The sequence below is a fragment of the Trichomycterus rosablanca genome, chromosome 12 (assembly GCF_030014385.1).
Source record: "Trichomycterus rosablanca isolate fTriRos1 chromosome 12, fTriRos1.hap1, whole genome shotgun sequence".
Taxonomy (NCBI): Eukaryota; Metazoa; Chordata; class Actinopteri; order Siluriformes; family Trichomycteridae; genus Trichomycterus; species Trichomycterus rosablanca.
In genome coordinates, this window is record NC_085999.1 from 23,095,317 (window position 1) to 23,167,405 (window position 72,089).

Sequence of the window (72,089 nt, forward strand, 5' to 3'; positions counted from 1 at the left end):
TCTTTGTGCCACACCCAGGTAGTGTAGCCAGTGTTCCTTTACCTTTTAATTTTCAAACTATGCTGTCATCTCGAGGAACATTTAATGCCTTAGCTATTTCTAACATGCAATCAAATGTCCCAGTCCACAAATCCCTAGTGACTCCAGGTATTTGATGTGTTTTATCTCAAGCACAGCTGATGCAACTAATGAAGCCTTTGATTAGTTGCATCAGGTGTGCTTGAGACAACACCTGATTAGTAAATGTGTGCTTTTATGAGCGATTATATTCAGGGGGTTGAGTGATTCTGAGACTGCAGTAGTTGTTTTGTGTAGAAATTAGTGAAATCACTTGTTATATTAGTTTTGTTAAGCTATTTAAATTGTTCTTGTTTGATTGGTTTATTGCAAACTGCCATTTGTACATTTTGCTAATAAACCTCATTTATAATGGTGGTTAAATAATTGATTGCAACTATACTATATCATCCTACCATACATCATCAACCATACATCTTTTTTTTCTTCTTTTTTTTTTGCTTTCTATTGCTGTCATGTGGATCATGCAGATCAAAGCCGTAGTTTAATAGTACATAATAATGGTCATACACAGTTAATGGTCACAGTTTAAACTAAATTGATTAGGGAGAAAAAGCTTGCTCCATGGTACAATGGTATAAGATCGCATGGAAAGATGCCCTAACTGAGTATAAACATGCAATTATAAAAGCTAAAGCTTAATATTATTCTTCCTTAATAAGGAATAAAAGGAATAATCCTTTTTGAGACAGTGTCCAAACTAACTAAAAATGTCAATTCAACTTAATTTTATATACCAATTGACTGTGCCAGCAATGAGTTTTTTTCAAATTATTTAATAATAAGAAAGAAAAGATACGACTTCAAAGTCAGAGTGTGTCACTTGGCAATATAAAGCATCGGTTTACTTTGAGCAGCAATGGCAATAATAGTGATTTATTTAACAAGGTAATCCAACTAAATTCCTTTAATCCAATCTATTAAACTGAACTAACTGATTAAATCATCAAAGTCATCATCAAGTATAGTGATAGCTCAGTGGTTAAGGTACTGGACTAGTAAACAGAAGGTTGCCGGTTCAAGCCCCGCCACCACCAAGTTGCCACTGTTGGGTCCCTGAGCAAGGCCCTTAACCCTCAATTGCTCATTGTGTTCAGCTCATTGTGTAAGTCGCTTTGGATAAAAGCGTCTGCTAAATGCTGTAAATGTAAATGTAAAGTATACTTGACCCTGTTCCAACTCGTTTAATTAAAGATTTACTCTCTGTCATCGCAGAGCCCCTGCTCGCTTTAATAAATGCATCCCTTAGCCTTGGATACCTAAATTGTTTAAATGTGCTGTAATTAAACCCCTGATTAAAAAACGTAATCTTAATCCACATGTTCTGTCTAATTATAGGCCGATTTCAAACCTTCATTTTGTCTCCAAGATTCTTGAAAAAGCAGTTTCTAAACAGTTCTGTTCTTATTTACATGAAAACAGTATTCATGAAACATTTCAGTTGGGATTTAGACCCAACCATAGTACTGAAACTGCATTAATTAGGGTAGTTAGTGATTTATTAATGTCCTCTGGTAAAGCATGTGTCTCTTTTCTTGATATATTTGATCTTAGTGCAGCGTTTGATACAGTCGATCATAACATTTTACTGGATAGGCTAGAAAATACAGTAGGTGTTAAAGGACTCACATTCTCTTGGTTTTAATCCTATTTGACTGACTGCTCATAATTTGTCTATGTAAATAATAAATGCTCGAAAACTACAAAAGTAAAGTATAGTGTTTCACAGGGTTGAGTATTGGGATCTCTATAACTCTATATGCTACCATTAGGAAAATATATCAGCTAAATCCAATGACACTAACACAATCAGTAAGATTGAAGATAGTGTAAATGACATTAAGGACTGGATGATGTGTAACTTTCTTTTACTTAACTCAGATAAAACTAAGGTTTTACTTTTACTTTACTTTTGTTGTGCAATGCCTACTGTTGATGACACATCATTGGGTCCCAAAAACTGGTGGAAACACTGGCTGGTTCTCTAAAAAGGTTCCAAACTGAAATTTTTTTTTTGGTTGAAAAGCTTTAAAAGCAGTTTTACTCTTTTAAATATCCTGCTACAAGGGATATACAATGTACTAAAGACACCAGATTCATTTTGCATGCTCTTTATCCAATTTATTAGAAACAGCTACCACACAGGTGCCCTTTGTAGATTTACACCTATAAACTGTTACACTTATAAACACTTTTTATATTTTATCAGACAGCTGCAAAACTGTCCATCAAGGACCATCATTTGACAACTGTTGACCATATTCATGGTAGTGGTGTTTAGGTGCTGATGCTGTATTGGATTAGATTAGATTGTCATTGTGCAGTATACAAGTACTGTGCCAATAAAATACAGTATGGTTATTAGGCAAGGCAGTCATAAGAGACTGTATTACATTTTGTCCATACATTGTGTCAGTCATTCTGTAGCCAGTCATCAATATTCAGTCTCTGATCACAAAGCTACTCTTGCCTGGAAGCACACAAATAATAGCTAATCAGAACCTACAAAATTTAGCTACATAGAAGGTGTTTCTGTCTAGTATGAGTATTTCATGTGGTGTTTTCATTTGTTTGTAGACCCTCTCGTATTCACATTTAAATGTAGGTTGCAATATTCCTGACTGCATGTCTATGGACTGTGGAAGGACACCGGAGCACCCAGAAAAAACTCACATGGACATAGGGAGAACATGCAAAATTCACACAGAAACGACCTGGATTGCTCCACCTGGGAACTGAACCCATCATATCTATTCCGTCATATCTAGCAGGAGCAGCATTGTTGGCACAGCAAGTGTCTTCCTTGCATTAAGGTATTAGTCAAAAAGCTGCAAATGTAGTTTTTGTCACTGCCAAACTTTACCCAATGGAAGGGTCAATTTCAATTGTTTAAAGACAGCAGAAGGTGCATGAAATATGTCTGTACCTGTTGCTTGTGAGGTGCACTTCTCGTTTGCATGGGGCCTCCTTTGTGCAACCTTGGCTGGGCAGAGCAGCCGATGAGGCCATCACCACCCCGGGGGCAATGGCGCTCGCTGCTGTGCAGATCTGATATGCCTGAAACATGTGGTAAGTGTGTGCCAAGTCGTTAAATGTAAATGTAACTACTTTCAGAATTAGTAAACAAACAGGACCCTGTAGCTTTGTTCCGAGTAGCTTACCCTGTACCACCGCCTAGTTGCTGGGCACCACGATCTGCTGCCCATCGCTTGTTTGGGCATACTGCAAAATAGTGGTGCCTGGCTGGGCAGCCACAGCATTGGTCATACTGAGAGTCTGCAGGCCCTGCATGCCATCAGTGTCATTACTGGCCAGCTGGATAGCTCCACCCTGCGTGATTGCAACTGTAATATACAGAGATTCCTAAATGTAGGTACAGCTTCAGATTCAAATCTGTACTGATAACCTATTCAATCAAATATATGCAGTGGCTGTTTAAAGTTTACATTAAAAGGTTTAGAATAACTGGGGTTCACTTGCAAATTAAAACATACTCTACTGGCCACTGCTGGTCTGATAAATGGGGGCTGGCACTGTAACTGTATAGCAGGAGCAGTGTCTTCTTCTGATTTCTCCTCTTCAATTCGTTGCACAATTGGGGTGTCTGATGACAGGTCATTTAAAATCTTTCTGTAGATCAGTAAAAAAACCCATGATCTTAGAATTTTACCACACAACACCATGATTAACTATATAAGAGTAATACTGATGTACTTACACATACCTATAAGAATGGCATCTGGAGAGGATCTCTCTGCGTTGCTGAGAGTCAGTAACACTATCCACAACTCCAACTCCTGTGAATGTAAATGTTTCCATAAATCTGTGAGTCCTACTGTCAAAATCTGTCAGTGCGCATTGATAATACGCAAAAGTATTAAAGTACAAAGTAAAGTAAGTATTAAAGTACACAAGTATTAAAGTACAAAGTATTAAAGTACAAAGTAAAGTACACAACTAATAAAGTACAAAGTATTAAAGTACAAAGTAAAGTACACAAGTATTAAAGTACACAAGTAATGTTGTACACACTATGTATTTAAATAAATAGAATAAAACAGAATAATAATAATAAATAGAATAAAAATGTAAGACTTTCCAGCGAGCAGTGAGGACAGCTGAAAAGACTTTTCATCACATTGACTTTTCACTCTCCTGCCGGCTGGGAGAGGATACCGCACATTTGCTCCCTCACTGCTAGACTGTGCAACAGCTTCATTCCACAAGCCATCAACACAAGCCATCAACTCAAGTCTGAACTGATGGACACAGACCCACTGACACACAATTACACGGAAACACGTATACACTCACACACACATACACAAACTCACACACAGACACATACAGTAGTGTTAAAAAAAATAGCAGTGACTTTACAAAAGTGAATAAAGCACAAAATCATTATAATAACTTTTATTTCCATAAATGCAAACGCACTGAAAATACTACACTTTCAATTCTAAATCAAAACATTAACTAAATGTAGCCAGTTTGTGTTAATCCTTTACAGAAAGTTAAGAAAAATGAATATTAGGCTGTTCAAAAAAATAGCAGTGCCAGCATTTTTCTTTAAAAACTAAAAAAATGTATCTATAACATGAAAAAATGTTTGAGGTTTCACTTTACTTTAAATTACTGAACTAATATTCAGTGGCATAACAATTGTTTCCGAGATCTGTGTTGCATGGAGTCGACCAACTTCTGGCACCTCTGAACAGGTATTCCAGTCCAGGATGATTAGACTACATTCCACAGTTCTTCTGCAATTTTGGGTTTTGCCTCAAAAATACGTGTTTCAGACGTCAGCCCACAAGTTCTCTCTGGGATTGAAGTCAGGGGATTGGGCTGGTCACTCTATTACCTCAATCTTGTTTGTCTGTAACCAAGATGTTTTGGGTCATTGTCATGTTAAAACACCCATTTTAAGGACATTTCTTCTTCGACATAGGGCAACATGATCTCCTCAAGTATTCTGATATATTTAAATTGATCCATGATCCCTCGTATGTGATAAATAGGCGTAACACCATGGTATGAAAAACATCCCCATATCATCATTTTGTACCACCATGCTTTACTGTCATCACAGTGTACTGTGGCTTGAATTCAGTGCTCGAGGGTCATCTGACATACTGTCTACGGCCACTAGACCCAAAAAGAACAATTTTGCTTTCATCAGTCCACAAATGTTGAGCCATTTCTCTTTGGACCAGTCAATGTGTTCCTTGGCAAATTTGAACCCATTCAGGAAACGTCTTTTTCTTAACAACAGGACTTTGCAGGAGTTCTTGCTGGTAAATTGGCTCCACTTAATCATCTTCTGTACTCACTGGTAACTTCAGATGTTCCTTGATCTTTCTGGTGGTGATCATTGGCTGAGCCTTTGCCATTCTGGCTATTCTCTGATCCATTCGAACAGTAGTTCCACGCTTCCTTCTGCGTCTTTCAGATTTTGGTTGTCACTTTAAGGCATTTTAGCTGAGCAGCCAATAATTTGCTGCACTTCTCTGTATGTTTTTTCCCTCTACAATCAACTTTTTAATCAAAGTACGCTGTTCATCAGAACAATGTCTGGAACAACCCATTTTACCCAATATTTCAAAAGGAAATGAGCTATGACCTGTGCAACATTTGCCACCCTCCTACATTAAATAAGGGCCAAAATTGACACCCGTTCTTCTGCAGAATGAATGACTTCACCAATTGAACTCCTCACTGCTATTATTTTGAACAACCCCCTTTCAATCAATGCTTCAATTACTCAGAATGAGTGGGATGCATGTCCTAATTGCTGGGTTTGTTTTGTTTTCATTACTCTACTACACTTTCAAGTGAATTTTTTGCTATGTAGAAATATCACTTCTACTAAAAACAGTGATTTATCAAGTTAATGGTGTTGGACTGCTATTTTTTTGAACACTACTGTACACTAACATTTGCACACTACAAGCACACAAACTCACATGCATGCATACACCCATATACATACACACACACTTAGATTCTGACACATATATACACACATACACAAACATGCATATACACACACACACACACACAATTTGCACTATATTCCATTTTTGCACCTTATTCTTTAATATCTCTGCTGCTATATAAACCCTGTATATCCGAATATATTTTCTACCTCACTCAGTACCATGTACTGGCTATCACTACTCTTGTCTTTGGTCCTCCCCCCTCAATTTCGTTAGATTAGAATTGTCTTCATATTTATTGTGCTAATTTTGTCTGAACTGTGTATGTTGTATTGTTTTGCACTTGTATTCTGTGTTACAACCTGGTCTTGGAGGATCGTTGTTTTGTTTCAATATTTACTTGTACAGTATATAGTTGAAATGACAATAAAGCCTCTCTTGAACTCTTAAATGCAGATACTGTTTTGTCTAAAATTAAAACATTTGGAATGAGGTGATGCAGACCAAGTAACAAGCTAGACCGCGGAAGCTAACATTTGTCACCTCGCATTGCATTACTTTTTGCTGGTCACCTCATGTAGCATTACCTCTAGTAACCACTAGACGGCAATATTTCTCTTTTAGCTACATACTGCACAGTATTTGTGGACTGCTATATCCAGGAGTTTATTGTAAATATCTTCTTGAATAAAATTATTTTGGCTCTACAATGACTAAACAATCAGCTCTGGTAATCAACAGAATTTGTCATCTATCAGTTTGCCCTCACAAATAGATTTGAACATGGACAGAATAAATAGGCATTGGCACTGGGGCTTATGTGTAATGAATAAAAGACGACTGAACGGCTTTTCTCTTAAAGACACAATTGAGTTGCTCTGAGTTGACAAAGTCATGTTGACCAGATCTCTAGCTGCCCCAATTATTCCTATACCAGTTTACGTATGACGCAAGCATGCAAGTGCTAGCCCTACCAGAACCCATACAGATTGCATTGCAGTGACTACAGCTAAAAAAATGCCTTAATATGAGAGTCTATCAGAGCAATCATACTGAAATCACCCAAAAGGAGCGGTACTGTACGGAGCACAACTTGACACTGATTGGACTATAATTTTCAGAGGCAAGACAAATTGTCCAGGACAGTCACAGCAAGTATAACTGTGGTAGAATGTAACAGAAAAAATTCTTCCCCTTCGTCCTTTGGTGTGTCACCTGATAGCCCTAAGGAACAAGCCGTACCCTTACAGAAGGCAAAGTTTAAGCCATTATTAGCACTAATCTATGCCAATTTAGAAAGATGGTCATTTCTACCACCTTCAGTGCTCAGAAAGCTAGAAAGAGCAGCATTAATAACAATGAATGTAATACCCAGATTGTTATATAAGATTCTGATGGTCCCAGTTTCCATTACCAATGCCATAATTAAAAGAACACATGGCTAGTTCAGTACCTTAACAGGAATCATAAAAGGCCCAGGTTAAAGTGGGAAAAATTGCTGCTACCAGTAGCTAAGGGAGACTTGGCACTCCGTAACATAAGGTTATACCAATTGGCTTGTCATTTAGATATATATTGGAATATAAAAAGATAAATAAATAAAAAGAATATTGGAATCCTAGATAATAACATAATTGTAAAATCCACTCTGCATGCTTAGACATTAATAAGAAAACTAGAAGCCAGAGCCGGAATGTTGTCGACAGCAACGTCAATTCAAGGACACCCAGAATTTGCTACAACATGATTTGAGCATTTGCTTAGTTGATGAAATCTGATGGAGACAAATTGTTGTCATATGATCAGCTGCGTGCTTAGGGGAATTTGCCACAAAGCATTTTTCAGGTACTTTCAAGTAAGAAGTTTTATTCAAAAAGATTTCATATTTAATATCTGACTCACCCAAGCAGAATAGTTACTTAATAGTCCCCAAATTATGAGATCTATCATTGGAAGCTGTTATTTGGCCCTTATTGAGAATAGTAAGGTACATACAGATACAAAACTACAGATATGGAATACTGATCATGGTCCTTAAATTGACAACGATATTACAGTATCAGATAACATGGATGACTGAGTGGGCTTGCTTAGGGGCCTGACAATGGCAACTTGGTGGTGGTGGTGGTGGTGCTTGAACCAACAAACTTCTGATCAGTATGCCAGTTAAATATTATGTATTAGTTAAATACAGAATAGCCTCTCTGCACACACACAATTGTTTTTCAAATTTTTTATTTTGTTTACATTTCCAATAAAGCTCTATATTACACAATTCTATACTAAATGGCAAGAAATAACATCATTTATAGCAAACATTTACAGCAAATATTTTTACTGACGATACCAATCTGATGTGTTTGTGTTGACAGTTCAAGTTTCAGCACATTAACGTTTTTCACCTTATGCACCTTATTGTTGACAAAATTTAAAAACTCAATTTAATTAATTTAACACTTCGGGTATTCCTGTGTTACAAGAATGGATTGAAATTTAATTTTATATTTATTGCTGAATTTTCCATTGTTAATTTAAAAGGCTATCATATATGAATTACTATTTTCATTACAACTTTAAGTTACAGCCACTAGGGAACACAAGCCAGTGTATCTTTTGTGCCGGTCCCAAGCCCGGGTAAATGGTGAGGGTTGTGTCAGGAAGGGCATCCGACGTAAAACACTTTGCCAAAACTAACATGCGAGTTAATCTAAGAGATACCATACCGGATCGGTTGAGGCCCGGGTTAACAACGACCGCCACTGGTGCTGTTGACAAACAGGGTGCCGGTGGAAATTGTGCTACTGTTAGTCGAAGACCGCGAGGAGGGAAACGTGTCAGGAGACAGAAAGAGAGGAGGCAGAACTGAAGATGTTGAGGTTTTCCTTGGGAGTGACAAGGATGGATAAGGTTAGGAATGAGATAATCAGAGGTACAGCACAGGTTAAACAACTAGGAGATAAAGTTAGAGAGGCCAGACTGAGATGGTTTGGACATGTCCAAAGGAGGGACAGCGGGTATATTGGTAGAAGGATGTTAGACATGCAGCTGCCAGAAAAAGACAAAGAGAAAGGCCAAAGAGGAGATATATGGATGCAATTAGAGAGGACATGGAAGTAGTTGGGGTGAGGACAGAGGACGCAGTGGACAGAGTGAGATGGAGGAGGATGACTCGCTGTGGCGACCCCTGAAAAGGGAAAAGCCGAAAGAAGAAGAAGAAGATTACAACTTACAAGTTTCTTACATTAGAGATGCAAATAGCTAAAAAACTGGAACTAGTTATAGGCCTAAAAAGGCTGATCGGTCCATCATTCACTAAGACATTTTAGTCTTTTTCTGACATTTGAAACGAAAGACATTGGGCTTTAATGTATGAGGGATCTTCAAAAAGCTTTTGCACTTTTATATTTTATTTTGGTTGGAAACAGTGAGAGTGGAAGGAGTAGTAATTGGTCATGTTGGTCTGAGAGAGCTTATAGTCCAGATTTAGCACCATCTGATTTCCACCTTTTTGGACGCTCAAAGAAGCTTTAAGGGGAAGATTTTCATGTGATTATGATGTGATTTTTTTTTCCCTTTTTCTCCCACTTTAGCGCATCTGACTTCTGCCCATCAATCATCCTCTCACTAATGCTGGTCCCTGCTTCTGATTGGGGAGGACGAGGCTGCTCCACGCCCTCTCCGACACATGCACAGCAATCGAACATCTTATCACCTACACGAGTGCAGTGCAGTACAGCGCTGTGTACGGAGAGCCACACCCTCTACTGCACTCCTTTCCCATCTCCGTGCAGGCACCACCAACCAGCCAGCAGAGGTCGTAATCACACTAGTCTGAGAGAGAGTCCCCATATGGCTTAATCCCACCCCTATCTGAACAACAGGCCAATCGTTGTTCATGTGGCCGCTCAGCCTCAGCCGGCAGGCAGAGCCAAGATTCGATACAATGTATTTGAGATCTCAGCTCTGTTGAACAGCGTGTGTTTTTACCGCTGCGCCACCTGAGCGGCCCTATGATGTGAATTTACAGAACATACAGATTTATTCAAAACCTATATTACCCATGTGAAAAAGTAACTGCCCCCTAAACCTAATAACTGGTTTTGCCATTCATGGCAGTAACAACTGCTGTTAAACTTTTGCGATAACTTGCTATGAGTGTTTCATATAACTGTGGAACAATTTTGGCTAACTATTCATTGCAGAATTGTTTTAATTTAAGGTCTTGTCATAGCATCTCAAAGGGATTCAAGTCAGGACTTTGACTCAGCCACTCCAAAACCTAAATTGTGTTTCTTTTGAACCATGTGATCCTTGTGTGCTTTGGATCATTGTCCTGCTGCATGAACTGCCGGCTGGACATTTTGCTTCAGGATTTTCAAATAAAGCTAAATTCACAACACACGACTTGATCTCTCCTAATCTGGAGTCTTTTAAGCCGTTGTGGTTTTCATGCTACATGTTTGATCGGAGATAGGGGGTCACACACTACACAATTTATCACCAGGAGGTCCCCCAAACGTCTTTTGTCACGAAAACACATGTGAACACATGAATAAAGGCCTGTTGACACTGTATTCCCTCTGATAAGAAAACAGCTCAGCAGTGAATAAAAGCTTTTAAATCCTTTGCACCCACAGTGGGACATGAAGATCATGGTACTATTGAATGTACTGTTGGTACTGCTTGCATTAGCTAAGCAAAAAGCAAGGCAACAGATAAAAAAAAAATCAAACCAACAAATGTAGTTCCTGATTACAGCAAAAGGTAAAAATTTCAACAATTGACATAATAAAACAATTATGTCATACACAGACTGCTGATCCATGACCAACAGTCTGGTAAGGAACCAAATAGGTGTCCCATGGCATACTCATATTAACTCCAAATCCACAATGTAATATACCAATATGAAATTAAATATTGGTATGCAATAAATTATAAATAAAATTATTTGCAATTAGTGCTGTTGGTTAACACGGTCATTAAAAATTCTTTCTAACAGTTGTCTGTTAATTTAAATGGGAAATGCTGAGATCACACACATGCTAAATGGCCAAAAGTATTTGAACACCTGACCATTGTTGTGGGAATTCAAAATAACCCCTAAAGATTGACACAGACAACCGGGATAGTGATAAAAGCAAATAATCAATTTATTACTCAGCTGAGGACCAGTCTCAATGCAAACGCTCACACAGCTTTACAGAGGAGAGAGGTGACCGCTCCCCCCGTGTCTCCTTCTTATACTCTTCTTTTCCTACCCCTTCATATGCAGCTGTACTCAGTAATCTAACTCAAGGTCAGCTAACACAAAGACCTGTTCATCGTTCACAACAAACTTGCTTGTTAAGCAGGGAGTATGAGCCTGATACAGCGTGTCCACCAAGGGCCAGCATGTCCTGAACTCAACCTAAAGTTACAAACAATTACACTTGTGATTATTAGTCACGCTATTCTATCAAGAATATATGTTCATTAGTAAAATATAAATTCTCCCACCACACCATAAGCTTGACGGACATTCTATTTCAGAAAACAAAAGGTATTAAAATAGAGTGATCTCTTTTCAGCTATAACATCAGCTACTCTTCTGAGTAGGCCTTTTCCTTTAAAGTATGTCTGTGGGAATGTGTGGTCGTTCAGTCCAAAGAGCATTTATATGGCTGGGCACTGATCAATTAATGCTCCAGTTCATTCCAGTAGAGTTTTCCTAATGTCTTTATAAACCTTGCTTTGTGCACTGGGCAGAATCATGCTGGAACAGGAAAGGGTCTAAATTGTTGCTGCAATGTTGGAAGCATATATTTTCCTTTATATAATTGATTTATTACATGTATTAGCAGTTGTTGTGGCTAAAACACATGAATTCAATAATTATGTCCCAATGCCATATTTGCTACCTTGTGTATGATCTTGTTCTGTTTTCTGGTATTGTCATCTTTGGATTCCCCTTTTGGTGGTGTATATTGAGTTTTGAACCTGGACTGTATCTTGATCTTGAAATTCTGTGTTTTTGTACTGTTGCTTGGTAATAAACTTCCACTCATGGAACCACAATGTTAATTTCTTATTCCTTTCTAGTGGCAAACAGTGCTAGCTTTGCTTTTAAAAAACATAATCCTAACATGATGCTACTACCACCATATCCTACGTATATCTTACCTCACTGCGTTGCTCTGTTAGATGTGTGCCACACAAACTACTCAGAAGTCGTCATGAGATGAACCGCTTCTGTTTTATCAAGTCACAAAACACAAAATTCTTTGTTAGCTTCTTTTTTTACTACAGTTAAAAAACCTCTTATAAATTAGATATGGTTAATCCATGAACATTACCATTAATTGCAGCCACTTACTTCAGCATCTTTTACAAAGACAGTTTCACACAAGCTTTTCTTTTTTTTCTGTTTTATTTATGCATTTTCTCCCATTTTCCTCCTGATTTAGCGCACTCAATTTGTCTTCCGCTGCTGAGGGATACCAGATTGCATCCAAGGAGAGCACGTTGCTCTACCGACACATGCACAGCCCTCTTCTCACCCATGCACTCTGCACAGGCGTCTCTTCAGCTCTTTCTTACTACATTTAAAAAACCTCATACATTAGATATGGTTAATCCATGAACATTAACTGCAGCCACTTACTTCAGCATCTTTTACAGTGACAGTTTCACACAAGCTTTTCTAACCAGTTTTGAGTGGCAGTCCCTGAGCTCTGAGAGATGTTTAGTGCCTTTAATGTAGTCATGCATTTTCCTTCAGGTCTGTGAATCTCTATGACTGGATCACCAACTGGTTTTGAATGCACTTTTATATGTATATACCACACCATAAAGAAGTAGGACATTTATTATTGTAAAGTAATGTAAATAAAACAGCTAAAACATAGATATTAGCTTTCAACAAATTGAGTTAATTGAAAGATAATGTGTTAAGTGAGATTAAAGAAAGTCTTACAATTAAGTGGTGTGAATAATTTTTAATCACGCTTTTTAAAAGGCACTGTACATGAAACGATTTCCACTGTAAATTTGTATTTCCCAATTTTTCCCAAACTGTTCTTTTTTTGGGTCACAGACAAACATCACATTAAAGTGTTCAGATTCTACCATTTATTACACATATTACATTCTTAAATAAAAAAAAATAGAACAGTTCTTGCATAGATATCTTACAATACCAATTTTAAAAAAGAATTATTAAACAGACCAGTAACAAAAATAAATGTAATCTCTTTCCTTAATGAACATTACCACACTAACATTGTACATTATGTAATACAAATAATATTTTACTTTGTACAGCAAAAAAAAAAAGAAAAAAGTACCTGAAAAGAACTGAATAGAAATACAGAGTGGAAGTCAGCTTAACATGGTATCATGGTATTGTGAAAATGTACCTGTATACTGTATGTATTTGTTCAATTTCCTAAATGTTCAGTATGCAAAATATCAAAGACTTGATGGTAATTTAAGTAAAGGCATTTAGTGTTACGTTGTACTTATGTTCTATCAATAGTACCGAATGTTTTGACATATTATCAAAATGGCAGTGGATAAAAATGTGCATCTCTCTGAATAAAATTTTCTCTAATAACTCCTACCTAGACACCATTACCATACGCAATAACTTACCCAGGTCCCCAGAAAAGATGCTGCTGTGCGTCACCCATCAGCTGTGCGACCTTGACACCTATCTGACGTGCCAAATTTGCAGTTTTTTCTTAATTTATTTTCAATTCTGCTAAATCAAGCAAAGTCTGGAACTCAAGGGGTTCAGCTATTTACACTAGATTTACCTTAGATATTTCGGGTTAGTAATTTTATTTTATTTACATAAAACAGTATTCTGTATGGAATGTGTATTGCTTTACTTCCATCAACAGACTTAAAAATGATTGCAAATGGATGCCACCTCAAACAGAAAGTGCCACACAACCCCAGATTGATTGTACATAGATGTGTGAAGTGTGAAACCATCTTTCTCTGCTTCAATTTTGACATCCTTTACACCTTGACCTATGAAGCAAACCCAAGTTAGCCAAATAAAAATTCCTTTAGCATACAAAATCTACTAAAGACTGTTCTTATGTTCTTGTGGTTATGACCTTCATGACCTTGTTACCTGCTCGCTCTCCCTTTTAATTATGCTGTAATAATTAGGGGTGCCGGAGTCTAATGCTACTCTCTACATCTTACTTAAATCACATTTTACATTTTTAACTATATTTTATGTTGTTTTACCCCGAGGTGGTTCTGATGGAAACCTGTTTACAGGAATGAAGTCAAGACTGCCATGCCAACAATGCACCAAGAATGTCAAGAACTCACTACAGACTTTATCACAGACTGGACTGAATAATAACTCCAACTAACTTTTGCTAGTTATAACTTTTAGTTCATTTTAATTTGTGTGTGTATGATATTGTGTAAATCCTATTCATTCAAATTATTCTCCAGGCCACCCAAGAAGGATGGATTTTAAGTGAGTTTTTCCCTGCCACTGTCACCCTTGGTTTGCTCAAAAGGGGTTTTGGTCTGTTGGTCCTGGATTCTGTAAAGTTGCTTTGAGACAATGTCTGTTGTAAAAAGCGCTATATAAATAAAATTGACTTGACTTGGTTGAAGAGAGCTGTGTGTTTTCTGCTTGTGTCTGTGTGTATAAGTGAATAAGTAGCTGCCATTAGCTGGTTTTATATTAAGAGCAGTGGTTGAATGTTGCATCTAGCAGTTATGCTATTGTTACTGATCTGGTTCACCTGAAGCCTGATGTGGATTTGTATAGTCTGGTGGTGATCTTCAAACATTTCAAATGAACAGCGGTTGTGTTAAATTTCCCCAGCACCTTTAGCAAACAAATAGAGAAGAGGGTTTGGCGTCCTGACTACCATCCCAAGGCTGTAGTAGCTCTCTGGAATGACCATTAAGCTTATCCACAACGTTTTAGGAGCTGATTGTTTGGCATATGCACAAGACTTAAAATGTGAATGATTTACAATGCTCTGAAAGCTAAATTTCAGTCAGAAAATAATTCTTCTTTAAAACAATAGTTAAAACTTTAATTTAAGCCAAAACAAATAATTTCAGGATGTTATGAGCGTGTCTGTATGTGCATGTTTGAGAGAAGCTGCCCATGCAGTGTTTTGAAGTCATTTCTTGGCATGATAATTGCCTGCCCTAATGCCACTGGAATCTTTATTCTTTCATAGATTCAGATGCCCGTAGGCATCTCTAGTCCAGAAGTTCCTTGTCTTGCCAGCTTTCCTCTGCATTTTTAAGACTCAGGCCAACAAATCTTCTGTATAGAGTTTTAGAGCCAGTATCCACATGAAGTAAGCAAACATTCCTAGTGTTAAAAAGCAGCATACAAGTGCCAGAGCCTTAAAAGAAAATAAGAATGAGAGTGAGTAACCCAAATCCTTTTGAGCTTTGTATGTTCTTGCTTGCAGTTGTCAAGCACTAAATAGGAACCACAAACTCCTGAACACCACTGAACCTTTTTGGCCAATATACTCAAGGCCCCATGACTTTTGCAAGCAAGTTATTTTTGTTGTTTTATTTTTTAGCTTTAAAACATCATAAAACATCAACATTTAAAACAGTTGAGAAGCAATCTTTTGTAACACTATCTTAAAAAGCAAAAAAATTGATGTGCATTATTTTAGTTGCTTGTAAAGTAACAGGCGCGAAGGTGAGCGAGAGCAACTTTCTCCTGCAGTAAGTACAGAACAGGTCAATACACAATCTTCTTCCATGGCCATTTACTCCACTTATATTCCACAGTGGCAGTTTGATGTATGCTAGCATGTCAACATGAGTCCTTGGTTCAGCAAAATTTCCAGATCACAATGTATTGTTGACAGACTTTCTGTCCAATAATGACTTACTTTACAAACAAGAGCATAGTGCAAAAACAGAAAGTATGATTCCCAAGCTAGTAGCTCAGGCTAATTGCCAAAAAATTAAAAGTGGCATGACTTTAGAAAGTGTAAAAAAGTGAAAAATCAAGCAATCTGTGTCTTTAGAGCCTCCATGCATCACATATGCTTTGTATTAGCCACCCTGTTATCCGAAAGAGTTTGGGTTTGTATTTCAGTTCTTCACATGGGGCTTCTCTATATTGGGGACATCACACACACATGCCACTTCTTCTCTATACTTTTTCCACCTTTCCTACTGGTCTCTCCCACTTGCTTCTTCCATCTCTTCTCAGATGTGCCTTTTCATGTGCAAAGCCAAATGGTCAGACCTGGAGAAACATCTGCAGAGAGACAAATCGAGATCAGATATTATTTCGTTGTATGCAAGTATAATGACAATAAAGGTTCTTCTTCTTTAATAGGTTAGCATCTAAACTAAAGTGACCAGGAAGGGTTGGTCCTAAGTTTACCTACAATAATGCTTCTGCAACACATTTCAAAATCTTTTAAAAAAATTACAGAAATGTAATGCAATCATAACTGGGTATAAAAGGATCATTAGCTTAGCTGATTACAAGCATAGATGGGTTATAGTTTGCCAACTGACAAAAAAAAAAAAACTATAAATGCAAGAAATGTTCAACAGTTTAAAAACAATGCTTTTCATCAAACAATCACAAGGAATCTAAGGATTTAACCAGCTGCAGTCTATAACATTATTAAAAGATTAAAAACCAATATTGAATGTTTGTAGCCTTTAAGTTTGGGCTTTAGTCAAGCCACTCCCATTCAGAGACATGTCCCAAACCCAATCTAATGTTGTTTTGGCTGTTGAATGGTGAACTGTCAACCCAGTCTGAGTTTGTGTGCACTCGGGAGGCGACATTCTTTAAGGACAGTCCTGTATTTCACTACATTCATCCGTTCCTTGATTCTTACCAGTCTCTGCTGCTGAGAAGCACCCCCATGACATGATGCTATTACCAATATATTGTATTAAAGCGATGATATTAGCCAGGAGATAAACAGTGCCTGTGTTTTGCCAGAAATACTACTTGCTGTTCTGCCCAAATAGTTAAATTTTGTTTTGTCAAACACACGCACTTGCACATGCAAAATGACATCACCTTGATAGCAGCATGTGTCTCTCTAAAATCCCAATACATGTCTCCACATCAATGGTACCTTCACACATACGCAAATCACTCTGCTGGCCTTGATGCTCCCCCACACCATGTTGACTTTTGAATCTTTTGCTAATAACTGTCTGGATGGTTCTTTTCGTCTTTGGCATGGAGAACTCTTCATCTGTTTTACTGAAAACAAGCTAAAATGAGACTCATCTGACCACAGCACACGTTTCTACTGTCTCTCAGTCTATCTGAGATGAGCCCAGGCCCAAGGTACTCTGTGGTGTTTCTGCATAGAATTTTTGTATGGCTTTCTCTTTGAGTTTCAGGTTGCATTTCTTGATGCAGTGCTAAACTGTGTTAAGTAACAATGGTTTTCCAAGGTACTTCAGAGCCCATGTGGCTTTATTTAGCTCAGTAGTATCATGGTTTCTTAGGGTTTGAAGGACACGCACCAGCCTTGCCTTACACAGAATTAGATTTTTCTGTATTTCCTGAGGGTTTTCACAATATTATGTATGGTAAATGTTTTATTTGCCTCAACCCATCATTGCTTGTACAGGCTCAGCCTGTGGTGGATCCTCTTTTTTCAAATACTAACATTTCACTTATTTGCCTCTTTCACCCCTTATTTCACAGTGTTTTGCAGGAATTAAATTCTATACTCTACAAAATATAATAAACTGAAATCTTTATTTCTACTTTTGTCAGTTAAAAATTCAAGAGAATTAACAAACCACATATTCTTCTTTTTAGTGCATTTTACTAAATGTATTTTTTCTGGAATTTTTCTGGAAATAGGGTTTGTACATGGGAGTGATAGAAAGAATTCCCATTGGCTATATTTATTATTAATATTTACAATTATTAGTAAGCCATAAAGAAGATGAAACAAAATAAAAATGCAAACAAGGAAAGGACGCTAGAAAAGTGCTATTGGCATTATGCAAATGAGCACATGCTGGCTGGTCCTTGTGAGCTTTTGGTCATGGAATCAAGGCTTGACTGAGCAAAGGTGTGTGTATGTGTGTACGTGTGTGTGCTTGTGGGCTGCAGGACAGATGGCCCTGTGACATTGGCTGTCACACCAGCTGGCACACCCATAACCCCTTGTCCTCACTTTCACTCAACCCTACTCCACACCCAACAGGGAGGCTGGGGGGCTTGACTGGGCAGAATAATTGATGAGTCTTGTGTGTGTGTGTGTGTTTGTGTCTGTATTTGCTGTTTAAATTTACGCCTGCTGCTCTGTAATGTCCATTGTTATGGTAATGTAAAATCATGAGGGAGTCCTGACACACCCAATAACACCCACCGTTGAATTCCCTTTGGGAGTCGAAAGTAAATGACTTATTAAAAGGATGAAGAAAAGCAAATGTACAAACCACTTTAAAGTTTTTCTAGAGATTAAAATTCGAATATAGGTGTAATTAAATTATTACAAATATGAATTTAAAACATAATTATGGCCTGCAATAGAAGGTAGTGTGCAAAGCACATGAATATATTTATTAATATATTAATATAATAGACAGACATGCTCTGCAAGACCGACACTTTGTTTTGGCTCATATGCCAGCATTCTTTGAATTTCCTTTGCAAGGCAGTCAAGCCAGCAGTGCCTCTCGACTATCATTATGTAACCATCTTTAATGAGCAAGCTGTCTTCAGAGGTGGTGTGATGGCACATTTTTGAAAGGAGCCCCACAGATGGATTCACACTGGAAGCAGGCTGTGTCAGTCTGTGGATTTGCTATTCCACTTCTTTTATAGCTGCCCCTGGCTTTTACTGAGTTCCTCTCTATTTATGCATTCTTTTCTGAGCAACAGCATGGAGTGTGTTTTTTTGTTTCTCTTTTCCATTATTTTGGCCACTTGTTTTAGTTATCTAATGTCCTGCAATTAAGTTGATATACTATGACCTAGCAGGTGTGGGACTGTACCTGGCACTTCTCTGTTGAGGTACTGTTACACTGTGTTTGAAAAATCAGCCTAGCCATGCTTTGTGTCTCTCTAAACCCCTGTAACATATTTTTTGGTATTACTTTCCTGTCTCTCTGCACTATTTACACATGTGCACAGCTGTATACACATATACAGTGCTTGTGCTTATATTTAAGAGGCATGAGCATAAATAAGAGAATGTGCACTCTGTTAGAGACATAAATCTGGTGACACCTGTTTATTTTAAAATGTTGTGTACTGTGCCCTAGGCTTAAGTGATTTTAAGCATGGCTCTAGCTTGCAAGGGCAGTGGTAGACTCTGAGATCTGAGTTATAAATGATGCATTTGATTTCCATATGCCCAGTGCTGCCTTGGTTTTAAAATGAAAATTCTTCCTGTGCCATACCAAAAAGGTTTATTAAGACTAGGGCAAGGCATAACACATCACATTGTTGGTGGTAGAGGGAACATTAAAAAGGAGATGAGACTCTGCTTCCACCTGGAGCAGGCACAGCGTGAATGACAACATCTAATACTGACAGGCTATTTCTGTGTGCATGAAAATTCTGCTACTATTTGTTATTTTCAATCACACAATCTCTTTGTCATTCACAAGTATACACACGGAATAGGCTCTCCCAAACCTATCACTGTTTCATCATTTATAAAAAGAATTTCTGACAAGACTGTTGTATTTTATGTGTATGAATTATTTGTGTATGGGGCTAATACCTCACTCTGATCATGATTATCCAACAACTTCCTTAAACGAGTGAATTAGCTTGTGTTCTGCCAAATAAAGCATACAGTGGATTCTAAAAGTCTTTAGATCCCTTGTTTGCACATTTTTGTGTGGTGGATTTGAATTTGAACACAACTGCCATTTTTACCCATCAATTTACACTTAATGACCTTTAATGACAAAGTGTAAAAAATTTTTTTTTTTAAATTAATTACAAATCAAAAACTTTTAATCACAAAAGTATTCAGACCCTTTATTCAAAACTTTGTTAAAGCACCTTTGGCAGCAATTACAGCTGTACAGCAGAATTGTACATCTGGATCTGGGAAGTTAACTCCATTCTTCATGGCTCTGTAACTCTGTTAAATCATCTGTGAACATGCACTTTGGAAGAGGTTTTCCTACAGAATGTTTCTGTATTTAGCTACATTCACTTGTTCACCTGCCACTAAGCAGCACCTGCATAGCACAATATTGTTAATACTATGATTCACCCTAGGGATGGCATTAGCCAGGTGATGTGCAGTGCATGTTTTTCACCAGACATAGTGCATGCAGTTCTGCCTAAAATGTTAAATTTCCATCTAATTAGATCCAAAAATGAGAACTGAATATATTTCTTTGTATGGCTTTAGCAAACTTAATGCATGCTATCATATATCTTTTACTTCACAGTGTCCAAATTATAGAGTTCTGTAGGCCAACTTCATGAAGTTTTAAGGTTGTGCCCAAGTTGCGTTTTTTTATTATTATTGAGGATATGGTGGTCCTGGGAACACCTAAAGATATTGTTTTATATCCTTGCCCTGATCTATGCCATGCCACATTTTAATTTGACATTTTGATTTTGATTAATTGACAGTTTAACTGGTTTCTGTCCTAAATATGCAGTGTAAATTGTCAGCCTTTATAGACCCAGACCCAGGTGTGTGCTTTCCCAAATTATGTCCACATCCCAAAGAAAATAAAAGCAAAAAGGATGCAACTGACCACTACTTGACGTGCCACTGAAAAAGGTCTAAATAAGTTTGTGATAAGATTTCAGTTTTTGAATGTTTTAACTTAATTATTATTGTTAATAATAATAGTCTATAATAAGGTATAGAAAAAGCAAAAACATCCATAAAAAAAAAGACACAAACCAATAAAGTGTGCAAAAAAGCAAACGGTATTAATACTTTCTTAGTCAACTGTATATACAGTTGATGAACTATAGCTTTAATAAAAAGCAAAATATAAAAAGATGTAGAACATTTTCAACAAGTTTCTTAAAACTGTTTATGCATATTACATGTACAATTAATTGTTATGTAGCAAACCCAACTGCCAATGAGATTGCCGGTGTGGCTTGTTTAAGGAACCATGTCCTTCTGCCTTCCCATGGCCAACAGATGGGGCATAGAGGTGAAGATGATTGATGTGTCAGGTCATCTTAATTGACAGTCTGTGTGTCTTTTGTTACATTGTTTCTGCTTTTTGGCAAGCATTTTAAGTTTTTCATTTGTGGCTTTTTAGCCACAAGTGTTGTTCTACCTTGGTCAAGCTTCCTGCAAAACTGGGTTAATTTTTTATTCCTGCAGATGTGGTGATACAGTGCCAAGGGGCAAATATAATTTATGTGCAAACATGGATTGGCAGAAAATAACTGTGACAGACAGAATCACAGGTGTAGTGATTCTATCTAAAGACAATGGGAGAGCACAATTGCAATCACAAAGTCTTTAGAGATGAGTGTGCAGGTTTGTAAATTAGAGAGTAGCTTACCTGTCGCAGTTGTTACACTTAAAGGGCCTGGCGCCAGTGTGTTTGCGGTAATGCCTAGTTAGCTCATCACTGCGAGCAAAGCGCCACTCACAGCCTTCCCAGGAGCATTTATATGGCTTTTCACCTGCAGAATAATGACACACTTTACTTCAGTGCTCTGTTTTATCATTTTACACTTACATGTACAACCCCAAATCAGAATAAAGTTGGGACAGTATGGAAAAGGCAAAACAATTGCTGCAACACATTCCAAAAATTTGTAACGAGACAATTTAGGCCTAGTAATGAGCTAATAAAAACTAAATAATAATGTAATTTTAAACAGGTAATGTCAACAGGTGATTTTAATCATTTAAGTACAAAATTTAATGTAAAAGCAGTATCTATAAAAGCCTAAATCTTCGAGGAGCAAATATGGGCAGACAATCTCCAGTTTCACTCAACGAATGAGTGAGAAAATTATTGAATGTTTAAAAACAGTTCCGCATAGAAAGATGGGAAATGATTTGCATATTTCTCCCTCAACAGTGCATCATAATATCATCAAACAATTCAAGGAATCTGGAGGATTTAGTGTATATCTGAACACTCATGATCTTTGATCCCTCAGAAGGCACTGCATCAAGAACCGTCATTCATCAATAGCTTATATGACCACAAGGGCAATGGATTACTTTGGCAAACCTTTGTCAAGCACCTTAATACAAAGTTACATGAACTTTACTGTACAAAAAAGAAGCCTTATGTTAGCCATGTCTAGAAGCTGCATTGAGTTTAAAGGCATCTGGGATGGAAATGTGTATTATGGTCAGATAAATCAGTGTTCCTGAAATTTTTAAAAGAAATGGACCTTGTGTGCTTTGGACCTAAGAAGAAATATCATCCAGACTGATATCAGTCTGGAGTCTAAATGCCATGGTATGGGGTTGTGTTAGTGTAAGGTAATTTACACATCTGTAATGGCACAAAGCATGACATATCAGTAGCTCTGTAATGAAATCAAAGTCAAAGTAAATGTATGTTGTTTTTCTATTGCATTTTAGTGTACAAACCTTTTCTGATTTGGGTTTGTATTATACACCTTTGACCATGTCAGTTTTGGCCAATGCAGTTACTGTATCTTCATATTGAAATTTTACTAATAGGTGACAAATAGAAAAACCAGCAGATACTCCGAGTAAGATGGTTGGGCCAGTATAATCCACCACAGCAGCTTCATTGTTTGTCTCTCTTGTTGGCCAAACCATCACAACTCTTGCTCTTGCCAAATGTCTAAAACACTTAATGAGCCAAATCAAGGGAAATTATCCCTGTTTTTGCTAAGTTCCATTAAAATAGAAAATACTAAATTAACCCAATCACTGTGACAACATTGATTTATCATCCAGAGTCAGGTTCCAAAAGACTCACTTCTATTAACTGTTCTTTAGCCCCTGATGGTAGATCTTAATTTCAGATGAAGCTAAACAGATGGGGACAGGAAATCCCTATTGTTCAACATTCTGTTTTTTGATTTATTATTCCTGAAGGGGAGGGAAGGGGCTTTGGTATTCACAGTTCTACCCCAGCTTTAAGCTATCATTCTTTGTGAGCAGACCTGGGTCTGGTCATAGGTGTTAGCGCACGAAGTAAGAAATAGAGAAGTGTCGACAATGCTGATTGAAATCCAGGGCTCCAATTGGCTCTTAATGGGAAGTAATGTCATACTCACAGTATGCCAGCTGATAGTGTTATTGCTTGTTTTTGTGCCCACCATTGTCCGTAACTAGACATAAAAACTGTTGTAAATTGTTTGATTGGAAAGTGTAAGGCAGATTGCAGATAACAGTACAGTAGAACAACAAAAATGACCAAGAAGCCTTTTGGAACGAATGATTGGACAAATACAGTTGTCAACATTATTAGCACCTTTATTAGCACCAATAAATGTTAAGTACATAATGTGAATTATCTCCTGAAATAAAGTGTTTAGTGAAACTGCTTATATAACAAAACAGAAGAAGAGGATACAAAATTGAAAACAATACAGAACACAATAAATGGTACCCTTTGTTCAGTTTAAAACAAAGGACAAAATCAGACTAACCTTTGATTAATAAATGGGATTTACCTGTACCCACTTTGCTTTCATAATTTAATTAACCTATTAATATTGGCTTTGATGCTTACAAATGTTTTATTCCGTTTCTTTTTTCACAGTGGCAAAGACACAGGGGCTGTCTGAGCAGAAATGCTATTATTACAAAGCACAAGCAGTCTATAGGGTACAAGACTATCTCTAAAGACCGTGGCATCAACGGTTCAAAATGTTATTAAGAAGCTTGCTACTTATGGAAGAGTCAAGAACCTTCCAGGGCATGGTGGAAAGATAAATATTGATGATAGAACCCTACAAAATGTGGTTTAAGATGTGGCAAAGACACCATTTACCACATCCAAAAAACTTCTGGCTGAGCTGGTGACTTTTTTCTCACTTGCCATTTACTCAGTACAGTGTACTGGCCAATGCCAGACTTCTTCCCCCTTCATTTTTTTAATGTTGCTGGTATTCATTGTACTGTTTAATCTGCTCTGTGTATATTGTGTTGTTTGCATGTATGTTATGTGCTGCACCATGGTCCTGAACGAACAGTATTTCACTTCAGTATATACTTTGTATACTGTAGCTGAAATGACAATTAAGCCTTTTAAGCTCTTGATCTAGAGTGCTGGTTTCAACCTGTACCATACACTGCACACCGAAAAAATAGGGCTCCAATGAAGACCACACTGCTTAAAAAAGGAATAAAAATTGCAACTAAAACAGAAAAGCAAAACCCTTCTAGAAAGATGTTGTAGAGCTCTTTGGCAATACATACCAGTGTTATGTTTATAGACAACAAAATAAAGTCTAATAAGAAAAGTGCTTACTACCTGCAATGAAACACAATGAAGGATCCATAAAGTTGTGCAGTTTACAGGAACAATATAATCAGAGGATTATCAAAGCCTTTTGAAGCAGTATGTGCTCCCAAGTACTAAAGGGAAAAAACTTTGACTTTGATTTCATTTCAAAAAATTGGAACGATGATACATTTTTCGTTTCAACTTATCTCCACACATTCTCTATTTGGGACAGGTCTTGACTGCAGGCAACTCAGTCCAGTACTTGGACCCTCTTCTTCTGCAGCCATGCCTGTGAAATGACTGTGATGGTCAATTCCAGATGCCTCAGAGCCCATAAAACTTGATGCTGCTTCTGCAAATCCAAAAGATCTTGAATATGTTTTCTTCCAACCACAAAACACGCTTCCGTTGTGTGATGGTCAATTTCAGATACCTCAGAGCCCATTAAACTCGACACTGCTTCTTTCCAGTCTTTCTTTGAGAAACATTGATTTTAAACATAACAATAATTTTCTTTCACATTTGTTAAACAAACTGGAGATCCGCTGGCCATCTTTGCTCCATACAGACTCAGCCCTCCCTGGTTGCTGCTTTTGGTCTTAGTGGTGGAGTCACTTAAGTTCCTGGGCACCACCTTATCCAGGGACCTAAAGTGGGAAAAGAACACACTCTCCATCGCCAAGAGGGCTCAGCAGAGAATGTTCTTCCTGAGACAGCTGAGGAAATTCAACCTGCCACAGAGTCTGCTGAGTTCTACACAGCAATAATAGAGTCCATCCTTGTATAATCCATCACCATTTGGTTTGGTTCCTCAACATCACATGAACGAGCCAAACTCCAGCGTATAATCAAGACAGCGGAGAGGATCATTGGATGTAGTCTGCCAACGCTTCAGGACATCTACAACAGCAGAGTGCTGAAGCGTGCCGGCAAAATTACAGCAGACCCCTCTCATCCTGGACATCACCTTTTTCAAACTCTTCCATCTGGCAGAAGACTCAGGACAATAAAAACAAACACATCCAGACACGCTAACAGCTTTTTCCCCAGAGCTGTAACACTTTTTAACCAAAGTTGTTCTCTTGGGCAAATGTTGGTAAATACTGGTTAACAGTCCGTGTGCTGTCGGGTCTTTTAAATATGTTCTATGTTACATGTGTCACATGTGTATTTATCTGTACTATTATGTGTATTGTGTGTACTACTATGTGGACTATTATGTGTATTACCAAAGCAAATTCCTCGTATGTGTAACATACCTGGCGAAATAAAGTGATTCTGATTCTTTTGTTTCAAATCGTGATTACAATTTTATCTTCCCAAAAAGATTTCCACATTTCCACTGTGTGATGGTCAGTTTCATATGCCTCAGAGCCCATAAAACTCAACACTGCTACTGCAAATCCCTTCCAGCTTTTATTTAAGGAACGTTGTTTTTAAACATTTCAATAATTTTCTCCCGCATTTGTTGACAAACTGGAGTTTCTCTGCCCATTTTTGCTCCATACAGACTCAGCCTTTCCTAGATACTACTTTTGTTTCAAATCATAATTACAACCACTTATTGTTGGAAAGTACATCATTATTTAATTTTTTCAGTCCTTAACTGCCCCTATCCCAACTATTTTAAAAATGTGCTGCAGCCCTGAAATGAATGGATATAAATTAACAAATAAATTGACATGAAATGTCTTAGGTTCACACTGTCTGCAATAAAGTAAAAGTCAAAGTAAATGTAAGCAACTCTGTCACAACTTTTTCTAAATCGACACAAAATGGGTCCCAACAAAGGAGTAAAAGGAAAAAATTACTGTTTAAAACTTGATCTGCTATTGGAAAATGGAGCCTTGACAGAAATTCAGTGGAATTTCAGTGAAAGAGCAACTAGAAACTCACAGATGGCAACAAAATGTTTCAGAGGGTGTTATTGTTGCCAAAGATTGTGCCAAAGTATGAGAGAAGCATGCCTTTAATCATGCCCATGCCATATACTCTTTCTTTTTATTTCTTTTTAAGTGACTGCACGTTTGTGGACAGGCCATCTTTCATGTTTAATGTATTTGGACATGCTACGTTCACACATACTGACCTTCTTGTGGTACAAGTGAATGTTGACCACAACTGTATTTTATCTCATTTATTAATTTATTGTCTGGTTTACCACTACTTTATTTGGATAAGGGTCATGGTGGACATATATTTTTTTTTTTTTTTTTTTAACAAAATGTGATTTTTATTTATTTTTTCCCAGCAGTTATTTATAAATAATTCATACATTTACTTGTTTTCGAGGACCAAAATGATCTGCTGTGTCAACCCCTAATACATGAGCATCCATTTGATTACTTCCTCACGGAAAGGGCAATTTAGACTTTGCATGTTTTTAGGAAACTGGGAGTTCCCAAAGAAAACCCAAGCAGACACAAAGAGAACATGCTTACTCCTCAAAGAAAGTGACCAGAGACGACAATCACTAAAGTACCAAAGACCCAAATTGTGTAGCACTTCAAGATTATGTTCAAGATTATTATGAAGTCTTTCTTTTGGATTTGCTTGTCCTTGAGGTACTCTATAAAATCAGTGGCAAAAATATTTCCAACGTGTTCTCTGATATCTACACAGATGGCCAGAACCAGACAGAAGCCCTGCTTTGCCATGATTTGTTAGAGCGCTAGGGTAGCAGGTGCAACACACCAAACATTTCACACTGCACTCACGGTAATTGGCCAAAGATCCCTACCCCCATCCACATGCAAACTTAAATACATGTCCTCTCTACCTCCTTCTCAGTTCTCCCTTTTCTGCCCCTCCTCTACTTTCTCTGTCATGCAGCAGCAAGCAGGCTTGGACCTGCAACCACAGCAACTGCAACACCAGCCAATTATAACTTTAGAGTCACAGATGCATGATGGAGTCACCTAGCAACCGGTTACATAGAGACAGAGAGAAAGCGAGAGAGCAAGAGAGAGAGAGAGAGAAAGAGTAAATAGGACAGTGAGAGTGAGTGATTGTGTAAAGTTAGACTGTGGGGGGGCTGTGCATGGAGGGACACCCTATAGCACCAGTCAATTACTGTACCCTTATCATATGTGTGATGCAGTTGCCTGGCAACCCAAATGTACGAAGGGGAGTGGGGGTGGCAGTGGGCCCTTGGGCTGAAGAATGAGCTCAGGCTCGATTGGCATATTGGAGCCTTTAACTTGTGTCTAAAGCTGCAATTGATTATAGCTTCCAGCAATCACCCCCCAAACAACTACGCCATGTCATCCATTCATCGGTGACCTGGGTACTAACACCTCAGTTAATAACATTTCATTATTTAACAATTTCTTCAATCAGCATATTAGAACTCTATACACTACCTACATAATAATATATCTTGGTGTATCTATATTTTGGTCCATATTGCAGATTTTCCACAAACTGTCTAACAACACGCTCTAATTACATCACAATTTCAACCTCCCACCAACCATGCTGTAATGTCCCTGTGTAAGTAATCTATTGAAATAAAACAAGTAAAAATAGATTAGGCTAAGGGCTGATAATTTAGCCAGGTAGGGCTATCAACGATGCACGATTTGTGGCCACAGAGTAGAGCAACTACCTCTCATGGTTCACTGAAAGGGCAGCCACTTCCAGGCAGGGTAAAATTGGCTAAATTAGCCAAGAAATTGTGCTCAGGTGTGCTGAGGTGGTTGTATATCAGGCGGTTATTGTAGATAAATGTAGAGGAAATCTGATTAACCCTGAGCAAGGCTGTTTAAATAGAATCTGTATATATTTACTATGAACAATAAATTAATGAATGAATATGTACACACACACACACACACACACATACTGTATATACACCCATCAGCCATAACATTAAAACCACCTCCTTGTTTCTACACACATTGTCCATTTTATCGGCTCCACTTACCATATAGAAGCACTTTGTAGTTCTACAGTTACTGACTGTAGTCCACCTGTTTCTCTGCATGCTTTGTTAGCCCCCTTTCATGCTGTTCTTTAATGGTCAGGACTCTCCCAGGACCACTACAGAGCAGGTATTATTTGGGTGGTGGGTCATTCTCAGCACTGTAGTGACACTGACATGGTGGTGGTGTGTTAGTGTGTGTTGTGCTGGTATGAGTGGATGACACAGCAGCGCTGATGGAGTTTTTAAACACCTCACTGTCACTGCTGGACTGAGAATAGTCCACCAACCAAAAATATCCAGCCAACAGCGCCCCGTAGGCAGCGTCTTGTGACCACTGATGAAGGTCTAGAAGATGACCAACTCAAACAGCAGTAATAGATGAGCGATCGTCTCTGACTTTACATGTACAAGGTGGACCAACTAGGTAGGAGTGTCTAATAGAGTGGACAGTGAGTGGACACGGTATTTAAAAACTCCAGCAGCACTGCTGTGTCTGATCCCCTCATACCAGCACAACACACACTAACACCATTGTCACTGCAAGGCTGAAAATGATCCAACACCTAAATAATACCTGCTTTTTGGTGGTCCTGACCATTGAAGAACAGGGTGAAAGCAGGCTAAAAAGGTATGTAGAGAAACAGATAGACTACAGTCAGTAATTGTAGAACTTCAAAGTGCTTCTATATGGTAAGTGGAGCTGATAAAATGGACAGTGAGTGTAGAAACAAGGAGGTTGTTTTAAATGTTATGGCTGATCAGATCAGTATATGAACGACAACACTAAACCTCTCTTAAATATTACTGGTCATAAGTTCTCTCCACTAATGAAATTCCTCGTTTGTTGATTTAGCATAATAACTCACATTAAGCTTTGTTTATGTTAAGCGTTGTTCGTATGTCCTAAATCACTTGTATCGCGTCATATCAAACAGTCTCAGAACTGGTGCAAAAGCGGTTTTGCCGCTTCTCATGTAAATGTGCCCTTACTAAATTCACTAAGGAATACAGTCTTCCAATATCAAGCATCTCCATGATTAAGACTGTTTTTCAATTGTATTTCAGTGTTTTTTATATTATATTTGTGTTTTTTTCAGTGTATAAGTGTAAAAAACAACCCCATTATTTTACATTAGCCTAAAATATATGCAGTTCCACGGGACCCCTCGTTACAGACCATGGAGCCCCATGAAGCCACCATGCCGCCAATGTTTTAATCTTAGGAAGGTTTTTTCTTTCCTTTTAATGGGTCAAAAAACATGTAGTGTGCACACGGCTATATGATTTTAAAGAAGCCCCTAAATACAACCTTACTAATGCTTATTACATCAAGACTTGATGTTTTAAAAAAATCTCACCTGTGTGTGTCCTCTGATGTGCCTTCAGGTGGGAGCTCTTTGTGTATACCTTTCTGCAGCCATTGAACTGGCAACGATGAACCCTTTTCTTGCTCTCAAAGATGTCATTAATACCTGCTGCCCCCAAGCCTCCTTCCCCATCACTCTGTGCTTCATGAGCATGCAGTGGAGACGGCAATTGTGTCGCCATAAACTTGCTGGTGCCCAGTCCCACTTTCTTAGCCACTACTTTGAGCATAAGTGTGCCATCAGCTGTGGCTGTTAGAGTCTGCATGGGCTTGACCAGACGTCGGCCCAGTTCTGGTGAGGAGGGCGGTGTTAAAGAGGTGACTGCATTCAGCTGTGCTGGGTTAACACAACCATAGCCATCTTTCATTCCTGGCTTAATTTTTTTGCCAGTGACTGTTGTGTAAAGGTTCTTGGGCAGAGACGTATGCAATGGTGGTGGACGGTGCTGATTGGAAAGACTGGGTAGAAGTGGGTCCATCATGTCATCATCACTGTCCTCTTTAATAAAACCTGTTGTCAAGAGGCAGTCCAGATCCTCATCAAAAAAGTCAGACAGCCTTTTAGGCTCTGTTTGTAGGTACCGCTCTAGCTCCAGACATGTCTGTGTAAAAGAGAGAAGGGCATTAGTTTAAACACAGGTGGCTGTAGTAGTTAATCTTCTGATTCTTTTAATTAGTCTATAATAATTAGAAGTCTCATGTTACACTCTGTACTACTGACTTATTATTCATTTGATTTTATCATAGCATAAGTACATCTTCTGTTTTCTTACCCAAAGGTTATTTTAATATGTACCTTTTACCCACCTGATACTAAAGTCTGTGTGAAGCAGACATGCCTAAAATACTGAGTAAAGAATTCCAAACTCTTATTACTTTCATTATTTTATTTCATTTTTTTTATGTATTTATTTTCATTTCCATCAACAGATTTATTCTGGTGAGGGTCTGGTTCCATTCTGAATCTCTTATAATTAATTTGCCTTTTTTTTTACCTCCTTAGTATCTGTTTATTTAATCTCATTTTAATTAATCCAAATATCTCTAGGCCCTGCCACTGTTGACAAAAGCTTGTTAATTAGGTGTAATTGTACCTTAAATATGTAAAGTTGCTTTGAGGCAATGTCTATTAGGAAAGTAAAAAAGCCCCATACAAAGCAAGACCAAGACAAGACTAAGACTTTTAAAGTTCAAGTTAAAGATGACACCAAAATTTTAGGAGACTGAAACATTAAAATTAGGGGTAAAGCATACGATTCACAGGACTGAAACTGGTTTCAAAAACTACAGCTTGTGTCTAAGCCACTATGTGGAAGCCATAAACAGAACCTAAGCATAATAGCCTTAGCGTGAATAATAAACACAACACACAGCTGAATCTTCTCTAAAACTGCATGGCATATAAACACACTCCCTTTCAAGCCAGGTTTTGCTGGTGGATTTGGTTCCACTATGGAGGTGTCAACAAGCACATTTACTAAAGAACAGAAGACATAAGTTAATAAGGTGATTGATCACAGCTGCAAGGCTGGCTGTTACTGAGACAAAACTGGCTTTGCATGCTTTATGTTTAATTGTTTCACTGTTTAATTGTTTCACTGTATACACTATTTTTAATATACCAAATATTTACTCATGTTTGTACATCATTAAACTTTCAACTGATATTAACCCAAAATCAGATCAAAAAACAGCTGTTGTTAAAAATATGTATTCTAGTGGACACAGAGGACCAATCAGGAATTTGATAGTAGGTCACCCAGTTCATCCAATTTAATAATATACACATTTGCAATTGAAAATATTCCCAAAGAGACTCCCAAAGAAAATATGTATTGATATCTCTCAACTTTATTGCAGAGATAGATTTAGCTATAACCAATGAATGCTAAGTGCCATGGTGCTTGGTGGATGTACAGTATATACAATATAAACAAAACACAGGTATATGTAATGTATGTTAACGTAAAATAAAATGACAAGTATCAGTAGTGTTCAGTCCATTAAATTGTTTAATCGATTTAAAAGTATTGGTAGGCCCACATGTTTCAGACAATCAAATTACTTTTAACATTAGACAAAGATAACCCAAATAAACACAAAATGTTTTATTTTGATGAATTCATGTTTTGATGGAAAAATGCTGTTCAGCACTACCTGCCTCTATGTGAAAATGTAATTGCCCATTAATCAACCAATTAACCAGACTCAGTTGACAACTGAATTTAATTTCACTAGCCAGAGAAAGGATTATTACCAGACCTGTTGAATCTAAACATCACTTAAATAGAACCTGGCAATGTAAAGCAGACTAAAAAAGCAGGCTAGATTGTGTGTTGTGTGCCACATTCTGAAAAGATCAAATATTGATGTGAAACAAAGTCACATAAATCTACCCATCTGCAATACCATTGCTAAGGCTCTGGGTCTTCGGCAAACCACATTAGGAGCCATTATGCACAAATGGAAAAAATAAACTTGGAACAGAGGGTAACCTTCCCAGGAATGGCTGGCCTATCAAAATTTCACCAAGAATGCATTAATGACTCATCCAGGAGGCCATAAAAAACATCTAAAGAACTGTAGGCCCTACTTGCCTTAGTTAAGAGTTACTTTTTGCAAAGTAAATCTCTTACATACAAGTGAACCAAAGAGAAAATTTCAATATATCATCACTTTTCAATTTAAGCCACCTGACACATTAGGCCTTACTTATTAGTTCTAATTTGCATGTAAGGAACTTCTAAGAATAACGAACAGACAACATTTAATTAAAAACAACATAGATGGAAGATTAGAACCACTGAAAATGTGCTAAAGCTAAATAATAAAATCCTTTGCACATAATAAACAGATCCTTATTATAACAAGCTGGCCAGCCTAGACACACAGATTGATAGTTCACTGTTAAATGTCCATTTACTCTAGCAGCACAGTTGTTTCTGTGTTCTGATGTGACACTATTCTCATCTCTTTACCAGTAAACTATTCACTTCATTTCTCTAAGGGGGAAGAAGAGCCCAACTGTGTGCTGCACAAGTTTTGCATGGACATGCATATTTACATGCATAACATTGTTTTGGTTGCCTGGATACCGGGCAATAGTTAAATTCCTTTTGACTATTCGCAAAGGCAACTCCCACAGTTTATGAAGCAGGCAGCCAATGTGAACCCAAAATTACATTTCAAAAGGATGCCAAGAAATATGACCTGAAAATCTTCACAAAGTGGCTGTTTGTACAGTGAATTCACAAAGAATTCAGACCCCTTGACTTATTGCACACATTATTGTGCTAATGATTTGATTTTAAATTAATATAAATGTCATTGCCATCCACCTACACTTAATCACTCATTAATGAAACTGAAAATTCATTACAAATAAAATATCTCAAAATCTTTATTAAATTTTTCGTATAACACCTTCTTGCAGAAATTACAGCTGCAGGTTTTTGGATATGTCTCTACAAGCTTGTACAATTGGATTCGGGCAGTTTATCCCATTCTTCAAGCAGATTGTGATGGTGTAAAATGCAGTGGTGTAATAGAGGTCCAAGGGGAGAAGCAAGGACAACCACGAGTTTAGGTCCCAAAAAAAACAGTTTTATTTATAAAGAAAAACACTCCAAAAAAAATAAAAAATAAATAATAATAAAGTAAACAATGTGTGAACTACAAGAATATTTATTGCATATAATAGTAGTTATTGTTAACTGTTATTATTAGTTAATAATAGTTATTGCATAGCAGTAACAACTATTTACAAATTCAATATTATCAGCAAAACAAATAAACTACTAATAATCCAGTAATCCAGTTATTATTAGAACATATAATTATTTGTCCTGAGCCTTGACTCCCTCTATGACAGTGACCATTCTTTCCACCAGCCCCAGCAGAGCAGATGTTGACTGCAGAATGCATTGCAGCATCCTCTTGTCTCTCCCCTTAGCTCTGGAATCTGCTTTTTTTATGTACTCCAGGAAATCCTGTATGTCTTATCTCTTCTTTTTTCTGAGTGAAACAACAGCATAGGCTTAATACAAAATATTATTAATACAAAATGATTTTGTATTAATGGGTACATTTTGAAACAATATGCTTCCTTAACATTCCTTAAAACGCCCATGGTTAAAAAAATACATACAACTTCTTTGGTTGCTCCTGCAATTTGGTTGCTCTTGATTTTTTTCATCCTCCTCAGCAGCAACACAGCTATCTGGTACAGAAGTCTCAGTAGCTAAGCTGGTGGTTGGTTCACTGATTTCCTTAATATCTAAAGGCAATATAAATGTGTTTATTATTTGTTTGTTATTACTACAATATTTATATCTACATATCTATGTATATAGTTATATAAATAATACATACAATACATACAATACATACATACAACATTTTAATTGCAGTGTAATACTGTTACCCTGGCTAATCATTTTCTTGTTGTATATCAACTGGATTCTACAGTTTCAGATAAAGTTTTTGCATATTTTAAACACATTACAGACACAAATCGCCCACAGACATTGTAGGTAGTCATGGAAATATAATAACACTATTTGAAAGCTAATGGATGATGTAGTCAACCTACCGTCATTAATGGCCAAGAGTGGCGGTGATGCAGGGTTGGTCATTTCTAGTGTTGTTGCTGATAAATCCAACGCCCCAGTTATTACCCAGCATGCCATTAAGGACAGTAAAGTAAGGAAGTAAATTAACCCGACAAACTGCGTGATAATTCTTTTTTTAAGTCCTTTTTCTTAATTTTCTTCAACTTTTTATTATTTGCTCTTCTGAGCAACAATATCCTGCCTTGGCCATTTCTTCCACTAATATGTTCTAAAGCTTTTCTTTTCTGGTGCTGCATTCCAGTTTTTCTGAAGTCCCAATTATTATTCCAAGTAAAAATAATTGCTGTGTTTTATCAACAGACCACTGAATGTTCCACATGTGTTTGTCGCCAATGTTGCTTTCTCTATTTCTTTACACAACTCACTAAAGTTGTACCTCATTACAGTTTAGATGTATTTAAATGCCAACTGAAACATAATAAACACAATCTTCCCACATGCTCTCCATAAAAGCATAGGATCGACTTGGTGTGTGAGATGATGCAAAACTAAACACACATTACTGTGCATCAATATTTATCCCTTTCCACAAAACTAGTTGCAATTGTTTTGTTTTGTTTCCCTTTTTGTGCCTATAGTCATGCTGTGAAACTCTTTTGGCACTGCAATCGGCTGAACTTCAGCTCTGGCTTTTTTCCTTTTTGGGTCTGTTGCTGGTAAGCACCTGCCAAATCCACAGAGAGACTGGCAAAAATCAATGCACAGTGGCTTAGATATAAACAGGCGCAACATCCTTTGCAGCAATAGTCACATTCTCAGTTTAAATCATCTTTATGGTGTGATGCATAATGAACCTAAAATTGCCAGTTTGTCAGTATTTTCAAACATTCTTTTCTGCTTGGATAAGAATAAATGAAATTAAGTACAGTAAAATTAGAAAATTAATGAAATATCTTAACTTTTAAATAATGTACTAGTTTTTGCTTAAATTGGTGGACAGCTGATTATGAGAACTATTTCTGTTGATTTTATGTATTTCTTATAACATAATCTTGACATGTACAGTTTGTTAAATAGCAATTGCCCCTTTTTATTTACCTCTGCTAGTGCACACTTGTTACATAAATTTTGATTATTACACAGAAATAAATAAATGCCAAGTTGAAATGATAAGACAATTTAGCTAAAGTAACAGCCAGGCTTGCTTTTATCTATTCTTTTACAATATAAATGCTTTTTATCTTAAACCTTTTTATCATAGTCAATCAGTCACCATATATTTTCTATAGGAACACTGTGCCCCTGTCTCAAAAGGGTTACTATGACAATTCTAGCTCTAGTACTCGACTGAATTACACTTTAAATGACAACCTAATTTTCTTACCTAAAATGTCATGCAAAATTCACACAAATTGATTGGTTTAGACCAAAAGTCAGCTTGGGATCCAAGCATTGACTACTAGAGTATCACTCTACTCTATTTCCATCATCAACAAAGAAAGCATAGAAAGTTGTGTATTTTGTTAAAATGCACAATAAACCAGAATAATTAATTTTACTCACACTATAGTGAATGCCAAGGTAATTCCTCAAAGATTAAAAACTGATCACTGGTCACAGAGCAACGTGATAGAAGCCATTTCTTTATAAAGCATCCTTTGTCAGAGCTTTTTTCACAAAAAGTTACTATGAGAATTATATAAGTTGTGTGCATGAGAAGATGCATATTGACAATCCTTGGCAGAACATTAGGGCCTAATTTCAGTCATTCATTAATTACTTCATTCAATCATTGTCTGTTTTTCTTCCGCTTTATCCTATTAAGGGTTGCTGTGGGTCTGATTCACTGGTCGAAAGGCAGAAAGTCCAACACAGAGCAAACATACGTGCACACTCACACACACAGTCATACTTAGAAGGACCTAGTACCTTTAATTAACCTGATAGTATGTTTTTTGATTGTGGGAGGAAACCAGAGCACCTAGAGGAAACCCAAGCAAACACAGGAAGGACATGCAAACTCCACACAGAAAGGACCCAGAGCGCTCCACCTGGGAATCGAACCCAGGACCTTCTTGCTGTGTGGCAATAGTGCTACCCACTGAGCCACCGTGCAGCCAGTTTCAGTTTCATGACATCTAAAAAAAAGTTAATTATTATTACAAGAGCTCTAATGAGGCAGTATCTACTAATAAGAAAATACCTCACCTAAACACGAAACACAGATGCAATGGTAATTATTTAATAAAAAGCACTGGATGCTGTTCATTAAGCATTATTTCTCAGTGGACACATAACCCATTTGTACAAAATTGACAAACACTGCAGATACATAAAGGAAAGCTCTCTACGAGAAACCATCAAATATAACACAGAATTTCTATATTCTAATTGGTCTATATTGTTACCAATATGTATGTTTATGTTTAAAAAGATCAAGCAAACATTTGAGCTTATAGTTGAAAACATTCAAAACAAGTATTAAAAATAACTGGCTGGCAAAGGAAGCAGGACACAATAGCAGTGAAAAAAATCATAGTTCATATCAGAGGTCAGGTAACAGGCAGACAAAGAAATCACAGAATCAGAATCCAATAAACAGGCACAGGACAAAACCCAGAGAGACAGATAGCTACAAAACAAAAACAGGGCACGGAAAAAAATGGTTAAAAAAGCATGTTGGCCGACAAAAAATAATAATGCAGACACAAATGCCTCCTGCTGTTATGTGGGAGAAAGAGGACTCAAGTGCGGAGATTGGGAAATAATAAATTAATTTTTTAAATAGAAAATAACACAAAACACAAAACAGAAACAAAAACCAATCGGGAACCCCGATGGATGCCGCTGGGCGATGCAGGCTACAAAACAAAAAGGGAAAAAGTAAAGGATGCTGGACGCGAACCCCGGTCGTTTCGGAGGGAGCCGGGCGCGTTACCAGCACGCTAATGTAGCACGGGTGAGCAAGTGTGTGTGTGTAGGCGCTAAAGGCGCTACAGCGAACTGACGCGGGGATAAAAACCTCCGCTGGAAACCTAGCCCCAGCACAGCGGTTGGCTAGTGTAGGTAGCAATCGGCGGACCCTTCGCTTGTCGACACAGCAGTGGAAACACACCGATTTGAAAGAAGAGAGAAAGTCAAAAGTTAAGTTAAGCAAGCTCACAGATGCGGATTCGAACCGGGGTTGCTGGCGGTACAGCCACACGCTTAACGGCGTCGCCACCCAGCGGTTTCGAAACCCAATGATGATACTACTTAGATGCATTATAGGGGGAGTGTCTGATATCGGGCAGAAGCACACCTGTTAAAAAACTAGAAAGCCCCCGAAATCGCCTATGGCGCAGTTTGGGGGAACAGAAGGCTCCATCATCCGCCGTAGCTGGAAGGAAGCCAGTCTGTTATAGGAAACCGGAAAGGAGTTGGATTCGAACCGGGTTATGGCATCACAGCCGAACGCTTAACGGCATGGCCATCCCGCGGTTCCTGAACCCACTAGCGTTGAAAAGCCCCCCGAAATCACCTATGGCGCAGTTCGGGGGAACAGAAGGCTCCATCATCCGCCGTAGCTGGAAGGAAGCCAGTCTGTTATAGGAAACCGGAAAGGAGTTGGATTCGAACCGGGTTATGGCATCACAGCCGAACGCTTAACGGCGTGGCCATCCCGCGGTTCCTGAACCCACTAGCGTTGAAAATAAAAGGAATACAAAGACTACACGGTGTTGCACCACGCTATTTCTAAGAGAGGTAAAAGCAAAAGACTAACTACCTCGACCTTGCGGTCTACACACCCGAATGGCCTTATGCCACCAGGGGTACCACCTAGTCCTAAGAAAGGAGCGTGGGAGCACTGCCAAATGAGAGCAAGAGAACCCGTCAGGGACTCAGTTAAGCAAGCTCATAGATGCGGATTCGAACCGGGGTTGCTGGCGATACAGCCGAACGCTTAACGGTGTCGCCACCCAGCGGTTTTGAAATCCAATGATAATAATAATTAAAAGCACTATAGCGGAGTTCACAACCAGCGCTGTAGCTCGACGCTGATCGCTACCGCTAGTGCTAAAGGCTAAGCGTGAAAATAAAAGCAACACGAGGGCTGCACGGCATCACACCACGCTAATTCTAAGAGAGGCAAAAGCAAAAGACTAACTACCTCGACCTTGCAGTCTACACACCCGAATGGCCTTGTGCCACCAGGGGTACCACCTAGTCCTAAGAAAGAAGTGTGGAGGAGCCGCCATCAGCCCTCACGGACACCGAAGTGCCAAACAAAGAAAGGAAACGAAAGCAGAAGGTGCGACGCCTGCAGCCTGGCGAGGCTCCCTTAAATAAGGGAACCGCAGCTGCAGGTCGTTCGCCCTAACGAGCTGGCCAATTATTTAAGGCCACGCTCGTTGCTGCTCTGTAAGGCCTGTGATGCCAGGAACGAGTGGTAAGTTCTACTGACGCCACAGAACCTTACAGCTGCTACACAGCACAAGTGATCATAACAGGTTAAGTGCTCACACACAGTTTTAAAAGCTCTATCCATCGACTTATCTAATGCATGCATGTGCATATGAATGTTTTTATTTTTATTCCTTCTTCCTTGTGCTAGAACCTGTTTGAAATTATTTTTCAAGCTCTGGAGCAACAGGTACCATCAGCTGCAAAGGCTGCAGTGATATTTGAGACATAAGCTTACAGCTAGCAAATTTATATGTATATTTTCAGCATTTAGTAGATGCTTTTATCCAAAGCAACTTACATTATACAGTCTAAGCAATTGAGGGTTAAGGGCCTTGCTCAAAAGCCCAACAATGGCAACCTGGCAGAGGTGGGGTTTGAACCAGCAACCTTCTGCTTACTTGTACAGTACCTTAACCGCAAGGCTACAACTAACTAATATTAACTTCTAAATGGCTAAAAAGCATCCCTATATAACATGCTTAAAATGTCTTCTCTACATTAAAAAGAGTTATTTCACAGTGGCAGTCCTTGTAAGCTAATAGTATAAAACTGCATCTCCATTAGGGTCTAATGAGTCAAATGGAAATACCAACTGTTTTAAAATATGTTTTAAACATTACTAGAAAAGTGCAACAGAAAAGCACAAGCGGAATATAAATACAAATTCACTACTGCAAATGTGACCTAAATATTAGTCATTTGCCCTGTCAAAATTATACTGAAGTGACAAAGTAGCAGGCAAAGTAGAATAACTTAGGGAAAAAGGATTGTCTATGCCAAACATACAAAATGGACATTAGCTGGGGGCATTGGGGTAATCTAATCAGTATAGAGTGATTTACATTACAGTATTCCAGAAAGATTACTAGGGGTGATGAAAAGGGTTTAACAGCTTATTAAAATATTAAAGAGACTAAGTAAAAGATACTGTGTGTGTGCTCACATTGGGTATCCTCATCTGCCTCACTCCAGACTTATCTTCATTACTCACTGCAAACAGATTGTTGTATGGGTGGGGGAATAACACACTGGAAAACAAAAACTGAACAAGAAGGGAGGAGAGAGTGTGGCAGGACAAAGGGAGATGTGCAACTAAAAGAGATCTGATGGCAGGAGGTGTCTGTCCAGAAGATGCATGGTCCTCATGGATGCATGGATATTATCTGCAGAGCTCTTGTTACATACACGCATATGAACTCACCTAGTGCAGGTGAAAAGATGCAGTCGGCTACTGCACACGTGTCTAAGAGGTCGTGTGTCAGTTTTGAAAAATGACAAGTATCAGTAGTGTTCAGTCCATTAAATTGTTTAATCGATTTAAAAGTATTGGTAGGCCCACATGTTTCAGACAATCAAATTACTTTTAACATTAGACAAAGATAACCCAAATAAACACAAAATGTTTTATTTTGATGAATTCATGTTTTGATGGAAAAATGCTGTTCAGCACTACCTGCCTCTATGTGAAAATGTAATTGCCCATTAATCAACCAATTAACCAGACTCAGTTGACAACTGAATTTAATTTCACTAGCCAGAGAAAGGATTATTACCAGACCTGTTGAATCTAAACATCACTTAAATAGAACCTGGCAATGTAAAGCAGACTAAAAAAGCAGGCTAGATTGTGTGTTGTGTGCCACATTCTGAAAAGATCAAATATTGATGTGAAACAAAGTCACATAAATCTACCCATCTGCAATACCATTGCTAAGGCTCTGGGTCTTCGGCAAACCACATTAGGAGCCATTATGCACAAATGGAAAAAATAAACTTGGAACAGAGGGTAACCTTCCCAGGAATGGCTGGCCTATCAAAATTTCACCAAGAATGCATTAATGACTCATCCAGGAGGCCATAAAAAACATCTAAAGAACTGTAGGCCCTACTTGCCTTAGTTAAGAGTTACTTTTTGCAAAGTAAATCTCTTACATACAAGTGAACCAAAGAGAAAATTTCAATATATCATCACTTTTCAATTTAAGCCACCTGACACATTAGGCCTTACTTATTAGTTCTAATTTGCATGTAAGGAACTTCTAAGAATAACGAACAGACAACATTTAATTAAAAACAACATAGATGGAAGATTAGAACCACTGAAAATGTGCTAAAGCTAAATAATAAAATCCTTTGCACATAATAAACAGATCCTTATTATAACAAGCTGGCCAGCCTAGACACACAGATTGATAGTTCACTGTTAAATGTCCATTTACTCTAGCAGCACAGTTGTTTCTGTGTTCTGATATGACACTATTCTCATCTCTTTACCAGTAAACTATTCACTTCATTTCTCTAAGGGGGAAGAAGAGCCCAACTGTGTGCTGCACAAGTTTTGCATGGACATGCATATTTACATGCATAACATTGTTTTGGTTGCCTGGATACCGGGCAATAGTTAAATTCCTTTTGACTATTCGCAAAGGCAACTCCCACAGTTTATGAAGCAGGCAGCCAATGTGAACCCAAAATTACATTTCAAAAGGATGCCAAGAAATATGACCTGAAAATCTTCACAAAGTGGCTGTTTGTACAGTGAATTCACAAAGAATTCAGACCCCTTGACTTATTGCACACATTATTGTGCTAATGATTTGATTTTAAATTAATATAAATGTCATTGCCATCCACCTACACTTAATCACTCATTAATGAAACTGAAAATTCATTACAAATAAAATATCTCAAAATCTTTATTAAATTTTTCGTATAACACCTTCTTGCAGAAATTACAGCTGCAGGTTTTTGGATATGTCTCTACAAGCTTGTACAATTGGATTCGGGCAGTTTATCCCATTCTTCAAGCAGATTGTGATGGTGTAAAATGCAGTGGTGTAATAGAGGTCCAAGGGGAGAAGCAAGGACAACCACGAGTTTAGGTCCCAAAAAAAACAGTTTTATTTATAAAGAAAAACACTCCAAAAAAAATAAAAAATAAATAATAATAAAGTAAACAATGTGTGAACTACAAGAATATTTATTGCATATAATAGTAGTTATTGTTAACTGTTATTATTAGTTAATAATAGTTATTGCATAGCAGTAACAACTATTTACAAATTCAATATTATCAGCAAAACAAATAAACTACTAATAATCCAGTAATCCAGTTATTATTAGAACATATAATTATTTGTCCTGAGCCTTGACTCCCTCTATGACAGTGACCATTCTTTCCACCAGCCCCAGCAGAGCAGATGTTGACTGCAGAATGCATTGCAGCATCCTCTTGTCTCTCCCCTTAGCTCTGGAATCTGCTTTTTTTATGTACTCCAGGAAATCCTGTATGTCTTATCTCTTCTTTTTTCTGAGTGAAACAACAGCATAGGCTTAATACAAAATATTATTAATACAAAATGATTTTGTATTAATGGGTACATTTTGAAACAATATGCTTCCTTAACATTCCTTAAAACGCCCATGGTTAAAAAAATACATACAACTTCTTTGGTTGCTCCTGCAATTTGGTTGCTCTTGATTTTTTTCATCCTCCTCAGCAGCAACACAGCTATCTGGTACAGAAGTCTCAGTAGCTAAGCTGGTGGTTGGTTCACTGATTTCCTTAATATCTAAAGGCAATATAAATGTGTTTATTATTTGTTTGTTATTACTACAATATTTATATCTACATATCTATGTATATAGTTATATAAATAATACATACAATACATACAATACATACATACAACATTTTAATTGCAGTGTAATACTGTTACCCTGGCTAATCATTTTCTTGTTGTATATCAACTGGATTCTACAGTTTCAGATAAAGTTTTTGCATATTTTAAACACATTACAGACACAAATCGCCCACAGACATTGTAGGTAGTCATGGAAATATAATAACACTATTTGAAAGCTAATGGATGATGTAGTCAACCTACCGTCATTAATGGCCAAGAGTGGCGGTGATGCAGGGTTGGTCATTTCTAGTGTTGTTGCTGATAAATCCAACGCCCCAGTTATTACCCAGCATGCCATTAAGGACAGTAAAGTAAGGAAGTAAATTAACCCGACAAACTGCGTGATAATTCTTTTTTTAAGTCCTTTTTCTTAATTTTCTTCAACTTTTTATTATTTGCTCTTCTGAGCAACAATATCCTGCCTTGGCCATTTCTTCCACTAATATGTTCTAAAGCTTTTCTTTTCTGGTGCTGCATTCCAGTTTTTCTGAAGTCCCAATTATTATTCCAAGTAAAAATAATTGCTGTGTTTTATCAACAGACCACTGAATGTTCCACATGTGTTTGTCGCCAATGTTGCTTTCTCTATTTCTTTACACAACTCACTAAAGTTGTACCTCATTACAGTTTAGATGTATTTAAATGCCAACTGAAACATAATAAACACAATCTTCCCACATGCTCTCCATAAAAGCATAGGATCGACTTGGTGTGTGAGATGATGCAAAACTAAACACACATTACTGTGCATCAATATTTATCCCTTTCCACAAAACTAGTTGCAATTGTTTTGTTTTGTTTCCCTTTTTGTGCCTATAGTCATGCTGTGAAACTCTTTTGGCACTGCAATCGGCTGAACTTCAGCTCTGGCTTTTTTCCTTTTTGGGTCTGTTGCTGGTAAGCACCTGCCAAATCCACAGAGAGACTGGCAAAAATCAATGCACAGTGGCTTAGATATAAACAGGCGCAACATCCTTTGCAGCAATAGTCACATTCTCAGTTTAAATCATCTTTATGGTGTGATGCATAATGAACCTAAAATTGCCAGTTTGTCAGTATTTTCAAACATTCTTTTCTGCTTGGATAAGAATAAATGAAATTAAGTACAGTAAAATTAGAAAATTAATGAAATATCTTAACTTTTAAATAATGTACTAGTTTTTGCTTAAATTGGTGGACAGCTGATTATGAGAACTATTTCTGTTGATTTTATGTATTTCTTATAACATAATCTTGACATGTACAGTTTGTTAAATAGCAATTGCCCCTTTTTATTTACCTCTGCTAGTGCACACTTGTTACATAAATTTTGATTATTACACAGAAATAAATAAATGCCAAGTTGAAATGATAAGACAATTTAGCTAAAGTAACAGCCAGGCTTGCTTTTATCTATTCTTTTACAATATAAATGCTTTTTATCTTAAACCTTTTTATCATAGTCAATCAGTCACCATATATTTTCTATAGGAACACTGTGCCCCTGTCTCAAAAGGGTTACTATGACAATTCTAGCTCTAGTACTCGACTGAATTACACTTTAAATGACAACCTAATTTTCTTACCTAAAATGTCATGCAAAATTCACACAAATTGATTGGTTTAGACCAAAAGTCAGCTTGGGATCCAAGCATTGACTACTAGAGTATCACTCTACTCTATTTCCATCATCAACAAAGAAAGCATAGAAAGTTGTGTATTTTGTTAAAATGCACAATAAACCAGAATAATTAATTTTACTCACACTATAGTGAATGCCAAGGTAATTCCTCAAAGATTAAAAACTGATCACTGGTCACAGAGCAACGTGATAGAAGCCATTTCTTTATAAAGCATCCTTTGTCAGAGCTTTTTTCACAAAAAGTTACTATGAGAATTATATAAGTTGTGTGCATGAGAAGATGCATATTGACAATCCTTGGCAGAACATTAGGGCCTAATTTCAGTCATTCATTAATTACTTCATTCAATCATTGTCTGTTTTTCTTCCGCTTTATCCTATTAAGGGTTGCTGTGGGTCTGATTCACTGGTCGAAAGGCAGAAAGTCCAACACAGAGCAAACATACGTGCACACTCACACACACAGTCATACTTAGAAGGACCTAGTACCTTTAATTAACCTGATAGTATGTTTTTTGATTGTGGGAGGAAACCAGAGCACCTAGAGGAAACCCAAGCAAACACAGGAAGGACATGCAAACTCCACACAGAAAGGACCCAGAGCGCTCCACCTGGGAATCGAACCCAGGACCTTCTTGCTGTGTGGCAATAGTGCTACCCACTGAGCCACCGTGCAGCCAGTTTCAGTTTCATGACATCTAAAAAAAAGTTAATTATTATTACAAGAGCTCTAATGAGGCAGTATCTACTAATAAGAAAATACCTCACCTAAACACGAAACACAGATGCAATGGTAATTATTTAATAAAAAGCACTGGATGCTGTTCATTAAGCATTATTTCTCAGTGGACACATAACCCATTTGTACAAAATTGACAAACACTGCAGATACATAAAGGAAAGCTCTCTACGAGAAACCATCAAATATAACACAGAATTTCTATATTCTAATTGGTCTATATTGTTACCAATATGTATGTTTATGTTTAAAAAGATCAAGCAAACATTTGAGCTTATAGTTGAAAACATTCAAAACAAGTATTAAAAATAACTGGCTGGCAAAGGAAGCAGGACACAATAGCAGTGAAAAAAATCATAGTTCATATCAGAGGTCAGGTAACAGGCAGACAAAGAAATCACAGAATCAGAATCCAATAAACAGGCACAGGACAAAACCCAGAGAGACAGATAGCTACAAAACAAAAACAGGGCACGGAAAAAAATGGTTAAAAAAGCATGTTGGCCGACAAAAAATAATAATGCAGACACAAATGCCTCCTGCTGTTATGTGGGAGAAAGAGGACTCAAGTGCGGAGATTGGGAAATAATAAATTAATTTTTTAAATAGAAAATAACACAAAACACAAAACAGAAACAAAAACCAATCGGGAACCCCGATGGATGCCGCTGGGCGATGCAGGCTACAAAACAAAAAGGGAAAAAGTAAAGGATGCTGGACGCGAACCCCGGTCGTTTCGGAGGGAGCCGGGCGCGTTACCAGCACGCTAATGTAGCACGGGTGAGCAAGTGTGTGTGTGTAGGCGCTAAAGGCGCTACAGCGAACTGACGCGGGGATAAAAACCTCCGCTGGAAACCTAGCCCCAGCACAGCGGTTGGCTAGTGTAGGTAGCAATCGGCGGACCCTTCGCTTGTCGACACAGCAGTGGAAACACACCGATTTGAAAGAAGAGAGAAAGTCAAAAGTTAAGTTAAGCAAGCTCACAGATGCGGATTCGAACCGGGGTTGCTGGCGGTACAGCCACACGCTTAACGGCGTCGCCACCCAGCGGTTTCGAAACCCAATGATGATACTACTTAGATGCATTATAGGGGGAGTGTCTGATATCGGGCAGAAGCACACCTGTTAAAAAACTAGAAAGCCCCCGAAATCGCCTATGGCGCAGTTTGGGGGAACAGAAGGCTCCATCATCCGCCGTAGCTGGAAGGAAGCCAGTCTGTTATAGGAAACCGGAAAGGAGTTGGATTCGAACCGGGTTATGGCATCACAGCCGAACGCTTAACGGCATGGCCATCCCGCGGTTCCTGAACCCACTAGCGTTGAAAAGCCCCCCGAAATCACCTATGGCGCAGTTCGGGGGAACAGAAGGCTCCATCATCCGCCGTAGCTGGAAGGAAGCCAGTCTGTTATAGGAAACCGGAAAGGAGTTGGATTCGAACCGGGTTATGGCATCACAGCCGAACGCTTAACGGCGTGGCCATCCCGCGGTTCCTGAACCCACTAGCGTTGAAAATAAAAGGAATACAAAGACTACACGGTGTTGCACCACGCTATTTCTAAGAGAGGTAAAAGCAAAAGACTAACTACCTCGACCTTGCGGTCTACACACCCGAATGGCCTTATGCCACCAGGGGTACCACCTAGTCCTAAGAAAGGAGCGTGGGAGCACTGCCAAATGAGAGCAAGAGAACCCGTCAGGGACTCAGTTAAGCAAGCTCATAGATGCGGATTCGAACCGGGGTTGCTGGCGATACAGCCGAACGCTTAACGGTGTCGCCACCCAGCGGTTTTGAAATCCAATGATAATAATAATTAAAAGCACTATAGCGGAGTTCACAACCAGCGCTGTAGCTCGACGCTGATCGCTACCGCTAGTGCTAAAGGCTAAGCGTGAAAATAAAAGCAACACGAGGGCTGCACGGCATCACACCACGCTAATTCTAAGAGAGGCAAAAGCAAAAGACTAACTACCTCGACCTTGCAGTCTACACACCCGAATGGCCTTGTGCCACCAGGGGTACCACCTAGTCCTAAGAAAGAAGTGTGGAGGAGCCGCCATCAGCCCTCACGGACACCGAAGTGCCAAACAAAGAAAGGAAACGAAAGCAGAAGGTGCGACGCCTGCAGCCTGGCGAGGCTCCCTTAAATAAGGGAACCGCAGCTGCAGGTCGTTCGCCCTAACGAGCTGGCCAATTATTTAAGGCCACGCTCGTTGCTGCTCTGTAAGGCCTGTGATGCCAGGAACGAGTGGTAAGTTCTACTGACGCCACAGAACCTTACAGCTGCTACACAGCACAAGTGATCATAACAGGTTAAGTGCTCACACACAGTTTTAAAAGCTCTATCCATCGACTTATCTAATGCATGCATGTGCATATGAATGTTTTTATTTTTATTCCTTCTTCCTTGTGCTAGAACCTGTTTGAAATTATTTTTCAAGCTCTGGAGCAACAGGTACCATCAGCTGCAAAGGCTGCAGTGATATTTGAGACATAAGCTTACAGCTAGCAAATTTATATGTATATTTTCAGCATTTAGTAGATGCTTTTATCCAAAGCAACTTACATTATACAGTCTAAGCAATTGAGGGTTAAGGGCCTTGCTCAAAAGCCCAACAATGGCAACCTGGCAGAGGTGGGGTTTGAACCAGCAACCTTCTGCTTACTTGTACAGTACCTTAACCGCAAGGCTACAACTAACTAATATTAACTTCTAAATGGCTAAAAAGCATCCCTATATAACATGCTTAAAATGTCTTCTCTACATTAAAAAGAGTTATTTCACAGTGGCAGTCCTTGTAAGCTAATAGTATAAAACTGCATCTCCATTAGGGTCTAATGAGTCAAATGGAAATACCAACTGTTTTAAAATATGTTTTAAACATTACTAGAAAAGTGCAACAGATAAGCACAAGCGGAATATAAATACAAATTCACTACTGCAAATGTGACCTAAATATTAGTCATTTGCCCTGTCAAAATTATACTGAAGTGACAAAGTAGCAGGCAAAGTAGAATAACTTAGGGAAAAAGGATTGTCTATGCCAAACATACAAAATGGACATTAGCTGGGGGCATTGGGGTAATCTAATCAGTATAGAGTGATTTACATTACAGTATTCCAGAAAGATTACTAGGGGTGATGAAAAGGGTTTAACAGCTTATTAAAATATTAAAGAGACTAAGTAAAAGATACTGTGTGTGTGCTCACATTGGGTATCCTCATCTGCCTCACTCCAGACTTATCTTCATTACTCACTGCAAACAGATTGTTGTATGGGTGGGGGAATAACACACTGGAAAACAAAAACTGAACAAGAAGGGAGGAGAGAGTGTGGCAGGACAAAGGGAGATGTGCAACTAAAAGAGATCTGATGGCAGGAGGTGTCTGTCCAGAAGATGCATGGTCCTCATGGATGCATGGATATTATCTGCAGAGCTCTTGTTACATACACGCATATGAACTCACCTAGTGCAGGTGAAAAGATGCAGTCGGCTACTGCACACGTGTCTAAGAGGTCGTGTGTCAGTTTTGTTCTCAATTGGAGCGGGGATCGGCATCAGTGGAGGGTAAGCGTAATGCAATCAGGCAAATGGATGCGCTAAAAAGTCGAGAGCAAAAGGGAGAAAATGCATAAACAAAATAAATATATTCAAAAAATTCAAGTGTTGCTTAACTACATCTGCTGCATCAATTTGCTAACCCTCTTTCAGTGTTTAGACTACGTCTATCTTCTTTTGCACTTCTTACCCTACTGCGTTAAGCTGGGAGCACCTCCTCTAATGTGGGACCTTTCATTTAGAGAGTTCAGCTTCTGTTGTTTGTCAGAGACAGTTAGAAAAGGCATTGTGTCATAAAATCATAAGGCTATGCATTGGACAAGGTGAAAGTGGAAGCAAACAGGAATATACTTGTACAGCAGCTAAAGAGCCTGGTCAACAAAATTCACAAATACAGCTGAATGGTGATTCTAAATAAAACTGTTAACCATAAATACAATAAATTCATTTTATATGCCAAATCACTGTGAAAAAACAACTGATGGCATTATTCTGGTCATCTGTTTCACATCGTGTTAAATATTCTTTGGATAAGTATTTGTATTCAAACACAGAATGCAATGCTTGAGATTGTGACAAGGCAGCAGTGACAAGGTAGCCCTAAGAAGGAAACACATTCCACGCATCTGAATTTATTTCTTGTCCAATCCAACTGAGAACATTTGTCAAGAACCTTCCAGGAAGTGGTGGAAACGTGGCAAGTCAAACTAGGTTTTAATTTAACATAACAAGTTGTACAGAAGGATCATGACCCAAATCACACATCCAAAAATACACAACAATGGCTAAGAAAGAAAAAAAATACTGTTGCTGGCCAGCAATTAGCCCTGATCTTAATCCAAGTGTCTTCATCTGTCAACAATTTCTTCTTCTTTTGTAATATCTTAAACAACAGACAAAATGCCTAGCTAGCTGGTAGTGAAACAGGGTAACTGTAGCAATTTGTCGTCATCAAATTCAAAACAATAGACAGAGAATGTCTTTACTGTCATATATACATATACAGTTGTACAATACCACGAAATTCATCGCATATCCAAGCTTGTTTGGAAGCTGGGGTCAGAGCGCAAGGTCAGCCATTGTATAGCGCCCCTGGAGCAGAGAGGGTTAAGGGCCTTGCTCAAGGGCCCAACAGTGGCAGCATGGCAGAGCTGGGATTCAAACTCTCAGCCTTTCGATTGATAGCCCAAAGCTCTACCCACTAGGCTACCACTGTAGACAACAGTCTCACTTTTTCCAGTGTTGCTTGTCTGTCCCTCTTTCTCTGTGTCTCAGTATTAGTCATATAAACACTGGCACACAAAACCACCTACACAAACCCCTTTTGCAGACTTTCTGTGAAACAATGACCTCATCCCCCAAACACACATACAAAGAGCAAGGTCAACTGAGACAACAAAGACTTCACCCCACCTGAATCACTCTCACGCAGCCTTTTACAGTGAAGTTACTTCAAACCCAATTACCAGTGTCTGACACTACCACTACTGAGACACAAAAAGAAAATCTAACTGGAACTTGATGAATAGCTTTTCAGTCCATTAACTCCTGACTGTAATGAAGGTCACAAAACAGCAGCCTTTTGGCAAGAGTGTGCTTTGAAGGTAGGCCAGGGAAGTCAGCTACGTTTCTGTGTCTGACCAAGCAGAACTTTAGATTTTGGCCCTCTGATGTCAATGTGCTTACCGAGGTGCTGAAATCTGTTTATTGTATAAATAACACTTACATGGAGCTATTCTGTTTGAAGCAATCATGCTTTGCATCAGTGCAGGCTGGTTCAGCAGGTGCATCTGTTGCCATCACACTTGTCTGCACCACAGATGAGGCCACTGCTGCAGCTCTGTTAAACTTACTTCAAAAACTCTTTAGGCTTTTATTCGCTAGTTGTAGCCTAGCGGTTAAGGTACTGGACTAGTAATTGAACGGTTGCTGGTTCAAGCCCCACCACTGCCAGGTTGCCACTGTTGGGCCCTTTAGCAAGGCCCTTAACCTTTACTTGTTTAGACAATATACTGTCACAGTACTGTAAGTCGCTTTGGATAATAGCGTCTGCTAAATGCCAAATATGTAAATGTAAATTTGAAAGTTTTCAAGGCAAAACTAGTCAAAAAGATTACCTCATCCTGTAATAGGAATCTTCAGAGTGTATAGGATATTGAGGAGCAACACTTAGCGCTTTACTCTTTTTTTGAGCCAATGATCTCATTTAAAATACTAAGTGGAGATGAGTCACTGCACAAAGAATTAAGCTGAGCTTTGACTGATCTCTATTTCCTTCTCTTTCTTTCTCTCTCTCTGTCAGAGTGCATGCTGGAACTGAGTGAGCGGAGTGCATGGTGAGCATGTGTAAGGTGTGGCCTTTGTGCCAAGTTTGAGCATTTCTACCTATTTTATCTTCTTATTCTACTTTTTTGGAAGTACTTTATTTTTTTGGTATCATTTTCCCTTTACTGTCCTGCTGCGGAATTTTTGTTTGGTATAGTTTGAGTTTGTTTTGAGAGACCGCTCGGCCTCCGGCCACGTGCTGGCTAGAGCACAATGGCAGGAGGTGCAGGTGATTTTAGTTTCCTCATGTGGCGTCACGCGGTTAGGGTGGCATTGGCGGTGAGTGTAAAGGAATGTAGTTTAGCAGTGGGAGAGGTTGTAGGACATGGTTGTATTATATCTGCGTCAAGAATGAACAGTGTGATTGTCATTTTACACTAGCGAACAAATTAGTTGAGAATGGTGTAGTTTTGGTGGCTCACACATCAAACATAAGAACAGAAAAACACAATGGAGGACAGGAAAATTTGAAAAGCAGAGAAATGTGGAGGAATGTCATCTGGCTGACACTGTCGGTGTGGACACTTTAGTGGCCAAGCCCTCTGAAACAGAGACAGCTCCAGATCAAGGAACAGAACTGAGCTCTGAATGTGCTGGGACATCTGAAAACCCCAGTCACAGAAAAGAGGTTAAAGATATGAGGGAAAATACTAAAATACTATCCAAAACCATGAACCTGAGGAAAACAGTAAAATATTGGAAGCAGAAGATATTGTGTTCAAAATACCAGCTTAAATAATAGCCAGTCAAACTGAAGAAAAAACTCGGACCAAGAAAATAGACAGGGACCTTGAAGACATTAGTAGTGATGACTTTCTTTCAGACTCAAGCACAATAGGAAATCCACTTAGTGAGTATAGGGATAGAAGTTATGACGTCAAAGATATCAAGCTGTTTCTAAAGTCAACCAAGAATGTGAGAGGTGTGATTGTTCCACCGTTCATGATTTAAATGATATAAATGCATACAACAGTTTTCCTGTCCAGGTAGTTTTTGCAACACATCTGTTAACATAACTGCCACATAGGTGAGTTGGGGTGAGAATTTAACAGCACTTTTGTGTATAAAAGAGATCTGTAGAACAGCTCTTAATTCTAAAAAAGCTAAAAAAAAAAAAAAATTTATCTGAATTACCTTTTTACCCAACAGCATAAATGTCTTTGTCAGATTTTGATTAATCATTAACATTCCTATCTAAAACATTTGTTTCCAACCATTTTGTTGGGTATTATTATATTATTGGTCAAGTTATGTGGCAATACATCATTGATATCTTTACAGTGATTACTTATTTTATTAAAGGGAGTACCTTCTTAAGTTACTTTGTTATTGTTAGTTAATTTAGCTTACTCTTTTGGCTATGGAGCAGTTCCACCTACATGAGGTTTCAATAATATTGGGTGCTTACATTTTAGGTGGTTACATGCTTGCTGTGTAAAATCTAAATTAGTTTCATATAACTGATGGTACATTTGTCAGTCCCAAATGCATCTGTATCCTCCTCAGCCATGCTGCTGGGCTGCCAAGAAGAGATCGCCCACTCTTAATAGTTTACTCATTTGTCATTATCAGGAAGTACACAAGATGAACTAGCAAACACATTGGAATACACATTGGAATGCCATGTCTAAGCATTTTATCTCAACAAATAAAGTGTTTAGACAGTACATGCGATCTCTGTCTAATCAGAGTAGAACAAAAAATGATCTAATTGGCCAGGGTGCCTTGCTTGGTTCTAATAGAGTTGTTTACCTTCACAGAATTATTCCCCAAGCTTTACCACTTGCTCAGACTGTCTCTAGAGTAAAGTGCAGAGGACCTCTCTGGATGGTGCTACTAGGAAAGGGGAGCAAAGACTATAGGAGTCTTTTGTTGAACAAACAGCCTCTTTAATTGAACCTTTCTTGCAGGTTACTGCTGAAATTACAAATTTCTTTCCTGTTAAAATAGACACTGCTGTGCAGTAAATACACAAAGCTCCTAAAGAAATTTACTCCTGCTTTCACTTTTCCTCTCTTTGTCTGACAGTGAGAGATGGTGTCTTTGTTCACGAAAAAAAGGGTTGGGGTGGTGCCAGCAGTCACAGTCCCATTGGGAACTGGGGGCTTAATAAGGACTTCATCAAAGTGATGCAGTGCTCTGTCCCTGTTTACCGACCCACCCACAGTGCCCAGTCCTGTCCACATATACAGCATTTAATTTATCTATACTGTGGTAATTAACATTTGATAACATTTTCCAATGCATCATGCCCCTAGGTTAATGATGCTGTTTTACTTCCCTGGCAGGTCTGTGGTTGCACTATTAAATCAACAATACTACAATTTTCTGATTACTTGTCATTACAGCAAGACCACCAGCAAGATTACTTGTCATTACAGCAAGACAAGTTCCTAATAACTTGATTGACTTCATCACTTCGAGGTTGTCATCTTTTTTCTGTTGGTGTGACACAGCAACATACAGTGGAATCAGAAAGTAGTCAAAGCCCCAGACATTTTGCACACTAATTTTTCAAGTTTATCAAATCTGGTCAGGGTCACGGCGGGTCAGAATCCAAATTCCTGGGCCTTTGGCCAATTGTGTCTGTGTAAATGCCTGGCCATCCGACAGGACCAATGAGGCTCGGACCCATATGTTAGCGGGACCGCTGCATCATCTAAATGCCTGCACATTATTGCATTGTGGATTTGCCACTCTGTCTTGTGCAGGACTTTTGAAGCTCTTATAGAGTTACCTGAGTTCTTCCTTACCTCCCTGTCTAAGGTCATGCCCTTTAAAAAGGCTCAACACTGTTCCTAGATTCTTCCATTTCTTTCAGTGTTTAAGGCCACAGTGGTCCTGGGAACACTCACTGCCATAGATATTGTTTTACATCATTGTCCTGCTATTATGCCTTGTCAAAATTTGATCATAAAGATGACATTTTTTAAACTACATTTAAATTTAAATTTCTGATAATAATTATCAAAACAACTCAACATTATGGGCTATTAAGTGTAGAGTAATGGGTAAAATGATAAATCAAATTAACAACCTAAAAAAGCAAAAATTCTGGATACTTTCTGAATCCATTGCAGGTTTTATGATCATGTTGTAGAATCCAGGCCTAACTCAGTATGTTTTCAAGTTCACACACTAGCAGATGGAATGCCACTGAGTTGCTGACAGTTTAGGACACTCTAGTGAGTATTATGGATCCTACTATATATTATGACCTGAAGTAAAATCTTGGATTCCTAACTAACTTAAAATTGACTGTTAATGCCTAGTTCACACTATGTGATTTGTACCCTGATCACTCACTGATTGCTCGCAGACTCAAGAAGTTGGCGACTCAGTATCCTGTAGTGCAGGGGTAGGCAGTTAAATTTTCCAAGTGGCCACATGAGAAACTGGGACTGTTGTGGAGGGCTGGACCAATAGGATGAACTTAATTCTGCTCAATATTAATTTTATCTCTTTATAAAAAGCAGTATATTGTACTGTACAGTTTTAATAAGCTGTTTCTGTTAAGAATAGATAAGACAATAAGGCAATGAATAGACAATAATGAATAGACAATAAGGCAATGAAAATAAGAAGCAGGCAGTATAAAAACATCAACATTGTTTTATTATTTAATCAACTTTCTTGAAAACAATTGTGAACAAAATGTGCAGGTTTTTAAATTAATTTTACACAGTTGGACATTATTTTTGGAAATCACAAAGCTGATCTTTACAGCTCCAGTACTGAATGTGTAAAACTTAATAAACAGTCCCTGTTGCTTTTAAAGTTTAGCTAGCAAAGCTTCAGATGTGACGCTCTGCATAGTTCAAGTTCTTGTATTTCTCTGTGTGTTTAGTACCGTAATGGTGATTTAAACCCTAGATTTAAATTATGATACTTAAGTAAGTAAATACTTTGAAGTTCATGTCTTGTACCGTCTCTATCAAACGCACTCAGTTCTGTTCGCTAACACATTACAATGAAGCTGGATACACTCACACACAAGTACACTAAAACTTAAGTAAATTTAAAGAAATACCGACCCCTTTAAAATAAAAACAATCCTGTTGTATTGCATGTGTGATGTACATTTATTTACGTCTGATTTTTAATTGCCACTGACCTCATGGGGACAGCCAAAGGGCCGGGTGTAGCCCGCGGGCCGGACAATGCCCAGGTGTGTTGTAGCGTTAAAAAGTGTTGCCATTAGGTGGTGATTGGCAGTGAGTGCGGTGTTGAGCTCCAGCCAATGAGAACACAAGATACAGAGTATTGAGAAACCCTGGGGGTTGGGGGTGTAAATGTCAACAGCCATGGCTACAGAAAAATATAGTTTTTATATGAATAGATCGGCATACACACAAGCTTTACAGTATTTGTAACCTTATCGTCCATGCCAAACAATACTAACGTTGCATTGCAAAATTATTTATTTATATCCAACTCTCCCTGCAGAACTTTCCCTTTTTACCTTTTGCTTATCCCACTATGTCCACTTTCTGCACAAGTCAGTTAACCTTGTCCGATCAGTCAATATCATGTATAAAAATTGCCAGTACTGCCTTGCTTTGTTATTTAAGGTTTTCTAGGCGACTTGCAGCAACAATCATCCTTCATTCCCTACCCACCATTTTATCCTATTTAGGGTTGTGGTCCGATGCACTAGACAAAAAAAGAAAACATTCCCGGTAGGGCATCAGTCCATCACTGGGCGAACACACACAAAAACAAACACACTGGGCAGTTTTAGTAGCTCCAATTCATCTGACTGCACAGGACTTGTGGGGGAAACCGAAGCACACGCAGGGCACATACACATGGAAAAGATGTAAAGGACCCAGACCACTCCACCTGGAAGCTGAACCCAGGACCTTTTTTTGCTGTGAGGCGACAGTGCTACCCACCACACCACAGTGTCACCCTAACACTAAAACAGTAAACAGTCTTAAATGATTATTATTACTATTACTGCACTATTTTCATCATTTAAATGGAAACTCTTGGCTTAAAAAACAGGTAAATCTGCGAACTTTCAGTTATTTCAAAAAGGAAAAAGTTAAAAATAAGTTTAAAAGTTACACGTAATATTTAGCTGTTAAGTATGCGAGCATATAAACTTTTGCATAAAGCGGTATAGTGCTTTATGCTTTAATAATCACGACCGCCAAGTAAATCACTGAACTAGGACGTAAGAATGTAGACTGGTTGTCATAGTTACTGTTTAGCAAGGTGTTATGTGGATTCTAGACGAAGCCCGTAACCACGTCCCCATAGTAACGGCGTGAGCTCACCTGCTGCCAGTTCTCTTCCAAAGACGGCATTGCAGAGAAGTAGCCGGTGTCATGGACAAGTTGAAGTTCCTGAAAAATACTGTAATTCGCCAGCACGTCCATTTTTAAGCAATGTTATCCTCAAAGAACCGAAAACTGCAACCTCTGTCAAAACCAGCGTTGTATTCACAACCCCTTTGATCCGTAAGTGACGTGTTCGGTAAAAAGCAGCCTAATTTAAATAAAGGTGCATTATAGAGCAGTATATGAAATACATGTTTCACCACAAACAGCTGTATAATTATATTCCCTGTTCTTCTGCTGGAATGCTAATTCCACATTTCCCCTACGTAAATCCAGCTAGCCACTCGGTAAATACTTCACTCGCAGCGCTCCAGCAGCAGCCAACTTGCAAGAGCAAGCCGAAGCACTCGCGCAAGGGGTGGAGCGTCAGATGTAAACCAATTCTGTGCGTGACCTTATAAGGTAAATGGAACTGACGATAACTTCCGCGCCCAATTAAGGCGGCGCCAAAATTTAAATAGGCGGGAATAGGTTTATATATCAGATTGTGATTGGTTAACTGGTTGTCAGTCACACTGTACTAGGCAGTGCAAAGTGAGCTATTTTTAGAGCGTTATAAATAGGCTTGACGGGTTCGGCTGAGGTACAACGGCTGGAGGTGGAGAAGTGAGCGGATGCAGGAGCTTACCTTTCACTGTGGTAGTTGAAGATGTGATCATCCTGGATAATGTTACGTTCTTATGGTACTTTCACTTTCGCTGTTGCTCACACTACCTATAATGACCAACAGATTTGCAAGATGGAGTTTAAACGTGTTATGATGTTTCAGGACAAACTAACAAAAATCTACTTTAGCACTTTTAGCTTGTCAAAAAAAGCAGCAGTAGTCTTCATCCCAAACCTCATGCTTCATGTAATTTGTGTGCTTAATTTAAATCCACCAAAGATTTTCTCAAGTATACTAATATTTAATAAACCACAGTGCTCTACAGTGTACTTTTACACTAGTGATCAATGCACTTAAAAAATGCTAAAATAAAACAACTGTTTTTGTATTTATTATACTGTAATTGTACAGAAATAATATAAAAGCTTGTCTAATCTGTACTAAAATGGGACTCAATTTTTCCTTGTCTGCGTGCAGTCGCCATCAATCAGCCAACAGAGGTCGTATTTGCATCAGTTAAGAGGAATCTCTGGCATCCAACTCTACAGACAAGTCAATCATTATTCGTGTAGGTGCCCAGCCTGCCGATAGGAGAGCTGAGATTCAAACTCATAGGTTGGAGATGACAGAATTGGTGTTTTTACATGTTAATAAATCTGCTTTAATTAGCAAGTCTAATTGATTTGTAATATTCGATTTACAGTCTGTGTGTGTGAGGGAAGTAAATAGGAAGTAAATATGTATTTACCCACTGTTGTTTTTGTTGTTTAATATATTTTCAGTGCTTATATCCACCTCCAGCTCCTTTGACTTTGTATTAATTAAAGGTACAAATTTATTACCATAAACAAAGACTTGTTTTAAATACCAAACATACCAAACACAAGAAGATGCAATCATTGTGAAGGTGAAGAACCTTTTAATAGTTTCCAAGACATAATTGTTTAAACAATGGAAAAAGCTAAAACATACCTACCTGTGATTAAAAGTGAGATCTGCAAGTAAAAAGTTGAAGGTATGAACTACAGACTGCATTTGCAGTGCAATAGCACTAAAGGAAAAATCTCTGTACAGGAGGTAAAGTGAATATCAGTACATTGGAGTACTGTGCTGCTACCCTTGAGAAAGGATGCAGTGCATCAAAATTGTCAGTGACGGATGATATGTTTTGGAATATTGTGAGCTAAAGTCACTTGAAAATACACTTAATATGTATATTTACCTTGTTTATTTATCAGCTTCTTATCCTAATTAGGGTCTTGGGGGTGCTGAAGCTTAACCCAGTTAACCCAATTGGTTGTATTTTTAAAAGCATTTATCTAATGCACAGGTTACTAAGGTCTTTAAGTACCCCAAATTAATATTTATGTAGTGTATTTATCATGTAAAATTCTTCAACTACATGCAAGGTAAAAAAAATATATAACTAGAATTTAAAAAGTACATTAATGTTATTAAATTATTTTCCCTATTAAAATTAAAGAGCATTGAAATGTATTTAAAATGATTATATTTCAGTATAACAAAAATTGTAAAACGTTTGACCATATACCAAATACACTTATGTAATTCTTTGTATAATGTGTGCTTTAAGTGAATTATTGTTTAACATACTTTGCAAAAATATACCATTTATCTATTAATTAATTTTGCTCACTCTATTTTTTCAAAAATAAAAGCTGAAACACTAAATCACTTGGTATCCTCTGTGCCAAAACGTCTTTTAAGTGTGGTGAAAAGGAATGGCAACATTACAAAGTGGTAAATGCTTTACTGTCCCAACTTTTTTGGAATGTGTTGCAGGCCTGAAATGCAGGAATGGATGTTTATTAATAAATGAAATGAAGTTGACCAGACAAAACATGAAATATCTCAGGTTCATTCTGTCTGCAATGAAATAAAGTAAATGTTAAAAACTTTGGGGTTGTGTTTAGTGACGGTGTAAAATATTTCATTAAAATATGACAGATTTAAGGATTTAGCATAAAAACCAGATTTAAGTATTTAGTATAATATTTAGTGTGAGTCCAAAAATGCTCTTACTTCAAAGGTCAAGTTTTCACTCATGTTTCAGTTGTAACTGTGCAACTATTACTGTGCTTAAATCAAATAAAAAATGAACCCAAATGCAAGATGCTTGACCACAAACAAACAGAAAACTAGGTGGCCAAAATAATGGAAACAAAAGTAACAGAGGTGGTGTGGCGACCCCTTTTCCAGAGCAGTCCCTACGCAGTGGAACCATGTGGAGTCATGGTACAAAGACCTCAATCTCAATCCAGAATATGAAACACAAAAATAATGATTAAAAAAAACCTCAAAAGACTGGTTTCAGTTAAAAGAGAAACAGCCTTCATACTTTATTTGAGATATGATCATAACTGGGCATCAATCTGAAGAATATGCAAAGTACAGCTCAGAAAATTCTTATTTTATACCTTTCTCGACGCAAGGAGGGTAATCGCCCAGCCTTCTTTTGTATTTTAGCTTCAAATTTGAATACTATAATATGCAATTTTTAGGCAATAATCTCCCTAACCCACTTGACCACGCTTATCTCTGTATTTAAAAAAAATTAAATGACCTTGTCAGCACATTCTAATCTTGCAGGTGTTTTTAATTTTTAAAACATACAGTGACGCCGCTCAGGTGGCGCAGCGGTAAAAAGACGCGCTGCAACCAGAGCTGGATTCTGAGTACGTGTTATCGAATCCAGCTTTGCTTCACCGGTTCGAAGCTGAGTGGCTGTATGAGCAACGATTGGCCGGTTGCTCATATGGGGGGGGTGGGACAAAGAACCGGATGTGGGTCTCTCTCTGTCAGAATGTTTCGGAGGGGATATGGGTTAGCTTCGATCTCCTCTGTCAGGGCAGGGTTTGGCATAGACAGAGAGGAAGCACGATGCAAATTGAACCATTGGATGTGCTAAAGGGGGAGAAAAAGGGGGGGGGGAAACATACAGTGACCTCAGCCCATTCAAATTTTGCATGTGTTTTAATAATAAAAAAAAAATACAGTGATCTTGTTTGCACGTTCTAATCTTCCATGAGGACGCTGGACATCTTCCGAGGCTTAAGGCCCATTCTAGTCTTCTACAAGGACGCTGGAAATCTTTTAAGGCTCAAGGCCATGAGAACCAAGACTTCAGTACTTTTCTATTCTGATTAAAAGTTAGATTTGCAAGTAAAAAGTTTAATAAAAGTATAAACCACAGACTGCAGTTGCAGTGCAGTAGCCCTAGAGGAAAATACTCTGTACAAGAGGTAAAGTGAATATCAGTACATTGTATTTGTGCTGTGCTGCTACCCTTGAGAAAGGATGCAGTAAAGTGCATCAAAATTGTCAGTGACATTCCCCAAATGCCAAGCTACATTATGTATATGGTGGCTTGTCTTACAAGATTTACTGCTCAGCTCCCTTCCATTAGTGTACACACATGCATACACCCCTTCCCAGTGGTTGTCAAAGTGCATCTTTATTCACTTTCCTAATTCCTAAATTTTCATTAGCGATACTGTGGGGAACTTTAGTGTAACCTCACAGATAAATGTTGACAGCATGGAGGCATATCAGAATATACTTGAGCTCATCAGTGCCTGCACACTGAGTAACAAACTAAAACATTAAAAAGAAAAAATGAAAGTCTGAGGGTAATTTTGCTGTAGCAGTTCTCAGTGACTCTATGGTAATACATTTTCATCTCTATTAAAGAGGTAGTGGCACTTTTATATGCAATTATAACATTTACTGAAGCAATGACACTTTGAATTTCTATTTAAATTTAATAGTTTTCCATATTAATGGCACTTTCAGCTTGTTGGGCATCCCATTTCATCGTAGGTTTTAATATGGAGTTTACAAGTGCAAGTTTACAAATGAAGGGATTACGAAGGGAGGGAAACTTATTATTTATTATTATTATTATTATTATTGATTATGAAGGGCTGAAGTTCAGGATGGCTTCCTCAGGGTGCTGGGCAGTCAAATCCCCCAAAATCTTAAGTTAAATTACTGTAGTACTTACTGTTCACAAGTACCTTTCTGAGGTGGGGCCCTCAGGGAATGCAACCATAAGTGTGGGGAGAATATTTTACTGTGGCTGTTGGTCCAGATCGTTCTTTAGCAAGGTAGATGGAAATTAGTTGGCTGAAGTATACTCTGTGGGGATTTGTTGGCCGTGGTGATGAGTCTTGGCTGTCAACGGGTGGCCTTGATAGGACAGTTGGATTAATTTTAGGTTGATTAGTTAATGATGTCTTTAGGTGAAAGATAACTTGGACGACTTGGTGAAGATATATTTAAACCTAAGTCTAAAGCCTGAATGAGCAAGCCAGGGGAAACAGATGCAAGGTAAAAGTCCTTTAGTTGCATGAGAAAAAAAAATCTTCAGAGAAATCAGGCTCAGAAAAGTAGCCCATTCTCTTCTGGTTGTTTCCTGGTAATGGATAAAGTTGGGGTGGTAAAACTGTTGTATGGCTGGATATGTTAAGAGAAGCAAGTATATGAATATGCACATTTTAAAAGCAAATGTGTGCAGATGGTGCACAGCTGGGACCTAATTAGAAAATAATGCTAATTGCAACAGGGTTTTCAATGCCTTGAAATGTCAAAGTGGGATTATAGCATCAGTTGAATCAGTGTCTTGTTGCAGCAGTATGCTTACAATGACCAGTGTATGGAAAGTTGGTCAGTGTGGTTTTGTGGTTCATATCTGGATGCTGCTTCATTCCTAAATAAAAGATGGAAATATGGTTTAGGAGGGTTGCTGCTTAGAGGAACTATTGCCTGTAACTAGGAACCAGTGTAGATGGATAATAGAGTTGTATGGGTTATAGTCTTGATTGGTAGAGTTTGTTTCTTTAGGTAAGTATGTTTTGATCGCTGTCCCCTTGTTTAGGTTAATAGGTTATAAGAAAAGTGAGTGAGATTTTTAAGAAGATTGAGTAGGATACTAACTTAGGGTTGTGACCGTAGTTAGAATGGAGTATACATGGTGTATTTGCATATATTAGGAGGAGGATAGTAGGAAATGTGGTTGGATGGCTAAATGGACAAGCCTGCTGGAGGCACTGGTGGTGGGGTGAGACAAAGTAGGCTGATAGGAGGTCATTAATAGGTTAATAGGGGGTGTTTTAGGTGGAATAGAAAAACAGATATGCCTTCATCTGAAACAGATGTGGGACAAGGGTGCTGTGAGAACAGTTTGATATTTATGTTTGGTAGATTTAGTTGGAGAGCTTAAATAAGAAGGTAGGGAAATAGATAGTGTTTTCAGTTGAAGTAATGAAGTTTAGGATTAGTAATACTAATATAAGGGTATTAGTTTTTGGAGATTGGGATATGGTTATTAACTAATAGGCTGGTGTTTATAAGGGTCCTCATAGGACAGTGAAGTAAGAGAGTGTGGTTTAGGGATTTGAAGCATCCCAGATTGCTAGTTTGGATAATAGATTGTCAAGATTAAATAAAGAATAGATTGTAACATCTTGGTAGAAGGAGGGCAAACTCTGTGGGGTGCATTAAAAGCTTGAGGCTGGAGAGATCTGTTAACAGTATGTAGTTGTTTTTTTTTGTCTGATGGCATTATTTAGGTTTGAATGGTTGTAATTACAGTGTGAATAAACAGCTTTCCGTTTGCTGATTTTTCTTCTCTAGAGACTTGATTTGTGGTTAAATGATATCTAGGTTGCTTTTTGGTTGTTTGAAATCCTGGTGAAGCATTCTAGTATGTGTTGTTGTTTTTGATGGAATTAAAGTTGTTGGCCTTAAACTGTTTGAATAAATGGTTGAGGGTTGACATGGGAAGAATGTTGATGTAATAAATTTGAGTGTGGTTTAGAAATGGGAGGATTTAAAGGTGCTGAAATGTGTGGTTGTAATGATGGTCTTAATGTTGTGATGCAAAGAAACGGGGCTGATCGTGGACCTTTGGATGATATCTAAAGGTTGGTGAAGTCAGAGGATAGGGCAGGAATGTTGGTTTGGTAAAAAGCTCTTTAGGTAGTCTTTTGGAGTTTTGTGGGGTATTGAGTGATGTGAAAGTGTGTGGGCATGGCTATGGTATAGACATGCATAAAAAAGTTTTACAATGCAAAGTGTCTAGCATGATTTAAGTTATTTCATGCTGTGTTACCTAGTCGGTAAATGGTTGCAGGGTTGAATGTGAGGGTGTTACAGGGTGTGACAAGTCTGTGGTGTTTGATTTAAGAACTTTGGTGATGCTGAAGTAAAAAGTTTGGTACATGTTAGTTCATGGGTAATTGTTTAGCTTTTGCGATCTTAGGAAATAGACATGTGTTAGGAGGGCTGATGATGGTTTATTGAAAGGCAGTATGGGTTAAAGTGCCGTAGCCTTGTAAGACTGTTGATGTTGGTTGTAGGTAAGGGTAATATTTGAGCGGTTTGAATATTTGCCTGTATTTGATCAGCCTGAGGAATAGCTGGTAGGGGGTTGGATGAAGGAGTGAGGGGTGGGATGAATGGAAGTTTGTTATGTTTCAATTGACATCATTTTAGCATTTATGGCTATTTACATCAGAGACATCTGTTTCCATGAAAGTGTACTTTCTTTTATAGTCCTGGGTATATGTGTCTCAGGTTGTTCACTATTATGTATCAGTTCTGTTTTAGATAGTGCTGTTCCGGTTTTAAGTATTGTATACGAAGTTTAATAAATGGGGTAGGGGGTGTGATGAAATAGGCACTGGGGAAATAGTTGGAAAAAATTTGAAGAACTGGGGGTGGATTGTGGTGGGGGATGAGATGAAATGTGCACTGGAGATTGGGATGGGAAATGGGCCAGGGGACAAGAATTTAAAAAGCAAAAACATGAAGAGGCGGGGTTGGATAAGGGTGGGGTGTGATGAAATGGGCACTGAGGAAAAAGGATGGAAAAGCAGCAAGAGAATGGGAGTTTGAAAGAAAAAATGTGAAGAGCTGGGATTGGTTAAGGGTAGTGGGTGGGATAAATAGGCGTATTTAACTGCTGCACTGACATAGTAGTTGTAAAATTCATTATTCCTCCTCCACTTATATTTAAAATGACTATATTAAAATCCATTATTTATTAAGAATTTAAATTGAGATTAAAACCAAAACACAGACTAGTGTAATCTGTTAAAAGGTTGCAGATGAAGTGAATCACTGTGACACATTTGGTTGCATCTATATGCTAAAGTCTTTGAAGATACTTTGGTAGTCAATAAGACAAAGCTGGGCAACATTATGAATCCAACTTTCCTCATCAAATGAGTTTAAACATTAGAACTTTAACTTGGTACTGAATTTTATATTTTAGAATTATTTGGAAGGGATTGGTTTACTAGAAAGAAAAAACTAGTTGTATTCTTGCAAGCCTCTTATGTTTAGTTCACACTACACGATTTTTGCCCTGATTTTCGCTCACCCACTGGTCGCCGCTAGATGTGCCGGCTCGGAAGCAACCTCGGCATTCGCTCGGGGATCGAAACTCAGCTCTCGATCGCTATCTGTGAACTGTTTAACAACTTAATCCAAGCAGCTTGCCGAGCACTTGCAGACACAAAAAAGATATCTAGCATGTTAAATATCTGGACCAGTCGGCGAGTCAAAATCTTGTAGTATGAAAAGCATTGCAAGCAGGTTGCGAGTGGCAGCGAGAGCTTTGTCGAACAACAGCCAATGAGAACGCAAGATACGGAGTGAGGGAAACTTGGGGAAGGAGTTGTAAAAATGTGGGACAGGTAAATAATATAGTTTATATCAGAATACATCGGCACACATACAAGCGTTTACAGTATTTTGTGATCTTACCGTCCATGCCAAACCATAATACTAACGCTGCATTGCAAAAAATATTTTTTAACCTCAAACTCACTACAGAAAAGACAATCCTTGCTGGTCGTGTAGCCCAATCCACTCAGATTCATTTATTTTTTCTACTTGCTTTTTTACGCTGCACATCAGCGCACAAACAACTTTGATCGCTTGCTTATTGTTGACGTGCATTTTTGGACGTGGTATCATTAACCCCCTTGTCACTTAAGTGTGTTTTCGTGACAAAACGTAGTTTGGGAGACCAAACAGACTCATCTGCGATTCCTCCTGGTGATGGATGTAGTGTAGATCAGGGTTTAAATGTTTATTTAGGGGTTTTATAGTAATGTAGTGTAGATCAGGGTTTAAATGTTTATTTAGGTTTTTTTTAGTAATGTAGTGTAGATCAGGGTTTAAATGTTTATTTAGGGTTGTTATTGTAATGTAGTGTAGATCAGGGTTTAAATGTTTATTTAGGGTTGTTATAGTAATGTAGTGTAGACCATAAATGTTTATTTAGGGTTGTTATTGTAATGTAGTGTAGTTCAGGGTTTAAATGTTTATTTAGAGTTGTTATTGTAATGTAGTGTAGATCAGGGTTTAAGTGTTTATTTAGGGTTGTTATTGTAATGTAGTGTAGACCAGTGTTTAAATGTTTATTTAGGGTTGTTATTGTAATGTAGTGTAGATCAGGGTTTAAATGTTTATTTAGGGTGGTTATTGTAATGTAGTGTAGACCAGGGTTTAAATGTTTATTTAGGGTTGTTATAGTAATGTAGTGTAGATCAGGGTTTAAGTGTTTATTTAGGGTTGTTATAGTAATGTAGTGTAGATCAGGGTTTAAATGTTTATTTAGGGTTGTTATAGTAATGTAGTGTAGACCATAAATGTTAATTTAGGGTTTTTATAGTAATGTAGTGTAGACCAGGGTATAAATGTTTATTTAGGGTTGTTATTGTAATGTAGTGTAGATCAGGGTATAAATGTTTATCTACAGTAGGGTTGTTATAGTAATGTAGTGTAGACCAGGGTATAAATGTTTATTTAGGGTTTTTATAGTAATGTAGTGTAGATCAGGGTTTAAATGTTTATATAGGGTTTTCATAGTAATGTAGTGTAGACCAGGGTTTAAGTGTTTATTTAGGGTTGTTATAGTAATGTAGTGTAGATCAGGGTTTAAGTGTTTATTTAGGGTTGTTATAGTAATGTAGTGTAGATCAGGGTTTAAATGTTTATTTAGGGTTGTTATAGTAATGTAGTGTAGACCATAAATGTTAATTTAGGGTTTTTATAGTAATGTAGTGTAGACCAGGGTATAAATGTTTATTTAGGGTTGTTATTGTAATGTAGTGTAGATCAGGGTATAAATGTTTATCTACAGTAGGGTTGTTATAGTAATGTAGTGTAGACCAGGGTATAAATGTTTATTTAGGGTTTTTATAGTAATGTAGTGTAGATCAGGGTTTAAATGTTTATATAGGGTTTTCATAGTAATGTAGTGTAGACCAGGGTATAATTGTTTATTTAGGGTTTTTATTGTAATGTAGTGTAGACCAGGGTTTAAATGTTTATTTAGGGTGGTTATTGTAATGTAGTGTAGATCAGGGTTTAAATGTTTATTTAGGGTTTTCATAGTAATGTAGTGTAGACCAGGGTATAATTGTTTATTTAGGGTTTTTATAGTAATGTAGTGTAGATCAGGGTTTAAATGTTTATTTAGGGTGTTTATAGTAATGTAGTGTAGACCAGGGTATAAATGTTTATTTAGGGTTTTTTAGTAATGTAGTGTACTAGATCAGGGTTTAAATGTTTATTTAGGGTTTTTATTGTAATGTAGTGTAGACCAGTGTTAATTTTGACAGCAAATTTTGATTAAGTTTTAGTCATAGTCTTTTGACTAAAATGTAATTTAGTTTTAGTCATCTGAATTGTTTTAGTTTTAGTCTAGTTTTAGTCGACTAATTATCATAAGAATATAGTCGACTAAATCTACAGTCGATTCAGTCGACTAAAATACATATTTGTTTGTTTATTAGGATTTTAACGTCATGTTTTTACACATTGATTACATTCATGACAGGAACAGTAGTTATTCATTTACACAAGTTTATTCGATTCTCAAGGTTATATCGAACACAGTCATGGACAAATTTAGTATTAAATTTGCTTGACGATTTAGCCGTCGAGCCGCCGTGCCGCCGCCACCATGAGATCCTGTTAACGCGCCCAGAGGAACGCGATCCCCTCCCAGCGTAAACCGCTGGTGACAGCGTCGCGTTCCGCCGTCTGGAGCGCTATTACAGCGGCCACTTCCCAGCCAACTTGGCTGGTGACAGCGCCGCTGTGTTCTGTAGCGTAATGACGCGGTTGCGTTCCAGCAATCCTTGCTGCCGACCGTAACACCCGGGCTTGTAAAAAGCCCGTGTTTTTTCCCCCTTCTCCGGCCAACAGCGCGAGGTTTTCCACCTCGCGAACCCGGTCGCTTCACCTCTTTAGTGCTGGGAGCGGTTTTGCTTTCAGCGCTGCTGTGGCAGGCTGCGTTAGCTCCCAGCCAGGAGGTGAGCGACCAGGGTTCGCGCCTCGCGCTTCCCCTTTTTGTTATTCTGTTTATTTTCTTGTATATTGTGTTTATTATTTAGTAAATAAAACCCTTTATCCAACTTCCTCTGCATCCTTGGGTCCTTCCTTCCCCAATCATAACAACTTGTGTCTCTTTTATCGGCGAAGCATTGGAGTTCTTCTGCCTTCTGTTGCCACCAGTTGTTTTGGAGCTCTCTGAGCCACGCTTGGTCGTTTCAGTTGCTGGAATTTGGTTTTCTTCTCATGATTTGATGGATCCTGTTCGTGAGTGATCTTTGCTTTCTGTTTTTCATCTATTATGGTTGTGATCTCCGCATCATTGTTATCAAACCAGTCTTGATGCTTCCTTCTCTGCAGACCGATGGTTTCTTTGGCTGCATCATTGATCACTGCACGTAGTGTTGTCCACTCTGCCTCGATCGAGGATGGGTTGGCAGGGTTTGAGGTCAGACGTTGCTGGATGTTTTCCTGGAGCTTTGCCGACATAGCAGGGTCATTCAGTTTGCTGATGTCGTATTTCCTTCTCATCTGGTTTGTCGTATGCATTCGAGGTTTCTGTCTCAAATTCAGTTTCAGTTTAGAGACGACGAGACGATGGTCCGTCCAACAGTCATCGGCACCTGGCATGATCCTGGTTATCTGGACGTCCTTCCTGAACTTCTGCTTGACGATGATGTAGTCAAGGATGTGCCAATGCTTGTATCGAGGGTGCCTCCATGTAGTCTTGAGTCGGTTGGGTAGTCGGAAGAAGGTGTTCGTGATAGTGAGTTCATGTCCTGCACAGAGGCCAAGAAGAAGAAGGCCATTGTCGTTGCAGTTCCCGACGCCTTGCTTGACGATGATGTTGGGCCAGAGCTGATGGTCTCTTCCAGCCCTGGCATTGAAGTCGCCGAGGATCAGAAGGCGGTCCTCGGTGGGGAAGTGCAAGATGATACTGTTTAATTGTTGGTAGAAAGTTTCCTTCACGCTCTCTTCTGCGTCTAGCGTCGGTGTGTAGGCTGAGATGATGGTAGCGAAATGGTCTTTAGCAAGTGGTACTCGAAGCGTCATGAGGCGTTTGTTAATGCCTTTAGGAGCCAGGTTGTAATCCCTGACTAACTGGCTCTTGATGGCGAAGCCGACTCCGTGGTCACGTCGCTCCCCTTGGTCTTTCCCTTTCCAGAAGATGGTAAAGCCAGCTCCGGTCTCCTCGAGCTGTCCTTCTTCTGAAAACCTTGTCTCACTTAGGGCCGCGATGTCGATGTTGAATCTCGCTAGTTCCTTGGAGACCAGTGCTGTTCGCCGTTCTGGGTGATCCGTATCCTTCATGTCCAGGAGTGTTCGGACGTTCCAAGTTCCAAAAGTCAGATAGGATGTTCGGCAAGTTAGGGATTTTCTTGAGTTTCGTCCGCATTAGAGGGTGACCTGCTGGGTGCGGTATCCCAGCCAGACTCAGGTGTGACTTCCGAATTTTTTCCCCACCTTTTCTAGGGTCCTCCCCATGTGGGGTGGGCAGCGGTGCTCCTAAATAGGCCTGCCCAGTGCAGGACCGGAATCCTGTGTAGTCATGGTTCATAGAAAGGCGACCATCATGGACCACCATGGACAACAGCTTGCCAGGATGAAGCCCACGCACTGTGACTCCAGGTCCTTGATTTGCGGCACTGGTCTACACCAGTGTTAATTTCGTTGACGAATGATTTTCGTCATAGTTTTCATCAACGAACCTTTTTTTCATGACAAAAACGAGACGATAACTAAATAAAAACTACATAAAATGATAAAAACTATGACGAAATGAATCGACACTTTCGTCAACGAATAAAAACGAGACGAAAATGTTTGGCAGGGACGACATCCAATCAGAACTGATTTAGTTTTGTGGAAGGTAGGGACAAGTTTGGAAGAGATCCAACCAGAACTACTTTAGCGTATGTGGAGGGGCGGGACAAGCCGGGTAGCCATCCAATCAGTACTAATCTTTTGCAGTACCGCGTTAAGACCACACTCGCACAGATTTGATCTAAACCCGGGAAGACCAGACTAGCCTGTGAACTTTCTTTACTCATGGAACTAAGTTAACTCCACAATGTCAACAGGAAGAAAGAGGAGAGTCGATATATGGACACATTTCTCATTTGATGTCGTGAAAAACAAGACGATGTGTAAACCATGTGTGGTACTGCTGTTTTTACGGTACCCAGTTTTATAAAGAATGTAATATGCAATTTGTTATAAACAATGCATATACTTTTCAGGCAGAGCAGGCCTACTGGTCATTAATCTTTTGTTATTGCTATGCTCAATAAGCAAGGTCAGTTAAATAAAGATGTTGTTTGAAATAAGTTAAATATGTTTTTGTGTGTATTGCACATTCAAACATTAATATACTAAATACTAACATCATCGTCAAGCAAGGCGTCGGGAACTGCAACGACAATGGCCTTCTTCTTCTTGGCCTCTGTGCAGGACATGAACTCACTATCACGAACACCTTCTTCCGACTACCCAACCGACTCAAGACTACATGGAGGCACCCTCGATACAAGCATTGGCACATCCTTGACTACATCATCGTCAAGCAGAAGTTCAGGAAGGACGTCCAGATAACCAGGATCATGCCAGGTGCCGATGACTGTTGGACGGACCATCGTCTCGTCGTCTCTAAACTGAAACTGAATTTGAGACAGAAACCTCGAATGCATACGACAAACCAGATGAGAAGGAAATACGACATCAGCAAACTGAATGACCCTGCTATGTCGGCAAAGCTCCAGGAAAACATCCAGCAACGTCTGACCTCAAACCCTGCCAACCCATCCTCGATCGAGGCAGAGTGGACAACACTACGTGCAGTGATCAATGATGCAGCCAAAGAAACCATCGGTCTGCAGAGAAGGAAGCATCAAGACTGGTTTGATAACAATGATGCGGAGATCACAACCATAATAGATGAAAAACAGAAAGCAAAGATCACTCACGAACAGGATCCATCAAATCATGAGAAGAAAACCAAATTCCAGCAACTGAAACGACCAAGCGTGGCTCAGAGAGCTCCAAAACAACTGGTGGCAACAGAAGGCAGAAGAACTCCAATGCTTCGCCGATAAAAGAGACACAAGTTGTTATGATTGGGGAAGGAAGGACCCAAGGATGCAGAGGAAGTTGGATAAAGGGTTTTATTTACTAAATAATAAACACAATATACAAGAAAATAAACAGAATAACAAAAAGGGGAAGCGCGAGGCGCGAACCCTGGTCGCTCACCTCCTGGCTGGGAGCTAACGCAGCCTGCCACAGCAGCGCTGAAAGCAAAACCGCTCCCAGCACTAAAGAGGTGAAGCGACCGGGTTCGCGAGGTGGAAAACCTCGCGCTGTTGGCCGGAGAAGGGGGAAAAAACACGGGCTTTTTACAAGCCCGGGTGTTACGGTCGGCAGCAAGGATTGCTGGAACGCAACCGCGTCATTACGCTACAGAACACAGCGGCGCTGTCACCAGCCAAGTTGGCTGGGAAGTGGCCGCTGTAATAGCGCTCCAGACGGCGGAACGCGACGCTGTCACCAGCGGTTTACGCTGGGAGGGGATCGCGTTCCTCTGGGCGCGTTAACAGGATCTCATGGTGGCGGCGGCACGGCGGCTCGACGGCTCGGCGGCAGCGGCCCGACGGCGACCTGAAGGCAGCGACCAGGCGGCGGCGGCGGCACGACAGCGGCGCCTCAAATGGCGGCAGCTTGGCGGCGGCGGCGGCCTGGTGGCGCCCCAATACCGGTGGCCCGGCGGCAGCGGCACAGCGGCGGCGGCACAGTGCGGCGGCACAATCTAGAGATAAAACAAATAAAAAAACATAAAAGGGCACCGCAGTGCCAAACAAACTGAAAGAAAGAAAAAGGCCAACAAACACAGAAGATGCGACGGCTGCAGCTCTGCGCCTATCCCTTAAATAGGGGAAGGCACAGGACACAGCTGCAGCGCATTCGCCCTAACGAGCTGGCCAGGTATTTCAGCCAGCTCGTTCACTGCTCTGTAAGGCCTGTGGCGTCAGGGAGAGATGGCACATTCCCCTGACGCCACAGAACCTAACACAAGTAACTTCCATCTATGGCCCAAGGAGATCCTCTGTTGGAACACTTGTGTCCTCTGACAACTGCACACCTCTTACTGACAGCCAAGCCATCCTAGACCATTGGAAGGAACATTTCAACACTCTCCTTAACCGAAAGTCATCCGTTGCCAGAGACTTCCTGAGAAACGTCCCCCAACTGCCCCACGACTTGAACTGACAGCACCCCCATCCTACCAAGAAACAGCTCTAAGCCTCATACGATGCGGAAGAGCCGCTGGACCCGACAACATCCCAGTCGAGCTCCTTGTACATGTCGGTATAACACTCAAGACCCGCCTCTTCGTACTGATGCTCCGAATGTGGGAAGCAAGACAAGTCCCTGACGACATGAAGAATGCACTGATTGTGACGATCTTCAAAAAGGTGGGAATTACGACGGAATATCCCTGCTTTCCATTGCTGGGAAGATCTTCGCCTGGATCATCCAAAATCGTCTTCAAAAGGTTGCAGAAGGAATCCTTCCGGAGTCACAATGTGGATTCCGTACAATCATAGAAACAATCGACATGATTTTCTGTGCTCACCAGTTACAAGAAAAATCACGTGAACAGCAAAAACCCCTCTTCCTAGTCTTCTATGATCTGGAGAAGGCCTACGACAGTGTCAATAAGGCTGCCATGTGGGAAGTCCTACGACGCTTTGGCTTCCCCAACCCCTTCATCCAACTGATCCAAGCCCTACACGACGGCATGACAGCACGAGTCATCCATCAGAACAACATATCCGAAGAATTCCCAATCACGTGTGGACTGAAACAGGGATGTGTCCTTGCACCTACCTTGTTTGCCATCTACCTTGCCGCCATGATGTATGAGATACCACCCAATAACCCTGGCATTGAAATGAGGTACAGGCTGGATGGAGGATTATTCAACCTGTCCCGTCTGAGATCCAGAAGCCTGGTTTCCACCATCAAAGTCACCGAAATGCAATATGCAGACGACAACGCTGCACCAACCCACTCAGTCAAAGACTTACAAACATCAGTCAACAACTTCAACACAGCATACACACGCTTTG

At 38.9% G+C, this 72,089-nt stretch overlaps 2 protein-coding genes and 1 long non-coding RNA gene across 3 annotated transcripts; all 3 read right to left on the reverse strand.

Moving 5' to 3' along the window:
- Positions 1-2,538: 2,538 nt before the first annotated feature.
- creb1b (cAMP responsive element binding protein 1b) lies at positions 2,539-3,897 on the reverse strand. The gene is given in 6 exon segments (XM_063005380.1): positions 2,539-2,548; positions 3,005-3,185; positions 3,240-3,422; positions 3,573-3,623; positions 3,626-3,708; positions 3,803-3,897. Coding segments are annotated over 6 exon segments (603 nt in total).
- Positions 3,898-15,626: 11,729 nt separating this feature from the next.
- Positions 15,627-32,146, reverse strand: klf7b (Kruppel like factor 7b). The gene is made up of 4 exons (XM_063005381.1): positions 32,102-32,146; positions 29,685-30,294; positions 21,516-21,639; positions 15,627-16,275 (listed from the first exon to the last, which is right to left on the reverse strand). The coding sequence occupies exons 1-4, from the start codon at positions 32,144-32,146 to the stop codon at positions 16,224-16,226; spliced, it is 831 nt and encodes a 276-aa protein (XP_062861451.1). The 3' UTR covers positions 15,627-16,223.
- A 9,454-nt stretch (positions 32,147-41,600) lies between these two features.
- LOC134324008 (uncharacterized) lies at positions 41,601-56,306 on the reverse strand. Its single transcript, XR_010014136.1, has 3 exons — positions 55,923-56,306; positions 42,153-42,281; positions 41,601-42,019 (listed from the first exon to the last, which is right to left on the reverse strand). It is a non-coding gene; the product is annotated as an uncharacterized LOC134324008 (long non-coding RNA).
- Positions 56,307-72,089: the final 15,783 nt, after the last annotated feature.

Excerpts from the sequence above, each read along its gene's own strand:
- klf7b (XM_063005381.1), bottom strand. The coding sequence starts at position 32,146 with ATGGCTCCTAATGTGGTTTGCCGAAGACCCAGAGCCTTAGCAATG. Across the intron at positions 21,640-29,684 it reads ACATCAGAGGACACACACAG|GTGAAAAGCCATATAAATGC; the intron begins GTGAGATTTTTT and ends ATTATTCTGCAG. Across the intron at positions 16,276-21,515 it reads AAGTGTAACAACTGCGACAG|ATGTTTCTCCAGGTCTGACC; the intron begins GTAAGCTACTCT and ends GTCTCTCTGCAG.